Source organism: Mus musculus, chromosome 12 (genome assembly GCF_000001635.26).
Source record: "Mus musculus strain C57BL/6J chromosome 12, GRCm38.p6 C57BL/6J".
In the NCBI taxonomy this organism is placed as follows: domain Eukaryota; kingdom Metazoa; phylum Chordata; class Mammalia; order Rodentia; family Muridae; genus Mus; species Mus musculus.
The window spans coordinates 28,031,154-28,103,242 of NC_000078.6; the positions used below are offsets into that span (position 1 = coordinate 28,031,154).

The 72,089-nt window shown below is 40.3% G+C and overlaps 1 long non-coding RNA gene across 2 annotated transcripts; it reads left to right on the forward strand.

Moving 5' to 3' along the window:
* Positions 1 to 14,164: 14,164 nt before the first annotated feature.
* Positions 14,165 to 24,887, forward strand: Gm46326. 2 transcript variants are annotated; one of them, XR_003950132.1, is made up of 3 exons: positions 14,165 to 14,588; positions 22,511 to 22,636; positions 23,618 to 24,887. It is a non-coding gene; the product is annotated as a predicted gene, 46326 (long non-coding RNA). The 2 variants fall into 2 exon arrangements; XR_003950131.1 differs by lacking the exon at positions 14,165 to 14,588 and adding an exon at positions 22,324 to 22,341.
* Positions 24,888 to 72,089: the final 47,202 nt, after the last annotated feature.

Here is a 72,089-nt window from a genome sequence, read left to right on the forward strand (position 1 = left end):
TCTCCTTATATCCATAGATTATTACATCTGTCAACCCCCATTATCAAAGCTTCACTTTGTAGCAAAGAATCACAGCTGGTCAGTGTGTGGAGAATAGGAGAATGTAAAGTGCTCATCCCTACAATGGATGTGTATGCCATATCCAGATCATCAACACTCAGGGGTCATCAGCAAAGAGGTGGTGAAAATATTGTAGGAACCGGAGATAGTAGAATTGTGTAGTACAACAATATTTACTGATATTAAGCACAATTGTGCACATAAACAGGTGCTGGTACTACATACACAGACCTGTATAAGATTGAGCCAGTCACATTCCCAGCATGGACTGGGGAGGAGTTCGTGAAGTACCACTCCTAGTGGAGGAGCTCCTAGCAATTGATAGCAGGAAGTGAAGGGAGGTTAAGTTTTCTTCAGGGATGTTTCATTTGCAGTGCCATGCATGCTTTAGTACATGTTCTACACTCATGCACATACAGGTATCAGTAAGTGAACTCAATGATTAGTAAACAAAATAAAAAAGAGCACTTTAAGTGATAAAGGAAAACTGATGAGGAAGATAGGGCCCGGATGGAACAGAGTGGAAAGAATGATAGGTGTGTTTGACCAAAAAGTATTTTATGCGTGTATTATACTAAATAACTTTAAAATATAATAATCTAAAAATATTGACAAGATAGAAAAATACTATTCTCCAACTATAAAACTGTTGTATGTAATTGTTGCTGTTATTGTTATTGTTTACAATGCCCTTAGTGAGCAGAAGGTTTGTAGAAAAGGTTTTCTCGGTTTTGTTTTTTGGCTCATGGTTTAGCAGTACAGTGGTTACACTGTTTCTACACGCAGAGGGGGGAAAAGCCAGGAATGTTTGTGCTCAGCTTAATTTATCCCTTTTATGCAGTTTAAGATCCCAGCCAGGGGAATAGTGCCACCTATCAAGGGCAGCTTTTCCCATTCCAATATACTAAATCAAGCTAACCTCCCAAAGGCAAGCCCAGAAGCCAACAATTCTATATCCCATCAAGTTGACAACTGAGATTAATATAACAAGTGCTGAAGAAAGCACACAAATATTTGGAAACCTAATAGCAGCTTATCAAAGATTAAAGGGAATTCATCAAATTTGTTAAAATGAAAGACATGTAATGTTAGCCTTTGATCTCAACATGAACACATACATATGTACATACTCTTGAACACACATGTACGCACACATACAGTAGATCACACATTGAAAAATAAAACAGAAAACAGCAGTGGATATGGGACAGGTGGTATACACCTGTCATCTTAGCTCTTCTGAGGCTGATGCAGGAGGAGTGTGTGCTTAAAACTCAGCCCCAATTACAGAGCAGGCTCCAGGCGAGGACTTCTTTAAAATAATTAATATTTATCTACAATAGGAAGTAACAAGATGTCTCACAGTATAAAAAGCAGGAAGATGGTCACTATCTATAAAAAGATAGAGGATAATAGACAAGTTTATGAAATATTTAGGTTAAAAAAAATGAGGAAACCCACAAAGGAATACAGGACAAACCTAAAAATGTTATAATAAACCCAACCCAGACCACCGATCCAAAGTAAACAGCTGACCCATGTGCCTTCATTATTAAGTTGGACCAAAGATTTTAATATATTGCTAATTCCTCCTAAACTGCTTCAAATGAAGAGAGGAATGTGAAGCGTGTCTGTCCAGACTTCAGCATCTCCCCCACGGGCTACTGCCCCACACTGAGTTCACTTTATGTCTCAGGCCGGGTGCCATTTTCTCAGCATGAATAAGCATTTGATTAAGGGAAGCCTAGATGTTAGAGTTGGATTTCTGATGGTGGTAAATCCAGTGTAGAGGTTGAGTGCCCTGTTTAGACAGGATACATCCATGATCATAGCCCTCTCTGTCACTTGATTTTGGTATCTATGGAAAAGTTCACCTTACAGACAGTGAAACAAAGCATTAGTTTGCAGCATGCTCTGTATCACTTTTTTTAAATCAATCTAAAACAATGGTTAAGTTCAACCTGGTACTCTGTATGATGATAGGCCCAGGTGCAAATATTATGGAGTTGCCCCAAAATATCCAGCCAGTAAAAGACAAGACTGAGGTGTGCCTTCAAAGGTCTACAGGAAGCTTGTAGACCATTCGCGAAATGCAGGAGGTCACAGGTAGGTGCTGTAAGGAAGGATTCTTGGCTGATCTCACAGCTGCAACAGTGTTTTCCTCCATCACACTCAAAGACGCCATGCTGGGGGAAGGGGAGGAGGTGTAAGGACATGCCAGAACAGTGTCTAAGACTCCAGCAGCTGAGCCACTGAGCTGGGTGCCTCTTTGTTCATACCTCACTGAGAAGGCAGTCTCAAATTCAAAACAGGAAAATTCTCCAAACTTAGAAAGGCCAGGGGTAAATTTCAATGTAAGCAGGCATGTGATAAATCCTATAGCTCAAGGTGGTGGAACTTAAGGGTTTTTTTAATTTTACTTATATGTTGGGGTTTGTTTTTTCACCTTTTTTATTAGATATTTTCTTTATTTACATTTCAAATGTTATTCCCTTTCCTAGTTTCCCCTTGAAAATCCTCTATACCCTCCCCTTGCTCCCCAACCCACCCACTCTCATTCCTGGTCCTGGCATTCCCCTATACTAGGGCATAGAGCCTTCACAGGACCAAGGGCCTCTCCTCCCATTGATGACCGACTAGGCTATCCTCTGCTACATATATAGCTAGAGCCACAAGTTCCACCATGAGTTTCCTTTGATTGATGGTACAGTTCCAAGGAGCTCTGGGTGTACTGGTTAGTTCATATTGATGTTCCTCCTATGGGGCTCCAGTCCCCTTCAGCTCCCTGGGTATTTCTCTGGCTCCTTCATTAGGGACCTTGTGCTCCATCCAATGGATGACTGTGAGCATCCACTTCTGTTTTTGCCAGGCACTGGCAGAGCCTCGCAGGAGACAGCTATATTATACATTATATATGTATAAATATATAAAGAAATAGACATAAAATGGGTTTTAATCAAATCAATATGCTAACTTCTCACAGGCCTTCCATACACTTCTCCTTCCTAACATCCTAGCGTCATATTCTCCTCTTGTTTTTATAACTCTAAGTTCAGTCAGAGTGTTCCATATGTGTATGTGTATAGAGCCATGCACTTGAGCATGAGCAGTCTATAACAGTCCACACTTCTGCAGATATTTGCGCCCAACCAGCGGACAGAAGCTACTGACCCCTGTGGTTGAATTAGGGGAAAGCTGGAAAAAGCTGAGAAGGAGGGCAATCCTGTAGGAGGACCAGCAGTCTCAATTAACCTGGGTCCCAGAGATCTCGCAGATACTGGTACACCAACCAGGAAGTACACACCAGCTGATATGAGGCCCCCAAGACATATACAGCAGAGGACTGCTGGGTCTGGGTTTAGTCAGAGAATATGTACCTAAACCTCAAGAGACTGGAGGCCCAGCTGGGCGTGGTGGTGCACGCCTTTAATCCTAGCACTCAGGAGGCAGAGGCAGGTGGATTTCTGAGTTCAAGGCCAGCCTGGTCTACAAAGTGAGTTCCAGGACAGCCAGGGCTATACAGAGAAACCCTGTCTCGAAAAACCGAGAGAGAGAGAGAGAGAGAGAGAGAGAGAGAGAGAGAGAGAGAGAGATATGAAGCCTCAGGGAGTTTAGAGGTCTGGTGGGGTAAGGGTGAGGAGTAGGGACATCCTCATGGAGATTGGGGGAATGATGGGGTATGGAATGTGGGTAAGAGAGTGGGGCAGGAGGAGAATAAAATCTGGATTTTAAAAAGAAAGAAGCAGAGAGAGAGAGAGAGAGAGAGAGAGAGAGAGAGAGAGAGAAAGAGAAAGCAGGCAAGGAAGGAAGGGAGGGAGGGAGAGAGAGAGAGAGAAAAAGAGAGAGAGAAAGAAAGAGAGAAAGAAGAAAGGAAAGGAAAGGAAAGGAAAGGAAAGGAAAGGAAAGGAAAGGAAAGGAAAGGAAAAGAAAGTTGATTGTCCCACCCCCAGAAGTTATCAATTGCCAATAGTTCTCTGCTAGGGGAGGAGCCTGGTGAGGCCCTCCCTAAAGGGAAAGTTTTAAAGGCCAAGAAAATGAGATCTGAAACAGTGACCTGTGGCTGGAAGGGGGTCAGTGCTGTGTGCATAGGTTGTCACTGGACATTGTCTGCATTAGGCTACAGATTCAAGTGTCCTTTGTGACAATTATCCTTATCAGGTATATGTGCATGGCATCTTGACCTTATAACTTCTGTGTTTTATTCTATAACGTCAGTTGACAGCAATGCTGTAACATGCGGCTAGTTTCACTCTTCCTTACTTGTCCCTTGCTGGGTCCTTGTGGGAAGAGGTGCTCTCTTTGTTGTTTGCCTGGGAGCTCTCTACTTCTGAAAATCAGAAACTGGCTGATGGGAGGAGGATAAAGATCAAGAATGAACTGGTTATGTAGTAGGATGCAAGCAAACACGGTTACCAAAAAGCAAAGAATGAACAAGAGGGGAAAGATTCATATTTCCAAAACCACATTCTAAAGAAGAGTCCAGGGACACGAAGCCAGACAGCTCTGAGAAGGGCTGGGGGAGCTTTCTCACTCTCAGAGCAGATGCATACAAGGGACAGGACAAGGAGACCCTAAGAACAGATGGAAACTGCAGCCACTCCAGACCCAACTCAGAAGAACCTGAGCGAGTAACCACCACCAACAAGCAGAATCTCCCTTCCTTGACCAGGTTTCCAACCCATCAGCAAACATCATCTCACTGTTCCGCACGCTTAACACTGATTTCCTGGCTGGGAGAGCTCTCTGGGTAGAGTGCTTACTGTGCAAACGTGATTGAGAGTTGTGTTCAGAACCTCAACACCAATGGGTGACCCAGCACTTGGGGTGAAGTTGAAGATCACTGAATCCTGAGTCACCAGAATCTGGGTCTCAATCACTAAATCTAGATAACGTGGGGACTCTAGGTTCAGCAACTGCCTGAAAAGAGAAAGAGAAGATGGAGTGCCATAGAGTCAGACATCACATGCAGCCTCTGGGCACACACACCTGTACACACACAAATTTGCACACCAATACAAGAAAAAAACTCAACTTCTACTGCAGGAAAGTAAGACCATATATTGTAACCTCTATTAAAATTGTGAGGTAAAGCAAGAATGCTAGAGTTTCAGATATCCAAGTAGCAGATAGGAAACTCTGTTTGCTCTGGACTTAATAATTAGACCCAAGGAAACCTTCATGTTAGAACCACAGTGCCTCAGTGAGTGATTGCACTGTGATGTGGATCTACCATGAAGCCACTGCAAAGAGCTGGCTACCAAAAGGCTGTGCATGAAAACAGCATTTGCCACGTCTCGTCACTGCATGATCACCTCTTGCTGGGAATTAGGGAACAGAAAGTCAGCTCAAGTGACTGTAAGCTACCATTCACGTTTGTTCCAGGGTGATGGTGGACAGTCAGCTGTGGAAAGAGAGCAGAATTCATGACTCGGGGCCCTGGTGACTTGACTGAGTGCTTCTGCTTCCCTGGTACTTGCTGCTGATCCACCTGTCTGGTTATATGCTCTGTGTGCCAATTACAGTCCCATGCCTGCCCTACCCCAGAGACAACCATTCTAATTTGGAATAAGCTCACTGACATCACCTGGCTTACTGGCACACGGCTATCCAACAGGAAGCAGACCCTATGTGACAACATGCACGAAGTACAGGGGACATGCTTCAAGTAGCAAACTGTCAGCAGTGGCAGAGGGGTCTGGTGGACTATGGGATAATTGATTCGAGTATAGAAGGAAGTGTTTAGAGAACTCTGTGCTCTGATATGGATATGGTTATGTGTCAAAATATACTGATGTACAGTCTCAAACAAAACTCTTTTCATATAGAATTACAGTGGAGAACTTTACCCTTGTGTTATGTTTGAAAATCAAGCTCCTTTGGAACCCTGAATGACAAAGGTTCATGACGTTCAGAACTGACTTATGGGATTTCAGTCCAGCATTGGCTTTCAGCCATGAGAGCAGTTGCTAGTGCCATTTCATCTCTTAAAAAGATAAAAAGTTAAAGCAAGGGACGAAGGAATAGCTCAGCACTTAAGAATAATCGATGGCCTTCCAGGGGACCCAGGTTCCATTAACAGCACTCACACGGTGGTCCACAACCATCCTTAACTCCAGTGCCGGGGGATCTGACATCCTTTTCTGATCTCTAGGATCATTTATTTTGTATAATTTTCCAAATTCTTATTATTACTTTGTAATTTCAATTTTTGTTGATGTCATGTCATTGAGCTCAAGAAAAAGTTGTAAAATGTGATCAGTAAGGAAATGGTACTGATTCTTCAGACTCTTTCCCCCTTTATTTGCTGTGGACATGGGGTTGTCTGAAGGCAGCAGCCATTTGAGTGATGTCCATATCTACGGTGCACATTTAAGAGAGAATACTAGAGCTATAGTTTCTACTGCACTGGGAGTGGAGTAGAAGCTCTAATTTAAATTCTCTTTGGAATACATGATCACTCATATAATGTTGTATTCACAAAAGCTATATTTGAAGATTTGGTATTGTTCATAAATAGATGAAAGGAGAACTCTGAAATGTGTCAGTTCCTCTCAGTGTCTGCTCTGTGTGACACACCCTTGTGTACACAAATTAAATGCATGCTCATGTGATGTTGCACTTGGATAGGAGCATCCTCAAGCAATTTCCACCAGTTGTTAACAAATATTTCCATAGACACATCAGTCACTCTTAACAGCATCTTAGTGTACTGTAACTACTTAATTGATCTAAACTTTTCTTTCTGTTGTATAGTTGGAGAAGCCAAACAAGGATAAAGCTCTGCTCTGAGATTTCTACACTTTGAAACAGGCATGTCTAAAATATTCAACACTGAGGCAAAGTGTAAATGACTGTGTCATGTGTAAATATTAGAGCTAAGCCATCAGAGTTATAGGTCAGTGGCAGAAAGCCCGAGTAAGGCACCTAAGCAGTCCCCAGCATGAAAACGAAAGAGGATAGTAACCCAAACTTCTCCTTTTTCAAGAGTAGTTGAGTGCTTCTTCACATATCTTCTTTAAAGAAATCGTTTACATACAGGCATGAGTTCATGTTTGAGACACCTAAGTGCGTAGTAGATGTTAAACCAGAGTTACAAGGAACAAAACAGCAAGTTGGAAAATTACCATGACCTCAGCAAAGCTCTGAGACATTGCAAACATTAATTGTGTAATAAATGTGGATTGCTGCCATTCCTCAGTTAATGTCACGTAATATTTAAAACTATGCCTAAAGTGTCCTTCAGGAACGTTTAACTGTGCTGTATCATTTTTATGCATGTTTTAATGGAGACCTCCAGTTGGCAATTTGACACAGCTCAACCCCAAACAGGACTATTGGGCTCAGCTTCCTTATATCCTTATATACCATTAGAGGGCTCTGTGCCCTCACCCCATGGTCCCTTCAGCAGTCAATGACAAGGAAGTCAGATTTGTGTCCTCTGCAGCCCTAGTCAATAAACCAATTCTCTTATCCTCATCTCTGATCTTACATTTTGCAAGCTGAACAGAGATAAGCCTGGGCAATGTCAGACAAGCCAAGGAGCACTGGACAAACTCATGGCTTGGCCGTGTTTACAGCGAGGTTTACCCTTGATATAAGAGAATAAGCACAGAGAAAATATTATGCCAATCCTGTTTACTTGATGAAAGATTAAGGGAGAGAGAAAGAGAGAGAGGCAGAGAGAGGCAGATAGGGAGGGAAGGAGGGAGGGAGAGAGGGAGGGAGGGAGGGAAGGAGGGAGGGGAGATGGAGGGAGAGGAGAAAGGGAGAGATCTGACTTTGTTTCTTACTCTGTTCCTACTCATCATATCACACACACACAAGCATATACACAAACACAGTCTCTCAAATTCTCATGCACGCGCATGCACACACACACACATGCACAGGCACATGCACACACATATACTCATACACACACACATGTTCACACCAGCCACCATTAGTCAATGAATTCTACTGCTCAGGCCAAGTTCAAATTAGGTGATTATATTTCCTTGCTCACGTCTATTTTCTCCAGTCCACAGAACTGAAAATTGCCATGTGCTGTAGCTGTTGGCCTGCCATTGTGTTAGAAAATAGAAATAACCCATTTAATGTCACTTGAATATGGGTCAGTGCTGGAGGAGATGCATTTCAGTGTAACTTTCTATCACAGGGACTGGTACTGTGTGTGTCAACTCTGTTGAAAGAGTCTTAGTGATACCGTGTGTGTGATGCTTTGATTTGCTTCTTTGTGAGAGTCTTACCAAAGTTGGATACCACTCACTACTCACTACATGGCTCAGCCACATTCATAGGTCTCCCTTTCCACTTGTTAGACTCATCTGACTCGCAATTCCACTTACAAAGGTGATTAACACAACTGTAACAAGAAACTTGCTGCCAGTTCTTCTCCCTTTCCTGTGAGTCCTCAGCAGTCTTGTTTCTATCTATCACAAACAAAGAAACAATCTCCAAAGAGATGAGAAACAGTTTTTTAAAGACTGAAGACCCTGATTTCTAAATGATTGTCATGAACAAGGTCAGCCTACATTGACCTACTGAGTTTCCAGGAATCTACCTAGCCTCAAAAACAAGCTAAAACCTTCCTGTTGCCCAAGTATACCAGTAGCCTGTGTGGACTCCTGAGTACATCTCTGCCCAGACTAGACATAGACATAGACATAGACATAGACATAGACATAGACATAGACATAGACATAGACATAGACATAGACATAGACATAGACATAGACATAGACATAGACATAGACATAGACAGACATAGACATGACATAGGCATAGGCATAGACAGACATAGACATAGATATAGACATAGACATAGAAAGACATAGACATAGGCATAGGCATAGGCATAGGCATAGACAGACATAGACATAGAAAGACATAGACATAGACATAGACATAGACATAGACATAGACATAGACATAGACATAGACATAGACATAGACATAGACATAGACATAGGCATAGGCATAGGTATAGGCATAGGCATAGGCATAGGCATAGGCATAGGCATAGGCATAGGCATAGACAGACATAGACATAGATATAGAGTAGACATAGACATAGAAAGACATAGACATAGACGTTGACATAGACGTAGACAGACACAGACACAGACACAGACACAGACACAGACACAGACACAGACACAGACACAGACACAGACACAGACACAGACACAGACACAGACACAGACACAGACACAGACATAGACATATGCCAAAAACAACAGCTCCTCCACAGAGGCAACAATGTCAGAGGCTCCTTGAGGAGTTCGCTTTGGAGGGATTCAATCAGTCAGGAATAGCCTCCAGAAATAGGGGAACACTGAAATTTTCTTTCTAGTTTGACAGAAAGATAGATAAGATTCCTACAGACATCACGACAAAGAGATGACATTCAGGCATAGCAGTGAGCTCCCATCGGGGGAGGTTGTGCTCTCAGACATCCTTAGTATCCAGTAGGAGCAGACTATGTAGACTGAAGAACTCTGATCTTCATTGGCATTATTGTATCCAGAATGAGTCTACAGTTAACAGAGAGCCCACTTACCAGCCCACAATGCCTCAGAACCAGTAATGCCTTGTGATGCAGAAAGCTCATTTATATCCACCCTTCAGCTTTCAGTCCCAGCTCTTAACATCACCATTATAGTAAAGGTGTCATCCACCAGGCATGGCCACTAGAATCCAGTTTTTCCTCTACCAAACACATTCTTAGACACAAGCTCAGCTTTGAAGAGAGGTACTCCAGTCAAGCATTAGAGCTTTATCTCTCCCTAATGTTGACAGTGCATCTTTCACTGGTTCCTGGACTCCTCTCCACATGACCCACTTTTCCTTCTCAGCATCAGCCCAGGCTTTTCCATGAGCCTCCAAACAGTCTCAGATTTGTCTTATTTGATTCCTTTTCCAGAAGTGTCTTCCCTGGGCATGAGCCATGATAAGGATTTTAGCAGTCTGCCTCCAGCATATTTATAACACACTGATTAAAAAGAATAAATTACAACTGCATATGAATCTCAAAGTTTAAAGCAAGCCCTGGAAGGGACAGACTAATACATGAAGATGGACATTTAAAGGTGATGACCCTTTGGGGCATTGACTGGAGGGAATGAAAAAAAAAAGAGTCTTCTGGGAGTGTGGGACACAGTCTATATTTCAGTGTGGTTGCAGTATAGAGGTACGTGCATATATGCCAGAATTTTTATACTCTTAAAATCCATATATATTGTTTTATATAAGTAAGTTTTGCTTTGATATTATATATAATTCAATATAGAACTAAAGTTTATGAAAGTGAGATAACATATGCCAAGATTCATAAAAGGGGCTTCCATTGCAGGAGATGAAGGTCAAATTATTCATCTCCTGATAATCAAGAGATGCCCAAGGGTTTTAGTAGCCTTTTGCAAGACCACCTAGGATGATCTGTGAGTCAGAAGGTAGTTCTTTCTTGTTACTGCTGGGATGGTGAACGCAGGAAAAGGTAAGAACAAAGGGCACATCTAACTCAAATCACATCCCATGGTGTCTGAGCCGCTCAGGGGAGCACAATGAAGCTGAGCTGGGTTAAGGCTTAGAGAAACAATGAGTCTGCAAAAAGTGGCTGCTGTGGTCCCTACATAAAGTTCACAGGGAGGGATGCTGAGTCAAGAAGAAGCTGAAAAGAATGTGTACAGGAAGTGACAGGCAATACCCTCCAGAACAGCCAACAGTAAGGAGCAGGCATGTTTTCATTTTCAGAAGGAGCAGAAACCAGAAGAAGCCAAATTTTCAGGGATGCACACTGATCTGAGCTGGCCTGACAAACACCTGATAAAGCTGCACATAGGTTATTTTTATTTTTTGTCACAGATGGAAATTTCCATACAAGGTAAGTGTGATGCATGGATGATAACATGTTGACGACCCTGTCACTATTTTATAACTAATCTTGCTTTTTAAATGGATCATTGCTGCACAGTGAGGGGTAAAGGAAAGGAAAGCCGAGTGGGCAAATGTTAAGAAATTGAGAATTTATGGTGTACATTGAAAGATGTTTGCCTGCACAACTCCCATACCTTGACTGCAGAGTTAACTCCTACTCTATGTTGGAAAAGTACTGGGCTAGCATTTCCAAATTATCCAGTTCATCTTTTCTGATATTACTAGGTTTTTATAAGTGGCAAAGTGGGCTTTCAAGATATTTGCACTGAATATAAATGACAGTTGGGCAGTTAAACCTGTGTACTACTCCTGTAAAGGACCTGGGTTGTTTAACGCCCATCACCTATACTAGTAGCCTCAGAGCCTTCTGTAACTACAGCTCCAATGGTGTCTGGCATCCGGTAGTGGCACTGCATTCATGTGCATGTACGTGCGCACACACATACACACACACACACACAATTAAATGTGTGCACCGAAACAAAAAACAAGGCAACAATGTCATTTGTCTTTAACACATTTCTTTAATTAATTAAAAAGATAATCAGTTTTATTTGTATATGTAGGTATTACTTACTATACCTACAGGAGGTGGGTTTAACAGCTCCACTATACAGATATGGAAGTTGAGGCTCTAGAGGTGTCTATGACATAGTCTAGCGACTATATCATCTATTCTATATAAGCTGGGGTTTGAGCACACATTACCTTCAATGAAGCAGAGTCTTCCATACTTGGTGGGCATCTTCTACTCGCTGCTAAGTGTCTCTTGTCACCAGCTCATCTTGTGATGGCACAGATCTCTTGATTAATATTATTCCTGTGGTCCAGACAGAGAACTCCTCACAGATTCACAGGTGGAGAGTATGGGTAGAGACGCTGTGTAAGGAACTCAAGGGATAATCTGACGACCAAGGAGAAACTCAAAACTAGACAGGCAATGTTGGGGAAAGCAAAGGCTGGATCTGGGCTTCCTGTCTCGTCAACTTCTCACCTCCTTACCACAAAATGTAAGACAAAAGATTTGAGATTTATCTTTTCTTTAAGTCTTCTATGAGCTTCTAATTCTTAGGTAGTGCTTGCTAAGTTTCAAAGATCAGATTAAAAAGTAATTTTTAGACATAAAGAGACAGTAGCCTCAGTCTACTCAGCTGGGTTGCTGTCTGGAGACTTTGGATATGTTATGTAATCTCTTGAAACCCTACTCCGCTCAGGAGTAATTGCTCTGTGGGTTTGCTGGAAGGACTGGAAATGGGATGGGCCATTAAGATATTGAGAATTTATGGTGTACACTAAAAGATGTTTGTCTGCACAACTCCCATGCCCTGACTGCAGAGTTAACCCTTATCCTTTGCAGGAAAAGTACTGGGCTAGCATTTCCAAATTATCTAGTTCATCTTTTCTGATATAACTTGGTTTCTATAAGTGGCAAAGTGGGCTTTCAAGATATTTGCACTGAACTTAAATGACTGTCTACATTCAGAAGAATGCATCAGACTCTATGAGTGGAGATTGGTGGGCTTAAATTGCTTATTCAACTCTCTTTTTCTACACAAGAGTACATGCTCAGTGTCCAACACACTCTGGTTCACATGGGGATTTAAGTTTCAAACACAGAGCTAGGTTTCTGGGTTACACTTCCAGCTTATCCCAGTGATGGCAGGTCAGCAGATGGTTCAGTGAGTGAAGGCCCTTGCTGTAAATTCTGATGATCTGAGTTTAAAACCTAGAATCAACATGGTTGAAGGAAATAATTAATACCACACACCATCCTCTGATTTACATATGCATGGCCACACAGATACAGATACACAAAATAAATAGATAAACATTACAAAATCACCCTTTCTTCCATGTTAGCTTCCCACCCTGGGATACAAAGGATACTTTGACTAAAGCGCCCTGCAAACCCTTCAGCAGACTAGACTAACACCTGAAGCCACAGCAGTTAGCTCAGCACCTGCTCAAATATAAGGTATAGAGTCATAGCCCGTCCTGTATAACAAAACAAAACGAGAAAACTACTTTCAAATGCAAATTTCCAGAAAGTGTCCACCATCCATTTCATAATAATAATAAGCAAGTAGCTGGTCATCTTAACTTCCGACGAAGCATCTGATGATTCGAGGAGAGCAAGGTTTCCAGTTCCAGAGCTTGAGGGAGGCAATGAGGAAGGAAGGAGGAAGGCTAGATGCTGCTTTCACCTGAGACATCCTCCTTATTGAAGCTCTGTCTTGGTTGCCATGAAACACGACACGCTCCTCTCAGACTGACCTCTACCCACAGACCTAAACAAGAGTTCCACCCAGTAAACCAATAAGTTTATTAAACTTCTACTGACAGAAACACAGGAGACTCAAACTATCTGCATCACCAAAAGATCCTCTAACCTTACCTGGCAAGTTCATGGAAACTGAGTCCCAGAACCCCATTTTAGTTCACCTCCCATCAGCTATAGGCTTCAGCCCTTCCTGAAGGTCAGAGAAGATATTATTAGCTCCATAGCTACCTTTCCCTGTCTGTCACATACCTACCTGACTGCTCACTGCACAGAAAGAGCTAAGAGAAATGTCAGCTCTGGAGATCAGGCTCCAGACACCATCATGAAATCCCATCACACTGCCTCCTGGACCTGGGATGCAACCTAACTTCTAGAACACTCTTTCTTAAGATTGGTGGCATTTCTGGTCTATTCATCTGAAAACTCTTCTATGGGGATCATAAGAGAAAATAAATACACATGGGGCTGTTTTATAAATAACTGTCCTTAAAGAGTAGGGAGCAATCACTTCCAACACTCATCTCTACATTTTTTGCTCTCAACCAATTTCGATATTATCTTACTCAGTTTATTATAGTAGCTAAAATTTTTTATGGACCAAAGATTATATTTTATTGCCTTTCTGATTAGGGCTACTTCTTATGTAAAATTAATAGAATTATATGAAAATGTAAATTAATGGAAATATTATGCTAATGATCACTCATTTGATCTCTCTGTAGAAGATAGACAGCAAAGCCTGGCTCCTCCTACAAGAGCAAGCATCCATGCATCACAACTAATCATTAGCAGTACTTACAAACAGTATGCCAAATTTCCAGTAAATACAGATGGATCTGACAAGACATCATAGAGATTTTTGCTGTATGGGTTTTCAGCTATTACTGTAGAGCTGAGTATGAACCTAAGAGGTGCTGGAATCAGGACACTGTGGGCTTAATGTTGTGTAATATGTGGTGAAGAATAGACTAGAAGACTCCCTAAGTAAAAACATCAGATCCTTAAGATGGAAGCTCTGTATTCTCTGTTTTCCTTTTTTCACATTTTCACAGAATAATACTCTATTCTGATGTCTGGATCAGCCATTAACACTGACTGATGATTTTGTTTTCTGTAATGAATGGCCCTGCACATATTTATTTATTCATTAGGGGTTTAATGATTATTTAATATGCACAAAATACTATGCAACGTACAAAAGGAAGGTGTGCCCTTATGGAGTTCCTGGATATGGAGAAAGATAAGAAGAGAATTCTTCATTAGCATTCACAGCAGAAGAGCAGAACATGTTCAAGAAGGCTTTGGGGAGGTGAGTCTTTTGAATTGGGATGTTGAAAGATAAATAGATTTTATTACCTTTATATATATTAAGGGTTTTGGAAGAACTTCTTTGCAGAAGGAATTAATTTTCAATCTAATTTGATCTCAGGGGGCATTCATGAAATTCTGAAAGGCTTAGTGATTTCCTTAGAAATACACTTTTTCTTTATCAAACAGCAAACACACTCCATTATTTATTTCCATGTGGTTGTCACGCATTCCATTTATTAAATGGATAATTTTGAACATTCCAGGCATTGGGTACCAGGTGCTGGAAATGTGAAAGCTAATACGGTAAGGTCACTTCTGGCTTCCTTGAATCATCTCAGTTAAGGAGGAAGATGGATAACATGTAATTAAATTAAAAAATGACAGAAATTGCAAAGTTGCGATTTTTACCACAGAACCAGCGAAATGAATAGGAGGTGATTAAGTAGAGGAGAAAGAGGTGTGATGTGGTGATAGAGAGAGAAGAGTGTGGCTAGAAAGCAGTGATTGAAAGTGTATTTTCACAGGGTAGAAAGCCCAACCCAGGACAGAGCAGGTGCCAGAGCACATCAACCACCAGCCAGACCAGTTATACTGCAAGCTTGCTGAGTCTTCAGATGCTAAGCAAACATCGAACCTGACCATGCTTCCTCTTCTTCTTCCATGGCTTCCTTCTAGGTTCTGTTAAAATACACACAGAAGGAAGCAGGAATGTTTGGGAAAAGAATAGCTCCAACATTTTGCTGTAAGACTAGTAAAAAAACAAGTGGCCTAGACTAGACTGGAGGCAAGAAGGCTGAGATGGGTGGAGTCAGGCAGCACTGAAACTGGGAAGAGGCACCTCACAAGAACAAAGTCTGTCTATTTCCTGCTCTTGCTTCTATCCTCAGAACAGTAGTAAAGCCATTGCTTGTGGAAGCCACAGAGACTATGGTACCATCCAATAGGATCCAGAGCTGAAATATGGAGGTTGCTACATCTTTTACAGGGATACCTACATGAGTATATCTAGGCAGATCACCACATCCATACCTTCCTCCACATACACCATTGCACAATTACAAAAATGCTGCAAATGTTAGTAGCCATTTCCCAACTGATGTGGATAATCCACCTAAGAAACAGAAGAAAAACCAACCCCACTTTCATGGGTGATAATAATATTAATTTTAAAATATAAAATAATTTTCAGATAGCAGGAGATGTCACAATACTTGATGCATGAGTGTGATGTCTTATTTGGATAGATGGAAAGTATCTCCAATGGGATTCAAGCATCCTCATTAGTGTAATTCTCAGAAGAATTCCTATTAAAATCAGGCACAAACAATCAGGCTCATTACCATCCATTTAATTCAACATTGTTTTTGAAGTTAAAGCCAACACAGCATACAAGATACAGAAACAGAGCACACAGAGTGGGGAGACAGTATGATACACTGGGGTTTGTTTTATAGTTTGTAATGTGGTGTGTGTGTGTGTGTGTGTGTGTGTGTGTGTGTGTGTGTGTGCATGTGTGTGCATATGTGTGCATATGTGTGTGTGTGGGCATATGTGTGCATGTATATTACATGTGTGCATGTATATATGTATATATATATATGCATGTGCATATTATGCTTATACGTGCATGTGTACATGAACGTACATGTGTACACATGTGCATGTCTTTTGTCATTCCTCAAGTGCTATCTACCTTGTTTTATGAGACAGGTAACCTTACTGGCCAGTGAACCCTGGGAATACTCCTATTTTCACCCCATAGTGCTGGGATTACAAAAAATGAATATGCAATGCCAAGATTTTATACACAGGCTCTGGGGATTCTTATTCAACGAGCACATGAAAGACTGAACTATATCAACAGCCAGAACTTCATCTTTTGAGAGATAAGGTTACCGGGGATACAGTCTCCAGGGAAGGAAAGTACAGTTTGAACCACTCAATGAGCAATGAGGAAAACACATTCCCAAGTCACACCCCGTCATCAAATAGCACATTTTTATTATTTCATTATAAGAATTTTTGTCAGTTTTGTGATGAGTATTAAGCTCCTCTCAAGGGGCTCTGTCACACATCTAGAATCTTGGCCCTCTTAATTTGTCACCTTTGCTCTGTTCAGGTTTTAAAGATGTTTTTGACTCTTGTGGCCTCTTTGATTAAAGTCTTTGTAAATATCATTGTCAATCTCTTTCCACTCAGTGCTAAGTATGTGGAGATAAAAGCAGTCCTTGGCTATTAGAAAGCATGTCCCTGCATGTGTGCCAGACATGCATTCTTGGGCTGCAGTGATGGCCTCTATTCCAGTGGGGCCTCCAGTCTGTAGAAAAGCTGTGTCTGCTGAAGGTGAAAAAAAAATCAGCTTAGATGACTTAGCTCTACTGAGCATCAGTTATCATTCTTTGTGTTCCCAGAGCTGACTGCAAGTCTGAGCTTGGCTAGACAGCTCTCCTGTAAATAAACCCACCTCAGCTGTACACCCGATCATCGCCAGCCTCTCTGAAGGCTGCTGACTATTGTCATCCACATCACAAACATTCTTGTTACAAGATCTGCTAGAGAGAGCGGACATGAGATTAGGATCAAAGCCAGACATACTTCTCCGTGACTGGATGTCACAGCCTCATGAAATTAATTCAGATAATTGTCATATTTCATCTTTACTTTGGTTGCCGTGAAACTTAAACTCCAGGTGCAGAAAATTCTACACAATATCTCTCTGCGCCTGGCAGGCATGCATGCACATTATACCCTGCCTTGTGCCAGCTTACTGAAGTTCTCTAACCTGATTCTCCTCCACTGAGTTTGGTAATGTCCATTATCTCACTTAGTAATGAACTAAGGCATAAGTGTATATGAACCTGGCACAACATTCACAATTACATTGCATGGTACCTCTTTTTTCCCCTGTATTCTTCCATCTCCTCTCCCCTAAACTGACAGTCTGTATTTGGCCTGAGATTTAACTTAATGGTAAACACATCACCTACCTAGGTAGTGGACTTGGTGTGAATACATTACTTTTCATTCTGTTTTGCTTTGTTTTTCTTAGCAACTGTAGTCTCAGATGTGAAGACAGGAGAAGAAGAGACGTTTTAGAAGGACAAATAGCCTGACCTTTGTGGAATTCCACAAGCAAGAGCATGTAAGCTTCTAATTGCTTCAAATACCACTTTCAAAAGTGGTCCAGAGGATGGTAGGTCACAGTCTCTTGCTATATGAATCAATACTGAAGCTTTAAAGACTGGCTAGAACATGAAGACCTTGAAGCCTCTTTTGCTGCAGGGAAGCTAAAATGGAATATTAAATATTTAAAAGTAGGTCAGACTTAATAAATGCATTTTGAAGTAACCCAGCCTTTAAATTAAGTCACAGTATGGAATGCATGAATTTGAGATGATATGTCTGACTCCACACAGGTCCACCAGGGCACGCTTATTATGCCAAAATTCTATTTGCACAGAAAGAGTTTTAATGCAAACTTACATCTAAAAATCCACAATAAGGGCTGAGAAAATTAAACTACTCATTCTCAGGCAAGGCCAATGTGCTGGATGGTGAGATGCTGGCAAATGTGATGTCATGGATCTGGGACATAAAATTTTAGAGAAGTAAAGATATAACAAGTGTACATACTACTAAGGGAGACACTGACTCAGCCTGTGCCCTCCTCAGAAAGCAGGACTCCCCACACCCTATGTGTAGGGGACAATGCTGCAGGAAGGGCGATTCTTCATCTGTGTCCTGCTCAGAAGACAGAATTTCCTCCGACGTGGAGGATACTGTTCCCTAGCTACTACTAATAGGCAGAGGTAGCAGTGATTTCAAGGAGTTGCATCCTGGATCTGCAGGTCTCCCAGGTTTCAGGAAGATGTATATTGCAATCGCTCTCTGCCATTGTCTTCTGGCATGTTGCCACTGGCTCTGCTTCAGGAATACCACCTTTCTGAGAAAATACCTGACTTTTTAACCGGCAAGTTCTGTCTCCATTAGAGACAAAACTAGAAAACTGACCATTGTCTCCTGAGTGAACAAGGCACAACTCCATTAGCTCTTCTCCAGTGGTCTACATCAGGACCACCCGGCTGTGAGGACTCCTGAATTTTTTTCTATCCCGTGGCACCTATTTCAGCCTCAGTCACACAATGCTCGGGAAACACCTATCAGTTTGGTGGGAAACAGCTCAAAAGGATAACGAGTAAAGGTGCTCAGAAGCCTTCATACCGAGTGGCCCAACGTACGACCTAGCTCTGCACAATCCAAGGTCAGTGACAAGCCAAGGGAATCCAAATCCAAGGCCACCAATGTATTTTGAAGGGCATCTCGGGCAATTCTGAAGTTTAAACCAAGTGGAGAATCCCTAAAATCCTACCTCATCCTGAGAGATGAAATTGGCTTTCTAGATCCTTTATGATATGTGAAATTTATTGCCTTGTAACTTACTATTGCAAGGGATGGTCTAATTTAATATTGAAATTTTCTAATTTTCATAAATTAATAATATAGAAATCACTTGTACTCTCTTATAGTCAAAGAAAAACCATTACCCTGCATACACACCCCCATAAATACATCCCCTCCCTATTTGAGTCTCTCCCTATTATCATCCATCAGATCTCTTCCTGCAGCCATCTTGCCATTCCCTGGCTCTCAGCTGCGTCTCTTTATAGATTCTTGATTCCTAATTATCTAATACAATACATGAAGACACAAAGATAGAAATTCTCCCCTTGTTTGACAGATGTGCTGGTTCTTTTATCAAAGACCAGACAAGAAGTGACATATAGAAGGAAGGGCTCATGTTGGCTCTAGTTCACTACAGAGGAAAAAGCATTGCAGCAGGAAATAGCAGTCAGCTTGGGCTGCCTGCTCACATCTAAGTGGATCAGGCAGCAGACACGGGCAGAAATGGGTTAGGGCTATGCATCTCATGGTCCACCCTCAATGACTAGCTTCCTACCAACAGGCTCTACTTCCTAAAGGTTTCATATGTCCCAGTACATTGCCAGCAGCCGTGGACCAATATGTTAAGCACAGAAGTTTATGGGGAAGGGAGAATTTCACACAGCAATAACTAAATATTACTGGTTACATTTGGGGGTTGTGCCTCAGAAGGGGAGAAAATACAAGTGTCTTAGTCAGGGTTTCTATTACTGCACAAACATCATGACCAAGAAGCAAGTTGGGAGGAAAGGGTTTATTCTGCTTACACTTCCACATTGTTGTTCATCTCCAAAGGAAGTCAGGACTGGAATTCAAGCAGGTCAGGAAGCAGGAGCTGACACAGAGGCCATGGAGGGATGGTACTTACTGGCTTGCTTCCCTTGGCTTGTTCAGCTTGCTTTCTTATAGAACCCAAGACTACCATCCCAGGCATGGCACCACCCACAATGGGCCCTCCTGCCTTGATCACCAAGAAAATGCCCCACAGCTGGATCTCATGGAGGCATTTCCTCAACTGAAGTTCCTTTCTCTGTGATAACTCCAGCCTGTGTCAAGTTGACACACAAAACCAGCCAGTACAAAAAAATAAAAAGTCAAGGGCAAGGAGTTAAACTTCCAAATAGTATTATCTATAGGACATGGTTTTTGCAATTTCTAAGCAAGCCAGTTTATTATGTTGTGGTCCTGGATTGAAAGCAGCTTGTTTATTCTAAAACAAGATACCTCTATCTTTCACCAACTCCTGTAAAATACAGATGGACTTAGACCACATATGGTCTATCTCTTGTATCTGTGTGTGAATGTAAGCCAAATTCTTCTAAAATTTCAAAGCTTAATGATGCTCAAGTTTATACACTTATTAATAATATCTAGTCAATCATATATGTATATATGTAAACAAATGTACATGTGCATACAGTGTAGTATATTGTAAAGAAAAAAAAAAGGAAAGCTAAATACAAGTGGATAAAGAAGTCCTGAATATAGAAGGACATATTTATACATTTAAAACTAACCATTTCTCTAGCTCTTGTTCCACTGTTGATCTTATTAGTTCTGGTAGCAAATAAGTACATAAAATATATTCCATACTGAAAGTGTAAAATCTAATGTGATGCTTCATAGCTTCCATTTTGAATGACAATTCTAACTGTATAAAAGTTTGTTAGGTTGCATGGTCTTTGAGTCTAGCTAATTTGTGTGTGTGTGATGTTTTATTTATTCATGAGGTCATTGTAATAAAGTTTATTTATTAAAATGATTGGTTTAATAGTATGATACCCATTAGCTTTTAAATAACTTCCTCTCGAGGATATTTGAATGAGACATTGTGGAAAAGATATAAATTGATGTAATTTTTAAGATTTGTTTTTATTTTGTGTGGTGTGGTGTGGTGTGGTGTGGTGTGGTGTGGTGTGTGTGTGTGTGTGTGAGAGAGAGAGAGAGAGAGAGAGAGAGAGAGAGAGAGAGAGAGAGAGAGAGAGAGAGAGAGAGAGAGTCTGGGTAGACTGAGTGCCACACATCCATGGAATCCAAAGGAGGCCATCAGCTCTGCTGGAGCTGGAATCACAGGCTTCTTTAAATCACTTCATATAGGTACCAGGAACAAAACTTGGGTCTCTGCAAGATTAGTATATTCTTTTAACCGATGTGCCATCTTGCCAGCCAAGATCTAAGTTTTAATTGCAATGCTTTATTCATCCCTATTAAGTAGCAAGATGTTATGTGACTTGAAGACAAAGTTCAAAGTGAATTTAGATTTTATCAGTTTATATTGAGCATGTGAATAACCTCATTTAATACAAAAATTGAGTTAAGTGTGATTATTGTAGTAATTTATAGATATTACTATAAAGTTTGAAAGGGAACAAAAGAAGAAATAGCCTTATTATAATTCTTTGCTTTTTTTAATCGTTTAATTCTAAAACGCACTGTTCTTTTCACAAATTTATGTGTAAACCAAAAAAAAAAAAACATTTCTGATGAGCAAGCTGTAATTATCTCCTCTTGGATCCCACAGCACACTGTCTCTGAGTGTGCTGTATTCAGTCAGTGGGCACCCATATGACTTTTACACTCACCAGAAGCCACAGACTTAAGACAGGAATGATATCTTACCTGTGGGTTGTATATTTCGCATGTTCTCCACCAGCCTAAACTCACATTAGATAGCAGTGGAGCTGACAGGCTGTAGTGTCAGAAATAAGAGCTTTCTAAAGTAGAAGAGCAACCAAACAATGGCATTGACATTCAGGCTCCACCCTAGCCTCTGCCCCTCTGCCCCTCTGCCCCTCTGCCCCTCTGCCCCTCTGCCCCTCTGCCCCTCTGCCCCTCTGCCCCTCTGCCTCTCCCTCTCCCTTTGAACCCCTGCAAGAGTAGCCTTAACTACATTGTCATCTCAAAGACCCCTCTGTTCTCTTCTATAGCCGTTCACTCTGGATTAAGACATCACATCCTAATAGAACATGGGAGGTACTTACTAGGTCCATGAAATTCACTAGAAGCTTGCAAGAAAATTCTTGAAACATCCAAGATTCACCAGGCCCTTTCCCAGTGTTATACAACACTATCAAATGTCAATCAAGAAAACGTCTGCAGCCCCATAGGAGGAACAACAATATGAACTAACCAGTACCCCCAGAGCTCCCTGGGACTAAACCACCAACCAAACAAAACACATGGTGGGACTTATATCTCCAGCTGCATATGTAGCAGAGGATAGCCTATTTGGTCATTAGTGGGAGGAGAGGCCTTTGATCCTGTGAAGGTTCTATGCCCCAGTATAGGGGAATGCCAGGAAGCAGGAGTGGGTGGGTTGGTGAGCAGGGGGAGGGGAGAGGGGGTTTGGGGAGGGAAAACTAGGAAACGGGATAACATTTGAAATGTAAATAAAGAAAATATCAAATAAAAATAAATTAACAGGGTTTTTTTGTTTTTGTTTTTGTTTTTGTTTTGTTTTGATTTGTTTTGTTTTTAAAGGCTCTTCAGAGGAACTGCCTGTGGGGCAGTGAAAGGCAGCCTGTTTTGGTTGAACGAGGCGTGTTCCAGAGACCCAGTTGAAAACTCTACAAGGGACAGAACAGTGAGCCACGTTCCCAGTGACAGGTGCCTAACACCAGAGAGCTCCCAACTCTATAATTCTGTGACTATCAGTCACACAGACAAAGCCCCAAGCTCCTAACATTCTGGCTAGACTCCACCCCCACAGTTACCTGACAATAGCCAGGTGTGTTCCTCCCCATAGTTACTTGGCAACAACAAGGTAGCCCAGTCCACTATAAAAAGGAGCTACTCGGCCCCTCCTTCCTCTCTTTAAGCTCTCACCTTTCTTACTCTCATCTCTAGCCCCCCTTCTCTCTCCCTAATCTCCTCTCTCTATGCGGCCATGGGTAGTCTCCCTCTTTCTTCCTGTCTTTCTACAATAAAGCTCTAAAACCATAGACTGTCTCTGCTCATCAAGGCCAGCTGTGCTTGAACGATGAAGTAGGCTTTCTCCTAAAGAGCCCCATCTAACCTCTCGCCAGAAGGCCTTCCTGTGCTCCAGCCATGGACCAGACCTAGGACTCCCTCCCGCCTGGGAACCACCCAGCGCCCCTCTCTCCCTGCCCTCTCTTCTCTTCGGGGGATGACTAAGCCACCCCTGGAGCCTCCACTTTGTTCTCAGCTCTTCTGTGGTGTCTAGCAACATCTGGGATGCCCAAGACTGAACACCTCTTATCTCTGGCCTCCATAAGGTCCAGAGACCTCAGACCGCCACTTGTCCACCCCCCTCGGGCTGGGTCCGTGGCTTCCCACAGCCAGACACCCACCCCAGGCCACGTAGAAAGTGTGCTACAGTCCTCCTGCACCTGCCCGCCCAGAGCACCGGAACTCTGGCGGGATGCGGATTTTCTCCCACTGCCTTTATTCGCCCATGTCCGCTGCCCTACAGCTGCTTACATGCTGTTCAGTGATGGACGTCATGAGTCACCATGAATGTTCCTGAAAGTAACCTTGAGAAAGGCAATGGTTCATTAAGGTGGACTTAGATGGCATTTTTTTGGTATGTTTCCATTCCCCATCTGAAGTGAGTAACGTTTGCTTTAGTCTCCCCAGGGTCAACAGTGCAGCTTCCTCTGACCAGCACTTCCTGTCTACCCATCAACCTGGAGTCCCTCCTTCCCGCCATCTTCAAAGTCAAAGAAGCCTCCATTATCTTTCTTTTCTGGCCTTAGAGTCTGACTTCCAGTGCATCTGAATCTTATCGATGTGCATCTATCCACCAAGCAACTGAATCCCAGCACCCAATCTTACACACACCACCACCACCACCACCACCACCACCACCACCACCACTACCACCACTCCTTCCACTTGCTTAGGGATTGAGTTTATTCTTCAGAGAGCAAGAAGATGACAAGAGGTGAGCATGTTTTCTGAACTTCACCTTGTAATTCTCAGCAAGAGGTAGCAAATCAAATGCTTGAGGATTTTTACTCTCCAGGATTCCACTCACAGCTCAGACCAGCAGTCAACCAAAGGAACTTTGGAATGAAAGTGGTCTGATTAACTGGTGCTGGAAACAAACACAGAGGTAAACCAATATTTAGATTTCAGGGCAAAGATCTACAGAGCAGAGATTTTTAAAAATCAGACTGAGTGAAATTTAGAGATTTAAAAAAAAATTTAATGGCTGTCTTCATGCATGAAAAATGAAGTGGCTTGTAACTCAGCAAAGCCATAACTCAGGTGAACACATACTGAAGAGAAGGACTAATCCCCTGGTGTAAAAGGCAGACGTGTTCAGAGGAGCCCAGCTATCAGCACAGTTCATTTTGTCATGGCAATGCTGTGCCGAGCATCACTGAGAGGTGAGCCTGGGCACAGGTGTGTGTACAGACAGGTATGCGCACAGATGGAGTGAAGGTGGCCCGGGTGATCTTACCCTCACAGCCTGTCCTCAACACCACCACTCAGCAGGGAGGGGACCGCAGCTGCTCTGACACTGCAGGGTGAGGTGTCACAGGGAGCTCTGAGACCATAGCTGTCACTCAAGGACTCATTAGCAATGGAAGGGAGTCAGTGAAGCCTGCTGTGTTGTCATCATGCTGGAGAGGGTTGGCTGCAGCCCAAATTAGCTTGCTTAGGGAGTGTGAATCAAAATGACATGTAATCTGACTGTTAATGAAAATTTCCTCTTGCTTCAGGCTTCAGATTCCATCCAGAGAGCTGTCATTTGGAAGACATGATTCATGATTCTCTCTCTCCTCTCTCTCTCTCTCCTTTCCTCCCTTCCTCCCTCCCTTCCACCTCTCATTTTACTTGCATTTCAAGTTGATATCAAATGTAAAAATAAATTTTAACCAGCAGTGCTTGAGCAACTGATGTGCAATGAATTTTATGGCTGAGTCAGTGGATCAGAGATGACAGGCCCCTGACAGAGAAGATTTAGAACAGGAATGGAGTTGCTGCTGCTCTGGGTCTGTCTGTGAAGAAGGAAAAGCTCCCATCCCAAATGGAACTACTTTTTTAGAAGATTAAAATACATTGCATGAAATTCTCCCCCCCCCAAAAAAAAGAAAGAAAGAAAAGAAAAAACCCTCAAAATCAAAATCAAATAAAACACAAATGAATGGTGAGTGGAAGTGCAGTCCCTGCTGGTAGTGAGATGGCATTTGTTTCTGATCCTGTTATGAAGCAAGGAGAGGACCATGCGATCTGATGAGGTGCCCACTGTGTGTGGCTACTGCTGACTTCTTACCACAAAGTACTCTGCCAAACTGCTTGGTATCAAGTGTGGTTATCTTTTTATTATTAAAATAGATTAAGAATTTCGATTTAAAAAAAAAAAACAGGCCAAAGTCTACAGATGTAGGAAGAAAGAAACTGTATGGCGGCCTGTCAACACCCTCTAATTGCTTAAAGTCATCAGGCTATATGTAAGAGAGAGAGTATTTTCAGGAAATTAAAAATAGAACAAAAAATTTTTTTAAATAATAAAAATTTAAAAAGTAGAACAAAAATGTCTCTTTGATAGAGAATAGGGCCTGGGTTTTGCTGGAAGTTCCCACTACAGTGCTTGCAGTATGTGTGAAAGGAGGTGTGCTGGAACCCTGTCCCTGCTCCACTTCCTTTAGAAACCTCAAAGTCTTCATGCCATAACTCAGGCAAACACATTTCTTGAAGATCTGAAGATATAAAAAGATATTGTTATTATTCTGCTCAACATTTAGCAACACAACTAATAATATTATTTACTATCATATTATTATATGGCATGTATGTATTATTATTCTACCCAATATTTTGCAACATAAATAAAACTGTTATTAACAGATAGATGATAACCTCTCTAAGAGAAAGTAGACTCAGAGCTCATTTCTGGTTCCATAATTATTGGTCTTCTGGGAAATCTTAGGAAACCAATTACCTGTTCTTCAGCTTAGTGGCTATGTGTCAAATATGCAGCACTGCAGTAATCACTTCTGATTCTTTTTCACATATATTATAAAGGAAGGCCTGTTCTCTGCATATCGACCAGTTTTGTATTAATCATCATCTGGTATTAAAAAAAAAACTTCTCTGACAAGGGGAGAGAGATGAATAACCTATGGGTAGTGAATTGCTACAGAAGGCAGTTGGTTTTTATACCCAGCTATCAGGATAATAATACTCAGTTCTTTCTTAGGGCCTATAACTAGAGAAACACGGGGTTTTGGCCCAGGTAACAATCCCAGCTATGAATTCAGTCATGTGAAGAGGGCTTTAAATTCAATCATAAAGTATCTGGATGCTCCTACAACATTCATGACATTGCTGTACCAGTAGCCATATTTCATCAGAGTAGTCATTACTGTAGTTCCCAGAGTTCACAGCTACATAAGGTCATTGAATTTTTTTCTACCCTAGCAGTTTAAATAGAACTTTGTAAGATACATATATTTTAAATAGAAGTAGATATAGATGATAGATAAAAGGATGATACAGTGATGATGATTATGATGAAGATAGATAGATAGATAGATAGATAGATAGATAGATAGATAGATAGATAGATAGATAATAGGGAGATAGAGAGAGATGAGAGAGAGAGAAAGAGAGAATTGTGTCCTTTAACCCATGGCTCAGAAATCTTTGTAAAAAAGGTGGCAAAACACTGTAAGAGCCAGGAGTAGTGGGTGATGACCGTAATAATATTATTTACTGGGAATGACATTACTGCTGCACACGTGAACTCAGTAGCTGAAAATGTATGAAGAAGGTACAAGATAAAGCTAATGATAGTTCCAACATGGGTAGGGAAAGGCTTTATGAAATTTTATATCTAGCTGATGAGCTACAAGCAATCAGTGGCTGATGGGGTAGGAACAGTCAGTTTACATCTGAGATGTGGCCCCTGAATGTGTTCATACAGGCAATACTAAGTGGACTCAGGGTATGAGAGAGAAAAAGAGAGAGAACATAAAGTTGGGGGAGAAAGTCATGGAGGATGGGGAGGAGTTGAAGTGAAGAGAATTAGAGATGGATTTGATCAAATAAATACATATGTACAAAATTCTCAATAAAAAGAATATTATATATGAATAAATATGAATAGTGATGTTATCACATTTCTTTTTATGTGCCGAGACAAAGATAAAATCCCAACAAAGCCTGCTTCATTTGTTTCTCACTAATGTTGCAGACATTACCTTAAAAATGCAATGAATGGAGACATGCACAGCCTACACAAAAGCCAAGCCACTAAGGAGTGCCTAGATCTGCAAAGTTCCACATGAATCTTCAGCCACATGGACTGCTGCACAGGGAGTTCAGGAGTCCCAAGAGGCTCCCATCACACTCACTTGAAAACACACCTGAACATTCTTTGCTACATGTATTTGCTTGTTTGTTTGTTTATTTATTTATTTATTTATTTATTTATTATTTGTAAGTGTCAGGATATGAAGTGTATGCAAATGAATCACCCTAGCATATAGAACAGCTTGTGTGGGTCAATTCTCTCCTTTAGCCTAGAGACTTCTTGGACTTGAACTCAGGTCATCAGACTTGGTGGAGAATACCTTGACTAGCTAAGACATCTCACTGATTGTACACATATTTCAATTGTGGCCCATTTAATATTTGGAAATAACCAAGAATGAATATCACAATAGCTTCAATATGGTAGATGATAAGCATCATTGAATCCAATATCCTGCTCTTGGCATAGCTACTGAAGTCCACACACAGTGTTGTTGTCCTGGTGTGTGAGAAGCTGAAGCCCTGACATGCTTTCATGCAAATGTAGACTTGTACCCTACCTTGACTTCTATGCCAGAAGCTAAGCTATGTTCTTATAATCTTTCTAGTAACCCTTTCAAATACCTATGGTATAACTATTGAAACTGCGAAGAGGGGAGCGGAGAGTTTCAACAATATGGCGAAGATGAAAGACACTTGCAGAAAAGCATTTTGGCAAGGTGGCTTTGAATAGATTCTCAGTAGACATTTTTAGAGAAAATTTTAGACTCATAGAAAAGTTGAGTTCACAGGTACAAACTCACATTGTCATATCATACAAAACAGCTATTCTGATTCTGATTATGGGTGTTGGGTTTGAACACCAGGGTAAAACAGTTTGTCAAGTGTTTTTGTTGTAATGTTACAAGTTTTCTCCTCTTTCTGAGATTCCCTACTCTGTGCTAGGGGATAAGTGATCGCTCTGTAGTCATTGTGAAATGTGAGAAATACACATTTTCTCCTACAAGCTGAACAGCTACAGAAAAATTATCATGGTTCTGCATTGTGGCAATTTCTCTTCCTATTCGTTTATTATTTATTTATATGACCAAGGGCTTGTAGGTATTTATCTTGCACTTCAGGTTGTAATTGTGTTTGTCCTTAAGTTGTTTAACTGTTTATCCAGCTTGACTGCCTGGATGTTCTTTCTGTTGATTTGTATCCATCCTTTCTTTGGTCATTCCACATCAAATGAGTTGTTGGGTTTTAGAGCATTCTGTTTTCTGTCACTATCCAAGACCTCTTTCCGTATAATGTACTACTATACCAAATATTTTCCCTTAGAGGCTCATCCTTCCCTCATTAAATTATGGTATTAAGAGCCATAACCTGTGTACTAGGAGTGCCATTGCTACCCAAAGTTTGCTTGCTCATGTAGCCCAACGGACCTAAGAAAGCTATTAAAGAGACACATATGTAAGTACTGACCTGTGTGTCTATACAAGCTGCCTTTTAACACATGTCCATCTGCAACTGTATCTGGTTAAGTATGATCTCTTCAAAGTGTCTCCAAGCTTAATAAACTATCACAGGACTCCGTCCAGCCATACTATCTGGGTAAAGCTGTCAGTTCCCACTTGGACAGTGAGAAATTTGGCTACCCCAACCCCCGCCATTCATTTACTTAATTGTTCAGCTCCAGTGATCAAGGATGACTAGTCAGTTGTCACTCAGGTCCCTGTGGGAAGCTGTGCAGGCAACTAGAATGTAGCTGGAGACTCTCCTCTCACTTCACTCCTGCTATCCCATGACATTTCCACAGTCAGGGAAGCTAGCAGCTTTACCCCGACTGTCCCCCATATCATTTTGTATGCTTTTGGTGACATTAAGCCCCCTTCTTAAGAGGATGCATTCCTTTCTGCAATCCCACAACCTTCCAAGTTTGTATTCTGAGTCAGACGCAATGAAGCTCTCGCTGCATGATATACATCTTTATATCGTGACGAGTGAATGATGCCAGAATTCACTATTAACAGATCCACTTAAAACATGTGTCCCTCATCCCAGTACTAACCAGGCTGTCTCTGCTTAGCGTCTCAGACCACATGAGCTGCAGCACTTCCAGGGTAGTGCAACCATGGACAGGACAGCTGCGTCTCTTAAAATTGCAGATTCTTTACTCTTTGTCCCTTGATTCTCAGGGCATGGCTGGCTGTTGCTGCTACAGTAATTGTTCAAGCTGAAATCCACAATCCCCCAGCCCCTTTCTGGTATGTTGAAGAATTACCACCATAGAATGTATAGTTTTTATAGACTAGATTCTGTCACTTTCCAATACGGATGGGTAAGGTCCTCCAAGGTGCTCCTTTTTAACTGCTGCTCAAGTACTTACTGTTTTAACCTTGAACAGCAGTTCACAGCCCAGAGGTCATCTTCATGGTAGGAAACTTAATTTCTATCAGCTTTGGTCAGTTATGACTAAGGCTGTGGTAATTATACATATTCAAACTTTTCTGAACGTAAGTTGTTGTTTTTTGTTTTTTTTTGTTTGTTTTTGTTTGTTTCTTTTATCAGTTGAGTAAATGTCAAAAGCACAGCTTTTCTTTGAATGGCACAGCCACACTGAAAGCTCCACAGACCCCATGCAAGCAGCTTCTAAGTTAGGAGTGGCAGTGAGCACTCCACTTGGAACCCCTGCAGCTCCCCATCCTGAGCAGGATTTGAGGGATTTTGTCTGTTTGTTTTAGTCAGTCTACAAGTTTACACAAATTCTCCCTTTGTCTAGTTTCACTCACTCATGACGAATTCCTCTGTTGTCTTTTTCCATGATTGTCACTGTCTCCTCCCCTGAGCTGTGGGTTCATGTACTTTATCCATTTTAATTGGATTGCTGTTTTCTTCCTGTGTTTTGAGACTTTTATAAATATCTTGGCTACAAATCCTTTATAAATTTTTATGTATATCATCTCTTAGCTTGTGACTTGATTTTTTTTACAGTATTTTTCACAAAGTGGGAAACTGTGAATTGTAAAAAAAATTCAATTGAACATGCTTTTTGTGAACTAAATTATTGTTGATCTTAATTTTGCTGTCAAGCTCAAGTCTTCTCTTATGTTTTATTTCATACATTCTGTGGCCCTGAGTTTTCAGATCTATATGCATGGTAAGATGATTTTGTGAAACACGTGGCGTTCAGAACTAGAATTATGTAGAGGGTGAGAAATTTTTCCAGCTTTATGCAGAATTCTTTCCTCTCTAGCACCACCACTGTTATGATGGTATTTGACTGTGTGCATTTCTGGGCTCTCTGTTCTGCACATTGATTGAGTTACTGTATTTCTATTGTACTGGCTATACCATGCTGTGTTGGTGACCACAGCTTCACAGTAAGTCTCCAAGTCATGTGATGCCATTCTTTCAATATATCTATTCATCTTTAGTGCAGAGGGAGCTATTATGGGTCCTTAATCATTCTTTGTAAACTTTAGAATCAGTTTTTCATTATTTACAAAATTGCTTGCCAAGATTTCAGTTGGAATTTCATTGACGCTATTGACCAAGTTGACAAGAACTAACATCTTAACAATACAGATCCTTCCAATCCATGAACTATTTCTCCATCTCGTTAGATATTCTTTGACTTCTGTTTTCTGTGGTTTATAATTTTCTTCATGTAAGTCTTGCACATAAGTGATTTTTTGTCAGATCAATGTCTGAATCAAGGAGTGCCCTTTGCACATTAGGTTTGGAAATAAATTATGAAGATTTGATATGATTTTCTAATAATACTTGATAGAACTCACAGAGCCACTTGGACAGCTGTGCTCTCAGAGAGAGGGACATCTACTGTGGAGTCACTTGCTTCGGCATGCACATCACCTACACCTGCCTTGGCCATTTGTTTCTTCTGAGAATTTGATCTATTTTGTCTGTTATAAAATACACACACATAAAATCATTGTGCTAGTCTGTTGGTCTTTAAGGTCCATGGAACCCTACTAGATACAACCCATTTTTCTGCTGTGAGAAGTTTGTATCCTGTTTACTCCTCAGTGACCTTGGCCATATTTTTTTTTCCATTTGATCATTCTTCTCCAAAAATGAGCTTTTAGCTTCATAATTTCTCTGTCTTCTCGGTTTCATCATTTTTATCTTTAAATTTTATTCTTTCTTTCTTCTGCATGATTAACGTTCTACCTTTAATTTGTATTGTACAGTTTTCTCAGAGGCAAACTAAAATTCTCTCTTAGTGTATTTTTCTTTTCTAATACATGCATTTAATTCTATGAAATATGTATAAATATACATATTCTTTCGTTCTTCCTTTCTTTCATTTTTTCGCTTGGTAAGCATTGTATTTGTTTGTTGTAGTGGGGATTAGAAAAGCAGTTATGCAGTGATGGATATCCTCATGGTCTGCTTTCTGGAGTTTTATTCTCATTTAGTATTTTTTTTCTTGCTTTCCTGGACTAATGAGTTTGACTGAGCTTGCTTACAGTAGCATGGGAAAGACACTGATTTATAAGACCATGTGACAACAAAGACTACATTACTGAAGAAACTGTCTCTCCCTCCCCTATCAATCACTAAATTTTTTTCCTGCTTTGTTTTCTAATGTCATCTTGGAAGATTATTTTTGTTTAGTTTGGAACTATATCTCATTCTTTCATCATTTTATTTATTTTTGACAAGAATTCTGTGCAGCTGCTACTCCTGTTGCTCTAAGCTAAATTGTTTTTAATTTTCTGAAGTTTAAACTCTATATGATTTCAATGTCTGTCTAATATTCCATGCTCCCTGGATCCATGATTTTATATATATATAATCTATGATTATATATATATATATATATGCATGTATATGTGCATATACATATATATGTATATACATATATATATATTACTAATTTTAGAAAATTCTCATTTGTTATATTACATCAACCTAAAATAGTTGAATTTTAGACCCCATTTTTTATTTCATCAGCTTTGAATATTCTGTTTACCACATGTGATAGTTGTTGCCATTTATTTTCCCCTCCACATTTTTTCCTTGTTGTTTAATATAGTTCTAATGGTCTACCTGAATGCTTGCTCACTGAATCCAACCTCATATAGCTTACCAATGAATACAAATTTACAAATTCTATTAGTTTTGACCTTTTATTTTTTCCTTTCGATGTTTTAAAATGTCCCTAGTTTATCTGTTCTTGTATGTTGTCTACTGTCTTGGTTAGTTTTATTGTCAACTCTAAACAATATAGAGGGAACTTCTGTTGAAAATCAGCCTGGATCCTACTGGCCTGTGGGCATGCTTGTGGGACTTTTTCAACTGTTACTTATTAGTGGTGAGTTCAGACTACAGTGAACAGTGCCGCCCTGGACCAAGTAGTTTTTAATTGTATGTAAAAGCAGGCTGAGCAGGAGGATGGAAAGAGAAAGCCAGGAAGCAATTGTCTTCCATTGCCTCTGCCCCAATTCCCGCTTGAGTTCTTACCCTAACTTCTTAAGATAGACTGTACACTGGAAAGGAAGCAGAAATCATTCATTCATTTCCCTAACCTGCTTTTGGTCATAGTGTTTATTTCATCAACAGAATGCAAACAAGAGTATCTACCATGTCCTTCAACGTTCTTAAAATACTTGTTGTGGGGATTCTCAAATTCTCTCTGTGACTGAATGAGTCTTTGCTGAACAATGAGGTTCGGGGCATAGTTCTCACACTGCCTCCTTGACAGGACCAGAGAAACCCTTGAAGGTCAGAGGTTTGGAAGGTCTGTGCTGTCCTAAGAGGAATTCCTGGAGATTTAGAGGTAAACTCACTATGTTTAGCCTCCAGCATGTCCTCACTGTTCCAGCGTGGTGTCCCAGTATCTTGTAGCTTCAACAAGTTCTGACCTCAACAAACCACCTCTAGCTAGAATTCCCTGGACTATCCTTTCTATCTGAATTCCAGGGCCACTCTTTGCTCCTTGACTTCATTTTCTTTATACATGCAAAATTACATCATCAATGTCTCAATCTTTTCTTGTTATTATGAAGAAAGCACTAACTTCAGAGCTCATTCTATGTTGGCAATAGCTCTGCTTTTATTTGTAAATAGGCTTTACAGTAATAAAAGAATATGACATGATTTTATTATAGTGGACCGTAGATTAAAACCAAACATACAAACATGAAACTTTACTTAGCCAAACATGGCTGTATAATCAACCTTTTTGTTTCTCCTTTACCAACTGCTTATTTAGACAGCACAATACTTTAATCATCAAAATTATTATAAAATTATTAATTTAGCCACCAAAGCAATAATTCACATTTAACTATTAAAATCCAGTGCTGAAATCTTGGGTGCCTTCCCTGTCCAGTGGGCCAGGGCTGAATTCCTACCTTTGTCAATCATGAGCTATTTTCTTAGACAATGGGCTTTAAATTAGAGTCTAGCCTCTTTTTCTTTCTCTCTTTTTATTGGTGGTGTTACTTAAACCCTCTAGTAAGTTATTGAACAGAAGACATGACCAGGTATAGCCTTACTCCCAGTTTTTCAAAACAAACACTCAGGTTTGGCATATACTCTACCTAGGTAGCTATGAGACTAAAGGTTTCTGTCTGTCATAGAAGGTGCTCTGCAGACCCACCTTTCCCTTCTAGAGACTCAGCCTCTAGAGGATGTGAGATGGATATCACTGTTAACTTGATGGGTTTCTTCACCGACCATGGACATCAGTCCAGGAGTTATAATCTGGTCATGTCCTGTCACTTGATCTGTTGGTTTGTTTGCAATTACTGCATCTGTGTCCATGAGAGCACTGCCTCCAGTCTGCTATGCATTCCTTCTTCCATATACCGTCTGTCTTTCTATACCAGGGTTTATGGAGTGTCCAGGGATGGACTCCTTGGGTGGTGTAGTTGTTTCTGTTGTCTCTGATACAATGAACTCTGGTGCCTTTTAAGTATGTGTATCCTCAGAGAATATTTTGCATGTGCTTTTGATTTATGGAGTATAGTCTTATATCACTCTGTCTGGAAATGTTGGCAGAACTAATTCAATTTAATAACTAGGAACTAATGAGTGTTTTGAAAGTGAATTTTCATAGAATATTTTTAAATGCCCAGTTTTACTCCAGGTATCTAGTTAAAGCACTGCTCAAAATAACCCTTAACCCTTTACCTGTGTTTATAAAATAATTTGCTATCATTTCTCCATTTCCTCACATGGCTACTTTGCATTTTTCCTCAGTTGTTTGTTTATCTAATCAGTCTGGCTGACTATGCAGTGGAGTTGAACTTGGACAGTCAACATATTTGACTGGTCTGGGCTGTTATTTCTGTTCTGCTGCTGCAACCTAGATCATCTCCTTTTGTCTGTGTGCTGCTGGGTTCATTAGATTTCTGTGTTGAGAATTTGGGTATAGGATGTGGGTATCCTTATATAGTATGATTCTTATAAGAGATATTTCTAAAGGTAGCCATTCATGAGTGCAAAAAGATTGTAAAACACAGAGGAAGAGAAGTTTGCTGTGAGAATGTGTCTCCTAAAATGTCAGAAGATCCACCCATGTAGTCTCACGAAAATGGCTGTCTAAACATATCCTGAATAAGGACAGCACCCATAGATGCACTAACACAGAAGAGGGAAAATGTATGAGGCCTTAACTGTAGACAAAGAACTACAGGCAACTGTAAGAGAGGTTAAAAAGGGTCTCCCCAATGGATGAACCCCCTAGTTATTTATTAGTGGTTATTAGTGGTCAGCCTTAATATTATATGTTTATACATATACAAGTAACAATATACAGTCTGAGCAGGCTATGTAAGAGAGAGGGGAAGGGAGTATGTGGATGAATTTGAAAGGAGGAAAGAAAGTGATGTAATTTCATTAAAATTAAATGAAAATTTTAAAACTGTATGTTTAAAGCCCACATAGTGTTGACAACCTCCTTCTAACTGCTGAGTGGGAAATCTTTAGAGGGTGGCATGTTATAGTTTCATATTATATATATATATATATATATATATATATATATATATATATATATATATAATTCAAAATGTTTTCTACTATTTTCTTTGAGAATTTTGTTGACACAGGTCATTTTGCAGTCTGTTATTTCCAAGTTTTTGGAGTGATGATATTTCATTCTGTTATCATTTTCAATAATATCTCAATCAAATATTCTCAGAGAATACGGTATAAAGAATTTAACCATTATAATAAAAAGGATGTAGGGTTACATCTGGTTTTGTTTTGTTTTATATTTTAGTTTATTTCCTGGTTCTTTGTGAATTTCACATCATGCACCCCAATCCCACTCGTCTCCCCCTCTCTTCAAACCTGCCCTCCACATTTGCAACCTCCCTGCAACAACAAAAATTCTTGTTGTAGAAGTTGTAGTGTGTCACAGTACAGTACTCTTTCGTCCATACTTATTTTATTGCAAATGTTTATTTCAATGACTCCTTGGCTAGACAGGACCTTTTTGTTGTCTTATTATTCTAGCTAGCACTTTGAGTACTATATTGAATAATATGAAGAGAGTGAGCATCCTTGTCTTGCCCCTGATTTTAGTGGGACTACTTCAAGTATGTCTCCATTTAATTTGATATTGACTGTTGGTTTAAAGTAAATTGCTTTTATTAGGTTTAGGTATGGGCCTTGAATTCCTGATCTCTCCAATACTTTTAGTATGAAGGGGTGTTGTATTTTGTAAAATGCTTTTTCTGAATCTAAGGAGATGATCGTGTGATTCTGGTGTGCTCCTGTGAAATCATATCCTAGCCCATCCTAGAGAATCCACTGCACTCAGAGAAGTTGGTAAGAACCCCACACTGGAAGTCCCAGAGCTGCTGCTGGAAGCCTGGTGCACTTAGGACCCATCACCCACCAAAACCCCAGCCCCACCCCAGCCCCTGAGTACCACTCCCCTTCTGCCCCTTCAGCCTGGTCCTTTCTGCTGGGACAGACTGCTAGTTTGTCTACTCCCATGAAGAAACCATAACCTGACCCATCCTAGAGGATCCATTGCACTCAGAGCAGTTGAGGATAGGCTGCACTCAGAGTGGTTGACTGCTAGTTGATCTGCTCCAGTGAAGACACCATATCCTGAACCATCCTAGAGGATCTGCTGCACTCAGAGCAGTTGACACCACAGCTTGAAGGAATGCAGGGCAATTGACCTGACAGACTGAAAGTCTCCCTGGAGTTTTGCTGTACACAGTGAAACAGAATCCACAGTCTGTAGCCACTCTCAGCCCCCTGAGAACAACTTTACACAGGACAACAACTTGACTGCTCCACTGAAAATCCAACAGTCTGAAGGCCTTCCAGAAGATCTACTGCATCCAGGACAACAGATCAGCAGCTTCTCTGCCCCATCTGAAGAGCTCCCTCCCGTTGGAAGGCCCTACAGGTGGTCTGCTAAAACCAGGGCCTCAGGTCTACTAGGAGACCTGAAGCAACCCAGGGACAAAAGAGGCAGACTTCAGAGAGAATCACCCAGACCAGCAAACACCAGGGATATCCAAATGGTGAGAAGCAAGCACAAGACCATAAGCAAAAGAAGCCAATATATGTGGGCATCATCAGAACCCAGTTCTCCCACTAAAGCAAGCCCTAAATACACTTCAGGAACCTACAGTTCCTTGTTCAATTAAACTGTGATTCAAATCATAGTCAGAGCTTCAGTAAAACATTCCTCTATGTAAAGTACTTCATTTCCTCCTTCCTACAATAAGCAATTCTTTAGGAGATGCCTTACATATTTTGCCTCTGTTGTTTAATGCAAGATGTCTAGAAATGGCTACAGTATTTAACAAACCACTTATAATTCTGTTTATGGTATGGAGCATTGCTAAATAGAAAGGTTAATCATAGTTTCTGTGTACCAAATGAGCTGGAAGCAAGCTAGCTGATTCATACAAAAGAATCGTGATTTGTAAAGTAGCCATGGGGTGGATAAAAAAAATGGACAGACCACTAGACAGGTCTTCATGTCGGTTTTCTCAAAGATGCTTTCTTCATTCTCTTTATAAATGAAAACACACCCTTGACTTTCGCAAAACCTTCAACAGCAATGCAATCACTTCAGAAGTCCATTCCATGCAGATGTGGGTTGGGATCCCTGAGGAGTTTGTGGGCATGGATTTTGATATGCTAATAGTTCTGTGGGAAAGCATTTTCAATATCCTCTCATAAAGAGGCAATCTCAGCATTCAAACAGCCAATATGCAAGGTGATTGCCCTGGGATGGAAAACCAGGTAATTTAAAGAATAATTTGACCCTTAAAATCCCTGCTGTGGAAAGTTCAAATTATTAAGATTGACTGTCATGGAAACCAGGATCAATTGAGACAAAGCTATCAATGACATAAAAAGTCCTCCTACTGCAGCCAGGCCCTGCCCTCTGCAGGCCATGCCGGCAGCATGCCATCGGCCAGGCTCTGCCTACTAAACATATGTGACCTCCATATTTAAAAACAAAGCTGAAGGAACAGAAACCAGTGTTTTCTGGCTGCTGCTGCTGCTGCTTCTGCTGCTCATGTCCTGAAACTAGATTAAGAGTGTAAAGAATCTAGTGCCTAGTTCCCTTTGTAGGCCACTCTCTTATTGGATTGTGCTTTTAGAAATGAAAGGAGTGTGTTTCATTTCAATTCAAACTCCATTAAGTAGAAGAATAGTGAGTGAAGTGTGTGTGTGTGTGTGTGTGTGTGTGTGTGAGAGAGAGAGAGAGAGAGAGAGAGAGAGAGAGAGAGAGAGAGAGAGAGAGAGAGAGAGAGAGAGAATGGTTGTGGTGACCAGTTCTCCCAGTGCCCCTCTTCTCCTATGTAATGTTTTCTCAAGCATCCAGCTTTGCCAGCCTCCAGATTACAGCCCTATAACTTGCCTGCCTGAGCTTTCAGACTCCATTGGAGCACATAACATTTTACTAGGATGCTGTTAAATGACACCAGGGGGATTAAATTCTACACTTTTGTTTGTTTTAAAGATTCTCTAAGGGACTAATTAGGAGAACTTTGGGTTTTTTTTTTTTTTATGCTCTTCCAAAAATCATATACATATTCTCCAGCAGACCCTGCAGTGTGGACTCTGTGAACTCTATATTTTTATTTCAAATAAATAACAGTCTGAAAATGAGCATAATGGTTTCAGATATTAATATATACAAATAAATTTTAAGGTTATGTGAATAATATCGATAAAACGTTGCACTGAAATTTTCATGAATAAGGTAAGTCACAGCTGAATAGATGATGGCTTCTGCATGTGAATAGATCTCTTTCCTTCTCCACACAGACAGGGGTTCAAATTGAAAGGGGAAAATTTATTGAAAGCCCTGAGATTTTTCTAGAATTTATTGTGTACGTGCTAGAAATATTTTAAGAGATTCAAAGAGGTTTAATTTTACATCTAATAAAAGATGACTGTGAAATTTAATTCAGGCAAATGACGTCATGTGAGTGGAGGGTGTAGATAATAAAACTAGGTCAACATTATGTATTTTAAGCTAGTGTTAGTGACATTATATTTCCTGAAGCTAAAATCTAATAACTGTATGCTTATGTACTTCTTATTTTTTGACTAAAGAAAGTAGATTATCTGAAAATTGGGCCACTTTCATGAATCCAAGATCTCTAATATATTTACTTTGCTTGATGCAAGTTTCTGGGGAGGGTCCACCTTTTCTATACAGAGAGCATTTGTGGGTCTCATACCATACCTTCTCTCTGTTATCCCACTGCAGGGACATGAGCAAACCGGGTTGCAGGAAATTTGACCTAGCATAATAATGGAAGCCATCAGGAAAGTCCGGTTCCCAATGAAGCACAAAATGGAACACCACTAGGGCCTCAGGAAGTGTCCTTAGCCAAGGAGAAACATGGCATGGTAACCCTGAGACATGGGTTCCATATGAGTCCATGGCCATACATAGTTAACACAAAATGATTTTAACAACAGAGATGATGGGATACATCCTGGACAACTATAGATGGAAAACACCCATATTACACTGCAGAACCTTTGAAAGCACAATCCAGAAGTCAGAGACAGCAGGTTAGGGTTAGGTCCACAGCTGGCAGGCTAGAAGTTATAGCTGGAGCTAGGCCAATTGATTTCTTAGTAAATCAAACCTAAAGAAGTATTAGAGATTCACAATGTAATACCTGAAATATACAGGATGCAACCTGAAGATACCCAGCATTGACAGATACTTCATCTCAAGCATCTGAAGGAAATCAGTCCACAATGCCCAATGAACTCTGTGGACCGTGAAAGGCAGTCTGTTCTGGGCGAGTGAGGCTTACACTGGAGACCCAGTAGAAAATTCTACAAGGGACAGAACAGTGAGCTATGCCCCCAGACACAAATGCCTGACATCATGAGCCCTCAACTCCATCATTCTGTGGCTGTCAGTCATGTAGGTTGTTCAGACCCCACCCCCACACTTACCTGGCAATAGCCAGGTTTCCTCCTCCCCACAGTTACTCTGCAACAGCAAGGTAGCCCAGCCTACTATAAAAGGGGCTGCTTGGCCCCTCCTCTCTCTGTTGCCTCTCTTGCTTCTCTTGCTTTCTCTCTAGCCCTTTTGCTCCCTCTCTCCCCTTCCCTTCTTCCCTCTCTCCTCGTGTCCATGGCCCCCTCTGCCTCTTTACTCTTCTCTGTCTCTCTGCTTTTCTAAAACCATGGACAGTCTCTGCTCATCAAGATCTGCCATGCTAGAGCAAAGGAGCAGACTTCCCTCTAAACAGCTGTGCATCTAACCTGCCTCAGGGAGGCCTTCCTGTGCTTCAGCCACAGCTGCCAGCCAACCTAAGCAGCCGTCCAGCTACCAGCCTGAGCTAGCCAGACTCTCCTGTCTCTGCAGTAACCTACTAGAGCTCTCCCCCTACCCTCCCTTTGGCCACTGGGCCAGAATCCGCTGAGGGTCTGTTCTCAGCTCTTCCATGACATACAACAGTCTGGGATGTCTGAGAGTGAAAACCTGTCACCCCTGGCCCTGTTCAGCCCAGGAAACCCAAAACCGACTCTTCTGTGGTACCCAGTGGTCTGTGGTGTCCAAGACTGTGCCTTCTCCACCCCCACCCCACCCCCGGAGCGGGTTTCTGCAGCTTGTGAGGCCTGAGGCCCATCCCATGGTGGTTCTGTGGGGTCCCACAACAGTCTCCCCAAGCTCTGGTGGGACAAGGGTCTCTCCCACCCCTTTATTTCACCATGCCCGGTGCCCCACAGGTGGTAGCAGAGGATAGTTGTGCCATCCACGTGAGACAGAACCAGCTAAAGTGTACCCTCCACACAGAGACCTACATTGGAACTCCAGAGTGCCCAAGACAGTAAGTGACCTAGTTCAAAAAACTAGGCCTTCCTTTGATCTCCCCCTTCCCCTCTCTCCACGTTTTTCTGGCCACAGAATTATGGAGCTGGGTCCTCATGTTAGGAGCCTATGTCTGGGAGCACGGCAAATGGGCCTTCCATCCCTTGCAGATTAATATGTTGAGTCACCAGAGTTTGAACCTAGCTCAACCAGAACACAGGTTGCCTTCCACGGTCCCACAGAATTCAAGTTGCAAAGATGTTAGATTCTCAAGCAAAGAAATAAAGGCAACAATCCTAAAGATACTCAAGAAGCTAATCCAAAAATTTAATTTTGAATGTGTTACCAAGAAACGTGAAAGAGAAAATAACTAGTAGAATAGTCTGAAATTTTTAGGAATTGAAAATAAGCAATAAAAAGAAATAACTGGTTGGGTTTGGCAGCATAATGTCTGTGCCAGAGAAAACCACTCCCAACGGAGAGCCTCGGCCCTCAGAACACCTGCAACAGACAATGTCTATCTACGTCATGGGATTTCAGAGAAAGGAGGCTTCAGGGGAAATGGAAGTTGTTAAAGAAACAGGCCTGGAACTTCCAAAGTTGCTCCAAAATATAACCATATATTCTTCAGTATTCACAGAGATCCTAACCGGGAACAAGAGAAAGAAATCCAGGATTACACATATTGTAAAAAATATTTCCTGAAACTGAAGGCTAGACAAAATCAAGATGCCATACTAGCAAATAGACTCTTGAGTTTCGTGGTTAATAATTTAGCGACTGCACGTTTCTCGTCATGAATGGTAGAAGCCAGAATAGAGTATACTTACAGTAGCAAAGAGCAATACAGCAAATATTTTAATTACCAAAAGTATTTCAGAGACAATAAAAACATTTCTTTTACTTACTTACTTACTTGTTTGTTTGTTTTTTAAAAGATTTATGATTTTTTATTTGTGTATATGTGTATGTGCCAGTGTAGTTGTCGTGTGTGCTTGTACAGACAGATCCCCTGATGCTAGTGTGATAAGCAGTAAGTAGTGAGCATTCAGATGTGGGTGCTGGGAACAAAACTCAGGTCTACTGGAAGGATATCAATGCTCTTAACCACTGCGCCATCTCTGCAGCCCTAAGTAAGGAAAAATGGCAACTTGATGAGAAAAAAAAAATGAGAAGTCAAACTTGGATCAGGTTGATTTGGGCCTCATTTTCTCTTTACTTCTTCCTTCTTATCATATGGAAAGGAAAGCAATTGGCTTCAACTGTTGCTTGTGTCTTCTTCGTCTCCTCCATTAGGCCTGAGCCTTTGTGCCCTGTATGCTGTGTGTGTTCATGTGCGTTTATAATTGTTACTTAATGTATGTTGGTTTAGTGCACACAATCGAAATGATTATAGGTAACAAGCAAACTCTAGTGTTTGAAATTATCAGATATTTCATAATGCTGGAAGCTTCTCTCAATCTATTACTATAATAAAATTACTAGTCTTTTTGAAATTTTGATCAATTTTAGTTTATTTTCTTAACAAGTCCAGCACATTGCTATATTCTGTATAGGATTATTCTGTCACATGTATGATGCTACATAGTTGCATACATAGTAACCACAGCTTTCTGATTTTTTGTTATCATAGAGGCACATAAATCAAGCATAAACCTTTTTAAAATTTATATGCATTTAACAAACATCAGGTTCTTTAGATCACAGCCTTCAAATATCATCAAACTTCACTCAAAATTTTAACTTCTGTTCTGCCTTTGACCAATTTAAATTGATTTCTTTCACACGTGGGTTTACAGTAAACTGAAATCTGATTTTGCATGTTTATATTTTTCCTAATTGTTTTTCAGCTATGTCCAGAGAGGTACATTTGGAGTAGCAAAATGAAAGTTAGTCCTTGTTAACAGAATGTTGGTAGTTGGTAGTTATATTTCAAGGAAAACAACCATCATTTTAAAGTGAGAAGAGACAGAAAGAGAGCTTCATCTAGATTCAAAAGCACCAAATGTGCTCTGCTCTAAAGACCTGTGGGAACCTACAGACTGTCTTTTCCTAACAGTATCTACTTGCAGGTAGTGTGACACCATCACATTGTGATAAGTATTGGGAGATAATAAAAGCAACATTACTTCCCATCACTAAGGGATCAAATGTAAATATAAGTCCACATGCATCTATGTACACTTATGTGGAACACAACTGGCATTATGATGAAGAAATTGGGCCAGTGGGAGAAATAGAAAGTCGATGAATATAATTGATTGCTAATGCAGTGCTAGGCTTTCACACGGAAAGTAGATATGCACAGATGATCAATTTATTCATTGAGTTTCCAGCCAACATTATCTACCATTATATTTCAAGGAAAACAACCATCATTTTAATGTGAGAAGAGACAGAAAGAGAGCTTCATCTAGATTCAAAAACACCAAACGTGCTCTGCACTAAAGACCTGGAGGTACCCACAGACTGTCTCCTGAGTTAAGGCATACTTTCTGGAAAATGTCCTGAGATGATCAAGAAGGAATCAAGATGGTGTAGCGAATGTAGACACATGGAGGAGATGTGAGGCAGGCACACCATACCCAGGATTATCCATGTAAGCTTTTGTGTAATGAGGAAACTCAAGGAATTAGGAATACCCCTAACTTTCAAGCTCATAGTGAGTGGTTGGTGAGGGTGGTAGTCAGGACCAGAAGGAATTACAAAATAAGTTACCAACTCTATGGCACCAGCATTACCCCAACTGCTGCTTTGGCACAGGTGAAGCAGTCAAGATTCTGAATAGATTGCTAGAAAGTAGAGATGGTGCTTCCCAAGAGAGTAATCCAAGAGGACATGGTAGCTTCACCTGGAATCTCCACTCATTGACTAGCTACTCTGGACTAATAATGAACAGATTGACTGTTGTGTTTCTGTGTTTATTAGATCATGCTTCCATAAAGTCAGAAGCATCCTTTTGTAGGCATTTGTTACTCTGAGAGAGCAAGGTAAAAAGGACAATAAGGTTTCCATGATAGATTTGAGCAGACTCTTAATCGTTTCCACTATTTAGAAATAAAATGTAGCCGGGCATGGTGGCACATGCCTTTAATCCCAGCACTTGGGAGGCAGAGGCAGGCAGATTTCTGAGTTCAAGGCCAGCCTGGTCTACAAAGTGAGTTCCAGGACAGCCAGGACTACACAGAGAAACCCTGTCTCGGAAAAAAAAAAAAAAGAAAGAAAAATAAATAAATAAATAAAATGTAATTGTCTACAATATATTCTTCTCTGCTTCCTGATGAAATGGAGCCTGCCAGTGGCATGTAACATGTTCTTATCCAAATGTTGCATTGCTGTTCACAGTGGCTCTGCCGAGCCCCTTAAAGAGACCTTCCATCCTTTGGATGAGTAAAAGCCTTTCTTCATTCTGGATTCCATGCCTTTACAGGTTCTGTCTTTCTGGTTTTTCTGGCCTCAAAGCCTTACATTCAAACCTAACCATTTTAATTTTATCCTGGAATGTAGCTCATGATTATATGCTGATGTCAGCCTCTTGGACATGACAAAAGTATCCCGACCATGCAGGTGCTAGTCCAGAAGGATATTTAGTGAGGAGAACATAGAGACCTCCTGCACTTCCTTCCCAGCTCTTCTGCAAATACCTAGTCCTTACCCAATGCCAAGATATCATCTGAATGGAAAGTTGGGCTCTGGCTCTGCAAATGTATCACAGCTCAGTTCTATCTAGCAAGATAAGATAGATAAGCTTCGAGAAGATAGGACATGTCAGGAAATTGGCTCTCCTGGGGGCCAATATTCCTTAAATTTCTAAAGAAGAGAAGGAACATCTGGTGGAGATGACAAACAAAGGAAGCAGTCCCATTAGCATCCTTCTGATGCCCTCTTTGCAGGACTAAGTACTCAGTATTCACATGGTGGGGGAGGAGCTGGGTATGAGTACTCCAGCTCCTGATGAATTGTCAGTTCTTGGGTCTTTGCCTCTCACAAAAACCTCTGCTTCTCAAACACAGAGGCCCCTGCTGATCAGGCTCTGTGATACAGGCAAGGATGTATATTAGGGGAAGGGGCAGTACTACAAGCTTAGAAAATCAACATGGCCTAGATATGAACTAGCTGTGTCTTTCAATTCCACTTCAAAATACACTGGAAATCTTGACATTCTTCCTTTTCTATATTTACTCTCCCTTTGACAAAAAATTTTAACATTTTTGACAAAAAAAAATTTAACAAAGACTTCTTTCTGTGCAGTAAAAAAATCTAGTCTCAGAAAAATAAGCATATTAGTTTCTTGACCTACTTAACTCAACTCTGACTCCCTGACCCATTCCAAGTTGCATATTCTGAGCTAAATTTCCGATTAAAACAATCTCATGTAGACCAAGTAGGGAAAGAATTAATGGGGAAAACTAATCTTACATCTCGCTCTTAATTTTTAAAATTAATGAACAAATACAAGTTTTTAATATTCATGGCACACAGTTTGATCTTTTAAAAGATATACATAGCACTGAACAGTGAATAGAGAGATTCCATCACCTAATTTTATGGCAGACAATGAAAGGACTCTCTGAGAGCAAGTGCCAAGAACACGACCTTTTACTGTTCATTGATAAAATGCAGTTGACCATATCTCTATGGATCCAATTCTTTCCATGTAAGTGAAGGTCTATGCCATTTATACAACATCTCCCTGAGTTTCTCTTCCCTTCAGCACCAGCAATCAACTGTCCAACTCTGTTTCCATGAGTTTGTGTTTCTTAGATTCTACATGTGCCTGAAGTACAGTTTCTGTCCTTCAGTGTCTGGCTTATTTCCTTTGGCATAGTGTCTTTTAGACTGCCCACGTGCTGTTGTATACGAAATCATATTTTTCCTAAGGTTTGATCATGTTCTATAATGAGTACTCTACAGCTTCAGTGGAGAGTCAGGCTGAGTCCGTGAAGGGCTGCAGTGAACAATGGCATGTGAGTTGCTCATAGTCGTTTATTCCCTTACATCAAGAAACTCACTGGATGCCTCCATTATCTGGCAGGTTTTTTTTTTCCAGTTTTTGAGAAATCTCCATACTGTTTCCATAATAAAAAAGTCATTTGCATTTTACCCCATGTGTTAGGGTTCCCTTTTGAACACATTGTCACCAACACTTGTTAAATCCTGTCATTCTGAGGATAATTATGAAGACAGCTGTGGAGCAGTATAGACCTGTGATTTTAACTTGCAGTTGCCTCAGGATTATTTATGTTGAGCATTTTTCTCTATAGATGTTTGTTATTTATATACGCCCTTGAAATTTTTCATTTGAGCCATTGATCTTTTGAAATCAGGATTAATTTCCTGATCCTTGTTGGCTTGTGTGACTTCCTGTCTCAGGGTTTCTACTGCTGTGTCAAAATTCCATGACCAAAAGGCAAGTTGAGGCAGAAAGGGATTATTTGGCTTATACTACCACAGCATTATTCATAATTGAAGGAAGTCAGCATAGGAACTCAAGCAGGCTAAGATTCAGGAGTTAGGAGCTGATGAGAGGCAATGGAGGAGTGCTGTTATTGGTTTGCTTCCCATGGCCATGGTTTGCTCAGCCTGCTTTCTTATAGAAGCCAGGACCACCAGCTGAGGCACAGTACCACCCACAATGAGCCAGACCTTCCTCTATTGGTCACTAATTGAGAAAATGCCTTACAGCTCGATCTGAGGAAGACATTTTCTCAACTTTTTTTCTGATGACTCTATCTTTTGTCTAGTTAACACAGAAAACTAGCCAGTATACTTAGATATTTTTAATAAATACTTCCATCATGTATAGTTTGTAAATAATTTTGCCAGTCTTGCACATTCATTGTTTTTTCTACAAATATTTCTAGTAGTATTGCATGCAATTTGAATTGTACCCTCTTCTAGTTGCAAATTCTTAGTGCAAGGTTCTCTTGATTGATTTTTAAAATTTATGTAAACAAATAGGTGGGTGGCTAGATACATGATAGATAGATAGATAGATAGATACATAGATAGATAGATAGATACATAGATACATAGATACATAGATACATAGATACATAGATACATAGATAGATAGAGAGATAAGATTTAGACAAGAGATAAATGGGAGAGAGAACAAAAGAAGGAAATATAAGAGATAGATGAGAGATAAATAGGAGAATTAGATAGATAGATAGATAGATAGATAGATAGATAGATAGATAGATAGATAGATAGATAGATAGATAGATAATATAGAGGAGAAATGAAAGATAAAAATGGATGCATATAGTAAATCTATTTCAATCTCAGGATTTAAAGTATTTCAGAACCATGTACTCTTTGCTGTGGACAGTCTAATACCTGTCATTTAATCCCAGATATCCCAAGTTCCACAAAATCAGGCTTGGGGTAGAAAGAGAGAACAGACAAGCCTCCTGATGGAGTCCTCTCTGCTGTTCACATTTCACCAGGCTCAGGTGTTAAAGATGGAGAAAGCAAGTCAGAAAGAAAATACCACTGGAAGAGGAAAAAAATCATCCTGAAAATATCAAATGCTCACCTTCTTACACATTGACACACCCCAAATGTCTGGACCTACAAGAAGGCTTTGACTACAAACCAATAAAAAAAAAAGCCACAGTCAGGAAACTCATTGATGTGAATATACTTTTTAAATGTGTAAACAAGGGCTGAGAGAGGATATAGTAGCTAAAAACATGTGCTGTGCAAGGGTAAAGAACAGAGTTTAAGTCCCTGAGAAGTCACATAAAAGATGGGTAAACATGGCAGATCACCAGTAATCCCAATGTGCAAGAGACAGGGGAATCTATCAACTAGACTACGAGCCCAACTAGCACATATGATGAGCTCTCGGTCAGTGAGAATTCCTGCCTCAGTATTAGGAGATGCACACATACGCATACAACACACACACACACACACACACACACACACACACACACACACACACAAATAGGCTCACACATGTAAACAGGATTTTACACATAACCAAATATGTAAACAGAAAGTGACCAGAAGCAAGTAGTTCTTAGAGGAAATGAGAACAGGAGATACTTACAGGCATAACATAAACTTTAAGCACTTGATGGTGTAAGCATGGATGCTCCAAGCTAATGACTATTGAAGGATGAACACTTCCAGACTAACAATAGAACCTTGGGTACTGTTGGCTTGCTGTGCTATGTTGGTGCCAAGTGGCTGCTTTGATCCCTTCCCCTTGTCGGCTGGCATGGTGTCTCATGGGCACTGACATCAGGTTGCTCCTTCTAGCAGTCTTTTCCAGAAGTCTTTCTTAGTCCTGTTATACACATCTGTGCTGCCAACCCTTCAGTGTCATCAACAGTGATTAACAGTGCCTTTTTCTGCTCTTAGCCTGATGCCCTGGAGGAAGAATACTGCTTCCCAGAGTGTATAGGTCAAGGTCCATCCAGTTGGCTTTTAGAGCCATATTTCTCGTGTGCTAGTCCATTAGGACATTGGGGGCAGGGGGAAGAAAGTCTTATAAGGGCCCTATGTCCCTTGAAAGTGTGTTGAGAAAGAATGGTTGGTTTTTCCATTTTTTAATTTGGAGATCAGTGTGGTAGAAATATCATATATCTTTATGCCTCCCTTAACATCTACACCAAGCCCCCAGGTCAGCATGGTACCCAGTGCATGCACAGTCACCTGTGAACTAATGTCAATTTGTGTCTGATTCTTGCATTTGAACCTTAGGACTTTATAGTTCTTTATTTTCTGAGTTAAAAAAAATACCATTCTATTTCTAAGTTCTGGAATCTTAGTGACAGAGTGTGTCAGAGATCTGCAAGTTGTCATTGAATATACTGACCCTAATGTGTTGACACAATGCCTGAATTGAAAGAAATAATCAAGCTCTCCTCAACTATAAATAGATGACTTGAGGTTTGATGTTATAAATGAGGAAAGCACGTTACAATCATATAAAACACATTTCAAACGTTTTTGTACAATACATGATCTTCTCTTTTGGGGAAAAAATTGTTTCATGACACCTTCATAGAATTAATAAGATTTTCTGCATATGATATTCTTCATTCCTTGATCAATACCAGCCCAATGTCAATGCATTGGAGTCAAGACCAAGTGAAAGGCTACATATTAGTAAACCAGACATTCACCTTGCCATAGTCAAGCAGTGCTCATTTTTGAGATGAGCAAATTAAAGATTAATTGTTATGGAAATATAATAACAGTGAGACAGCCCCAGACTGTCTGTGGAGCTTCTCATCTCTGTCAGTGCATCTTGAGTATGAATTAGCAGTGTATGCTTTGGAGCTTAAACCCAGGCCAGGCACCTGATTTCACATCTTTTCAATAACTCAGCGTGATTTCTGATTTCCCCTGGGTTGGATTTCCTCAACAGCATAGCACAACTTGGCTTTTCCCTTCTCAGCCAGGGATGCCGCAAACGATAAAGATTTGAGGAATTGCTATCTATTAACAAACTGCAGCTTCTGTTGGTCCTGTAATTACCCTGGACACAATGTTGTTTATGCACAGTGTGGTATGGAGCATCATCTCAACACAGCTGGCATGCACACCATTAAGAAAAAGTTGGATAGTGTCTAAACTCATCCAAGTGATCTGGGATGGTTAAATAAATAGTGAGCCTTAATTTTTATTAAATATGATAACTCATGTAAAAATACATGAGTTGGGGAAAGTGGAGCTGGGAAGGAGGAAGCAACATAAAAGCAAGTACCAACCTCACCTGAGCTAAACTGGCTTTAGGTCTGGAAATAAAGGAAAGAAATTTCCCTAGTTGAGGCCACTATATCAATAATCAAAAAGTAATATGTGACTGTTAAAAACAAAACATTAATCTTTTTATATTTACCACCAAATCATTTTTCCATTCATCTGTCTAGTGTGGAACACCTGGTAAGTAAAGAGAGATAAAAGTTCATTAATCATGTTATTTATGTTTTGTTACCATTATTATTTTTCTAAATCTTGATACAATACCCTTTGTAAGTACAAGTCAGCTACTTTCGATAGTGTAGATATGGCAAAGCATTTAATTTGGAACACAATTTCTACCAATTAGGGGGCTGGAGAGATGGTTTAATGGTTAAGAAAACGTGCTGCTCTTGAAAAGGCATCGGGTTCAGTTTCTAGAACCCATGTGCTGACTGGTCTACTTCAGTCATGTGACCTTGGGTGCTATTTCCACGTTCCTTGCCTCATCCACTATGAATTGGGGATGCCAACACTTAGCATAAGATACCTTGGCGCACATGTCACAGAATAACTAACTCCTCCTTCAAAGTCACTTTTTAGAAATGCTTTTTTGAATTTGAGATAAGGGGTTGATACAGACTTTGTGAGCATTAAATGAATTAATGAATGAATGTGAATGAATGAATGAATGAATGAATGAATGAATGAATGAGTGTTATCATGGTGCTGTAGTAAAAAATGTGAGGGAATACTCAAAATATGTAAGATGAAACTTTCTGGTGAGAGGGAGATGGTTCCTGTGTGTTCCTATCCACATCTTCTTTGGTCATTGCCCTGTTAAATATGATATACACATCCCCTCTGACACTGAAGATGAACAGAACTGCATGTGTGCTCTCTAGCAAACCTCTACTTACAAGGAGGAGCCTCATGTATGAGGTCATATCCCTAATAGGAAATCCTAGTTTTGCATCTTCATGAAGTCTCATTAGCCTATGATCTGACCATTTCTACACTTTGAAATTCAGAGTTCATGGTGCTCATCTCTATTACACAGTGGGCTCACCATCTTGGCACTTGTAAATTTTGGGAAAATGATATTTGCTGATATTAATGTCTCATTTCCCTCGAAGTGCAGCTTCTTGCCAAGCCCTCACACATACAGGCACATAGGGCTAATCACCTCTGTCTCATGACAGTAAGCATAACCCACTTCTCCTCCATTGACAATACTCCAGGCAGATCTCTCTGTACTGGAGAGAATCCTTCCATGCAGGGACACACAATGGGGAGTTACTTGAAAGGAGGAGGGAGAACATGTGAGGGAATACTCCAATATGCAAGATGAAACTTTCTTCTGATAGGGAAATGGTTCCTGTGTGTTCCCATCCATATTGTTGGTCATTGTTACAGACCACAGCTAGAAAATGTCACTTGAATATGATAGACACATGACCTGCAGCCATGAAATCAGTAACTGAATAATGAGCAGGTGCTAACATGGAAGCATATGTGTGTTTAGCCAGGAATCATTGTCACTGAAGTGTGTGGAATAGATAAATAATGTTTCTAGAATGCAGTGCTAGCTAGAAGTGACACAATGGCTGCTACCCAGCTCTTCTGACTCATCCTGCTAATGTCTTAGCTGTTTTATCTAGATTATATTAGTTGATCCTGGCATAGATCCAGCATTTGCCATTCATAACAGAACTTCCTGTTAGATACTGTGACTTATGAGTAATAAAGTTTACCATCTCTGGGATGGGCCACTACATTGCATCTCATACATATAAAATTTATTTTATTGATATATCATATTGCAAACATTGACAGAATGGTGCCATTTTAATACTAACGTTCATATGGACATGAAAAAGAAAGAATGTAATAAAATTTGAGTAAATAGCCAAAATAATACTGAACAAAAAAGGATAATTCTGGGTATGTTATAATACTTTATCTCAAAATTTACTAGATGCCTATCAACAGCATACAATGATAGCGCAACTGGAATAGAATCAATGATACAGGAAGAAATCCACAGTGCTGCACCATATGATTCTCCACAAAGATGCCGCAAACATAGACTTATGGAGAGGTTGATCTTCAACAAATGGTGCTGAAGAAGCCAGGTTTCTGTGACAAAGGATGGAAACTGAACCTTCATTGCTCCCGACAGCCACTATGGAAACGATATGCATGCTCCTTAGAAAACTAGAGCTAGAATTACTACAATACTCAGCTATCCTGATTCTAAGAAAATAATTGGAGCGCTTCAAATCAAAATCCAATAAGACATGTGCACTACCACGTCCCTGTGGCACTGTGCAGATGAGTCCAAAGAAAATCATGTCTGGATGCACAATCATCTGTTGATCAAGAAAAAATTGTGCTGTTTGTTGGAAGGTAGATTAAATCTGAGGTCAGCCATCTTAGTGCTAAGCAAACTAAGCCAAGCTCAGAAAAATAGATACTGTGTTTTCTCTAAAATATGGAATCTTAAAAAAAAAACCATATAATCTAAGCCTTTAAAATGTGAGTTTGATTCAGAGTAGGAGCTATTTGAGAAGAGGAAAAGTGCAGAGAATAGTGGGGATGAAAGAGATCAATTACATGATAGATTTGTATGAAGACATCATAATGAAACTCATTATCTTGAACCATGCATATATACTAATAACATGCACAGTTATGAGAAAGAAATAGAGAACAAGAAATACTCAGTGAGCAACTGAAAATATAATTAGCAAAACAGAAAATTTGAACTTACAGCCTACATTACAGCTTCATAGAATAGCAATAGAAATAAAGAATGATTGAAACGGGGAGGTATTTAATATTTACATTGTGGGATTTTCCATAAAGTGTACAGGGTATGAATGAATAAAAGAAAATCCTCAGAATTTAAACAACTATTGATTGAAAAATGTAGCATGTTACAATGGGATTAAAAAGTCGTAACACCTTTATTGGCTGAATATTTATGAATTCTAGAATACCACAGATAAAGTTAGTTTAAATATTTCAGAAAATATAATATACTTAGCAGTGCCCTTATGAGAGATTATAAACTACTGGCTAACAATGGTGCTGCATGCAGGAAGTCACAAAGTAAAGACTTCAGAGATCTGGGGAACATTATTTTTAAGCTTAAACTTCTAAAACCAGTCAAAGCATCTATCCAATGTGAACCACTGTACAAATATATGCACAGTTGTCCTATGAGAGAATCACCAGCGGTATTATGTGACCTCTGTGTAACTGCAGGTGCCCATCGGGCCTTTACTATGAAACCTACATAGCTATAGATAATTCTGTGTCCAAGCAGAAGCATGGGGACCAGTGCATGTACCTGGTGACTTTAGAAAACATGAATACCAGTACTAGCAATAGATATTGGGCTCACTAACCCATTTAATAAGTGTAAGTATGAAATTCTGAGACTTTTATGCATGAATACTGCATCCACATCACTCCACCCATCTCCACCCTCTCTACCTCCCCCTGGTTTTCCTCCCTCTCCCTCCAAACTCCATGGCTTTTTTTTCTTTCATGACTATTGTTAAACAAAAACAGACAGACACACAGACATAAATATTCCAGGTCCAAACTGTCTCCCTATAAGTGCTGAGTTCTATGTGGTTTACACTGGAACATGAAGGAAATGCAGTTACCCACCTGGCTCCATGGAAAGAGGGCAGTTCTGTTTCATGTGATAGAGATGTTCCCTGTGAGATATTCAGATTCAGACTTCATGTGAAGCCAAGTCAGTATGAAATAGACATGTGGTGGATTAGGGGACAAAGAGTAAATCCACAGCTGAAAGACTGTGAACATCAGCAAAACGTGGAGAGTGGACTCAATGGCTTTCTGACTTTGTCTACTGTGCAAGTAATACAGTGTAGATGCTATCACACAAAGTGAGTGTTTACGGACATTATTTGTGAACATAATTTTAGCTAATCTGAAACCTAAAATTAATGATTAATAACCATCAAACATTTTTCAGGAGAGATGCCAGTAGAAGAAAGACAGGAGGAAGGGTCTATGTACTTGGTGTGATGTAAGAATAAATATAAATAAGATGAAGTACAATCTGCTAAGACTCATCCTGTGTCATCCGTATGATTTAAATATTGAGTGTGTCTGTCTGTCTGTCTCACTCTCCACGCGTGCGTGTTGGGGTGGGGGAGAAAGAGAGAGAGGGTGCTATTGTAGAGCCACGTTGTCTAAAAAATATCTTAACATTTTGAGTTCATGTCTTTCACAAATTGTCATGTGAGCAGGACAGGAAATGATGACAGTGGGTGGGGGAGGGGATTGGATCATGTTGCCACCCTTCCTACCCTCACAATGTACCTGCCCATAATTATCTTTAGTACTTAAATGGGCAAACTTCATCTAGCCCTCTGCAGCGACCCCATTGGTGAGCTACATGTGGAAGAAGCATTTACACTGTCTATGTCAGCACTCTTGAATCAGCGATTTTCCTTGTTATCATCTCTTCCTTGCATAAGAATTGCCTGAAGAGCACACAGGGGCTGGACCTTCGCCACCCACATATTTGTAGCAGATGGGCAAGTTGGTCTTCATGTGGATCCCATAACTATGGGAGAATGAGGCTGTCTGTAACTCTGTTGCCTGCAATTGAATCCTCTCCCCCTAGTTGGACTGCCTGGTTGGGCCTCAGTGGGAGAGGACTGGATATCCCAGGGTGGGGCAGTACCTAAAGGAGGAGAAGAGGAGGGGGTAATTCAGGGAGGGTTTTGTAAGGGTGAGAGACTGGGAGGAAGGAAGAACTGTGATCATGATGTAAAGTGAATACAAAATAATAAATTACTACAAAAAATAATTTCCTGATATTGCTGTCCCAAAGGAACAGTCAATTCTAAGTCTACACTTGAGTATGATCCCACTGTATCTGTGGAGTTATCGTATGTACGGTACAGAAGCTAATTAGGAAATCAGCTTGGAAATGTTCAAAATGTCCAGTGCATTTCACAAAAAAGCAAGAAAATCATCTTTCCCCACAGATAGCTGGGTGTGACCGCAGTTTTTAGAATCATCTTTTTTTCCTCAAATACTGCAAAAGAACACTGCCTTGGAGGCATAATGCTGCAGAGATGTAGCTAGCACCACTTTTTTGGCACCCAAGTCTAAGTCAAAAGGATTAAATAAGTATCCTCAATGTAAGCCAACGGAATCACAAAGCCAGTTCCCGCCTCAGCACTCCACTGCACATAATTACACAGCCCTAAGCTCTGACTGCTCATCAATTAACACAGCTGTAAGATCTGGAGCTAATTGTGCGATGTATTAATCAGCACATCTCGTGTATGAACACAGACTCTGCTGGGCTAACAGTACACTCATCACCATTCCTGGCTTACTGTAGTCAGCTTAAAAACATGCAAACATTTTAATTCTTCTTGGGACTGTTCATAGCATTGATGCCAGTTTGTGTAGCTGAAACCAAGTGGATCCATAAAGATCCTTAAGATAACAAGAAAGTGCTTGTGGCTGTGTGCAAAGGAGAGACTCGAAGTGAGAAAGCTTTGCCCAGAAATCAGATGTTGGAATTGGACAAAGAGATGTTGGGCCACCTGGATCCTCTGGAGATGGTTGCAGAACATTTCCCATCTCCAGTGGCTTTGGTGAGCATGGCACCTCAAGATCTCCAGAGCTGTTGCAACCCCAAGTCTCTGTAAGATAGAGTCGGTTGCAGGCATTTCTTCAGCATTTCCCCAGAAGACTACACCATGCAAAGGTAAATAAACATGTGGCCTGTAGCTGTGAAGCTAAAGGTGAGACAGTTTTGGAAAGGGATATCAATTAACAATGGAGAAAAATTCTTCAGCATGTTTATCAAACTCACATACAGGATACTCTTGAATTAAGAATGCAATGACATACATGGAGATACAAGAATTAAGTATGATGCTCAATTTCTGAGTTCTAGGGAACTCTCAGATGTCATGGTCCTTGGCTAGATTAGCATGTTTGACAGAGATATGAAAAATGAAAAACACAAGTCGGTTGCAGGCATTTCTTCTATGACTGCAGCATAGGGAATCTAGAGATAAAGTAATTTATATTGAGATGGAAACAAACTCAAAGAGAGAGATAGTGAGAAAAACCTGAAAAAGGCTGAAAGCAATCCTTACACATCTGTGCAATGAACTCAGTTGATGTTCCGGCAAAATTTTTCCTTCTCTTATCCACTCACTACCTCAAGCTCTCTGAGTTAAGAGGTGTGAGTTATTTCTTCCAAAAATAAACAGAGATTTTCTGTGTTGGACTCCACATGGGTGACCCTGATGTCTAGCAGATTCACAGAGGGCTTAGGTTCACAGGGAGATTAGACATCATGTCTACCTCTCACACCGTTGTTTTTCCCATCTGCTCCATTCACTCGCCTTTTCAGGTTGTCCAGGGTACCATGTCATCATGCTAAAAGCATGATTCACTTGATATTAATCAAGACTAATTGATGCAAAATAATTCAATGGCACTGTTTCACCCATGATGCCATCCTATGGGCACAAAGAAGACACGTGGAATCCGATGTGCTTAGTATTTGTGTCTTACTCCCAAGAGGTGGGCATCCTCACTGTAGACATAAAGCCCAACAGAGGGAACCACAACCCAGCCCACCTGGGACCAAATCCCAGGATACCCATCTCTGAGCACTGGACACAGTGTGGCATGCATATCCTGATTTTTTTTATTACATCCCGTGTAGCTGTTTTATTTACCTTTCACCATCTCTCATTTTGACATGGTATGTGACCTGCAAAATATTATCTTTATAAGTATCCAAATTAGATATACATACATACACATGTACTGTGTGTGTGTGTGTGTGTGTGTGTGTGTGTGTGTGTGTGTGTGTGTGTGCTATTTTGGGCACTCCAATGATACATGAGTAAGTGGAGTTATTTCATAACAGAGTTAGATTATGGGAGTCTTAGTTTTCTTCACTGGTCTTGTATTTTATAACTACAAAAATAATGAATGAGGAGCTAGGGCAATTACTCGGATACCCTATTCTGACCTCCACAGACACTGTACACACATAGTGCACATACATGCATGCAACTAAAACACTCATAATCAAAAATAAAAAATAAATATGTCCTTAAAAATTAAATAATCTATTAAAAGCCATGAGTGGTTTTACTGTGGACTAGATAAAGGTTCCCTTTTGAGGGAAAATTTTGTTCCTTTTTTGATAGAATCAACACAAATTAAGGATACGCAATAGACTTTCAAACTCAAAATTGTGTTCAATATGAAGCTACACACTTACGTTAAATGAAACGAGATTTGAAAGGCTCATAGAACTCCGTACTGTAAATAGGAACCTACAGACTTGACTGCCACCCACCACGTCTGTGCTGGGCACTCACTTTTAGCCTTTTAGCTGATTAATTGAAATACGTCATGGTTGGGTTGTTGTGACAATCCAATGACTTAGAGATGGCACAAGAAGTATTTAGTAGAGAACTTGACAGCACATGGGCACTCACTACAGGGAAGCTGCCTTATAGCATAAAGGAGCCATTAGAGGGCTGTTCATGTTAAAGTGTTATGAGAGGCACTTATCACGGTGAATCCAAACCAGCTTCATACAGCTTTCATGGGAATGAGTTATTTTAGGAACCACAGTACTTCAGGGCTGAAAAAATAAGGCAATAATGATAAAGTCTACTTTGAGATATAAAGACAGACCGAGGACAGACAGACAGACAAAGAGCTCAGATACAGGGCAGTGGTGCCTACTCATGCTGGGCTCAGAGTGATTGCCATCTGATCAATTTCTTTAATTGATTTAGTTACAGCTTCTATGCTGCAACCTGGTTGCAAAGAGTCCTGGGTCATTGTTGGTCCTTGCAGAAATACACAAAAGAACAAGAAGACTGAGGTGGGGAGGAAGGTCCAACCATGCTACCTGAGATATTCCAGGCTTCAGGGCACAGAGCATTAGCATAAGCATAGGGTTCAAGACACTGATACCAGAGCTGGGACTCTTCTCTCTGTGGATTTTTAGAAAGATCAGAACCTGACAGCATCTAGAGTCTTTCAATCATTATCCAGACCCACTAAAGTTTGGTTCCCCTCAACTAAGAAGTTCCATACACAATTCTAAGAAAGAAACAGGGTTTTAAACGAGCTATGCAATCCCCACATATGCCGTCTCATGTTTGATTCTCCCTATCAGCAAACCTGCTGTTTGGTATGCACCAGATCCCAAGTGTGCTTGATGTTCTGAGCTTCAACTTCTCAACCTATAAAATAGAGTGAAGAGATGCTGGCTTCACAAGCAGCATTGTATGGTGTATGCTTCAGTGTCCCCCATTCTGCCCAGTGACTGCATACAGCAGTCTTCAAGGAGGGAGTTCATATCATAGAAAGGGCCCAGCAATCAATATGTTTTGAGTTCCTGCAGACAGCTGTGACCTTCTCCAGAAAGCCTGCTCACCAGGCCACAGTGGTCGACATGGCACTGAGGGCTTACAGCTACGAAGTACTTTGATCAGAAGCCACCAGTGTTTGCCCTGTTGAGTTAGCACTTGCTTCTCTCCAGTGTCCTCTCAAATAACCTTCAGGTTTGAGCCTGGCAACCACATAGCTACCAGTAGATAAAGAGAAGGGGAAATTTTAGAGTCTGAGAAAAAGGGGCTGACAGAGATGGAAACAATACTTATCAGCCAGGCTTTTTGTTACCAGCACTGGGGCCACACCATCTTGTAGCTTCAAACATGCTTGTTCACCTGAGAGACACAGAAGCCATCCCCCAGGAAATCTCCTGCAGGGGAAGAAGCCAGGCAAAGGTGCTCACTGTGCAGCACATGACTTTCATAAAGAAGGTTCTCCAGGCTTCAGGCAACTTACGATCTCTCTCTCTCTCTCTCTCTCTCTCTCTCTCTCTCTCTCTCTCTCTCTCTCTCTCTCTCTCTCTCCCTCCCTCTCTCTCTCTCTCACACACACACACACACACACACACACACACACACACGCTCGCACACGCACACGCTCACACACACACTCACGCACACGCACACACACACTAAGAAAAGTAGAAACATCTGAACTCCCAGGAAAGTAACTTAAAAGGGGAAGAAGAAATCTAAACTAGAAGTGATAGACAGCTTAGCTTGTAAAGGATGAACATGATGATGTGTGTTGTCTTAGTAAATCCAATTTTGTGTAACAATGAAAGAAAAAAACTATTTTGAAAGCAGCCCAGAAATCTTGTGTGTTCTGCTTTAGATTAAAGTTTTCACAACAGTAAATCCTACATGTTTTTTAAGTTCCATCTAGCAAATATATCCTGTTACCCTGCCTAAAGAACAGAACTTAGATGTAGATCATTTTATTTAATGCAAAGTTCAGGTCAGGCAGAACCTGTCCAGTCTAGCTTCCTGGGCTTCCTCTACGTCTGACTACAGGAAAGAAGGAAGGAACAGATACACTACCTTTTGAATTTTATAATAAAGCAATCTAATTCACAAAGTCTTTGCTCTTATAAAGGCATTTGGAGAGCAACATAATTAAATGACTTCCATAAAATTAAGAGAATCTATTTTCTAATCTCATCTGAAAACTTAACTGAGATCTTAACATAATAGCATATTATTTTTATAGCACTTTATTTCTGATTCCTTCATGCACCCTGCAGTCTTTCAATGAATTCTCCTGCCTGCCTTTTTGTAATTTTTTATTAAGTTTTTTTTCATTAAATGTATATGTGCATAAAGAAATATTTCAAAGCGGCTAGCCCATGCAATAACTGCTGACGCCCCAGGAAAAAGATGTAACACCCTAACATAGAACTTGATATAGCAAATAAGCTGAAAGAGGAAAAGAAATGCTCTCTTGGCCCCATGAGGGATTATTCCAGCACCCTGAAGATGGACAAGTCTAGGTACTCACAGTGAATAAAATGAAGCAGTGCTGATAGAAAAGCTGCATGCATAACTATCCCCTGACTACCTTAAATCATTTATTACTTAAAATAACTAATATGATGCAAACGGTATGCAAATCATTGTCATGCTATATCATTTAGGGACTGAAACAGCCAAAACTCTGTGCATGTCTTATCATGAAGAACTTTTGTGTTTCCAATGTGCCATAAGTTGGCTCTTTGGATTCAGAGACCAGAAGCTCAGAGGATAGATTGTCAATCAAACTGGTTTTTCTGACATCGAAAAAGCTATGAAGCTTCAGCCAGTAGAGGCATCCCTCGCCTAACCCCATTCCCACCGCAGTTCTTGAGCGCACGTGTCCAGGATATATACAATTCAAACTGCACCTCCTTGCTGCTGTAATTAGAATCTCACTTTGTTTTATTCAGAATACTGTGATTTCACTTTTCTTGGGCCTCTCAGTCACTCACGATCCTAGTGGCTCTGTCACATCTCCTGACCTAAATAACCTAAAACAATCATTGGACGACAAACATTGCTCAAGAGTCCATGGAGAAAACAGATAACACTGTAGATATGAAAATAGAGTTATCATGTCAAACATGGACTTTAGTGCTTAACAACACATTTTGGAGAAGGTTTGACAGGATGGATTCCAGAACAAAAAAGCACCATAAGTCATACATACGCCCAGGAAGTACTACTGAGGGTATGAAGTGCACGGATACATTCACAATGGTTGCCTGAACACCCAAGTTGCTAAAGACCAGCTCAGAGACTCCTGGTACGTGCAGGCAGCTAGGCAGCCAGGGGTAGCATTTACATCATGTTTCTGCACATGAGCCTCATTTGAAAACAATGCTCCTGTCATCACAGAATAGTTTAGAGAGCAGGAATATCATCTCTTAGGCTCATTTCCACATGCCAAGAATCCAGAGAAGGCCTGTAACTCAGCTGCAAACAGGGAAGCCCAGTTTAGATTGCCTGGACTTTGCACAGCCCAGCACTTCTGGGGATACAAGGAAGTAAAGCAGATCTATGGGAACCCTCCAGCACTGGGCAGTCTTCCTCAGCAATTTCATCAGTCACCTTGTTTAATTTTTATAAAACCTAGCATGCTAATGAATACCCGCTTAGGAAAAACAAGGAGACTAAGTCAAGGAAATGGAATAAGAAAATATGTCTGTAAACGCCTATGTAGGACTATGTTTTTGTATTTCCCATCATGCTTTAGAAATATTTTTATATCATGCATGTATAGATGATTTGGGAGCTCAGAGAGGCCATATATTTTTATCTGCAGAATTCAAATGCTTGTTTGTCTGCAGCAAACCCCGTGATCTCCCCCCTTGAAATGCTGTTTCAAAATTCTCAAAACTACGATTTCCTTCCCTGGCATGCTGAGCCTGTTGTGTGTGGTGATGTGATGTATCGTTTATTAATAATAACCCTAGAATTGCTAAGTCTGTATCACAATGACTCACGATGCTCTCTTCACAAAAGGTCATCTCCTCCCCAGGCTGCCAAACACACTGTTCTCATAAAGTAAAATATGCAGCTTTCCACACAATATCATCTTTCTCAAATATCTATATATAGGATGCTATATTTTCCTAAATAATAGTCCTCTAATGTATGTGGTATAGATATCTTCACAATGCATACATTATTGCATTTGTTTTGCAATTTTATTTTCTATTTAAAATATTTTTCTACTTGAGAAATTTATACATGTATACAATGAAACATGGTCATATCCAGATAACTATCCATCTGTCTTCAACATGCCAGCCACCCTCTAAGTTCCTATCTTTATTTACTTCCTTGTTTATTTATTTAGTGGTAACCTTTGTGCTGAATAGTACTTTGTCAACTTGACACAAGCTAGAGTCCCTTGGGAAGAAGAAACCTCAATTGAGAAAATGCCCCCATTACACTTGACCTGTGGAAAAACCTGTCGTATGTTTTCTTGATTAATGATGTATGAGAAGCTATTCCACTGAAGGCAGTGCCTCCCCTAGGCAGGTGGTCCTGAATAATATAAGAAAGAAGGCTGAGCTTATCTATAATAACCAGGAGCTGGAAAGAATCCAGATGTCCTTCAACAGAGGAATGGATACAGAAAATGTGGTACATTTACACAATAGAGTACTACTCTGCTATTAAAAATGATGAATTCATGAAATTCTTAGGCAAATAGATAGAACTAGAAAATATCATCCTGAGTGAGGTAACCCAATCACAAAAGAACACACATGGTTTGCACTCACTGATAAGTGGATATTAGCCCAAAAGTTCCAAATAACCAAGATACAATTCACAGACCACATGAAGTTCAAGAAGAAGGAAGACCAAAGTCTGGATGCTTCAGTCCTTCTCAGAATAACAAAATACTCACAGGAGCAAATATGGAGATCAAGTATAGGACAGAGACTAAAGGAAAGGCCATCCAGAGACTGTCCCAACTGGGGATTCATCCCATATACAATTACCAAACCCAGATACTATTATGGTTGAAAAGAAGTGCATGCTGAAAGGAGGCTAATATGGCTGTTTCCTGAGAGGCCCTGCCAGAGCTTTACAAATACAGAGATGAATGCTCACAGCCAACCATTGGACTGAGCACAGGATCCCCAATAGAGGAGTTAGAGAAGGAGTTGAAGAGGATTGCAACCCACAGGAAGAACAACAATATCAACCAACATATCCCCCCAAGAGCTCTTAAGGACTAAGCCATCAACAAAGTAGTACACATGGCTCCAGCTGCATATGTAGCAAAGGAAGACCTTGTCAGGAGTCAATGGGAGGAAAGGTCCTTGACCCTATGAACCCTTGATAGATATTCTAGTGTAGGGGAACTAAGGGTGGGGAGGTGAGAATGGGTGGGTGGGTGGAGGAACACCCTCATAGAAGCAGGGGGAGGGAGGATGGGATGGGGATAACCAGGGGGTAAACCAGGAAAGGGGATAACATTTGAAATGTAAAGAAAGAAAATATCCAATAAGAAAAAGAATACTTAAAAAAAAAGAAAAGAAAGAAAGAAAGCAGGTTGAAGAAGCTAAGGGGAGCAAGTCAGTATGCAACATTCCTCTAAGGTGTGGAACCATAAAGTGGTCACATTCTAAAAAAACAAAAACAAAAACAAAAACAACAACAACAAAATTCTTCCTCCCCAAGTCTCTTCTGTTCTATTGTACAACATGAAAATCTTTAAAATACTGTGCTTATACAACCTTCAAATTGTTATGGTAACTAGACATAATTCAAATATTTACTATCCAGGAAGTAAAGGTTGATGTAGATGTAAGCTGATTTTCCTAAGGATGCAGTGTTGATATAAAACCTGCATCACCCCATCCCCTGAATAAGTTAAATCATCTCTATATTTCTTAAAATATCTAAGACGATACAAATGATAAAGCTTTCCTGTGGTGAGAGCAGGCTCTTGCACATGAGATTATCTCCAGAAGTACCTACTTGGCCCATGATGAAAACAACACAGACACCCTTTTGGCCAGACCCCCTCTGACCTTCAAAACAATCAAACAAATCAAGAAAAAACAAACAAACAAAACTCACCAGCTTCCTCACTACTGGATACTGACCAATTTCTTTAGTTCTGAAAAGAGCTATGCACACTACCAGAGGAGAATAAAGCATCATTATTTCCTAGTTGAACCTCTGCTACTGTGAGCTTCAACAGCTGGCCAGTCAAAACACAGGTCCTGGTGCAGTTGTGACAGGAATATCATGGGAGGAACCAACCACTTGCAGCTTGGATTTAAGTTATGCGCCACAAAATAAAACAACATTATTGTGCCAAGAACCTGTGACTAGAGGAAACATAGACTCTCACAAGGAACCTGTTACTATTCTGCTGCTAAATGGACATAGTGTTAGTCTGACTCCAAATCACTTGACTCTATACTCTTCACTCAGCTCTCATTAGAGAAGCTCCTCCTTGCAATAAATGATGGTTTGCTCATAGACTCCCAACTGGCCAAGGTGCAGAGAATGTAAGAGTGTTAAATTCTCACCCCTAACTGGAATGCCTATACTACATGCTTTCTATCCAATGCTTATGGATCACTGTGAAAAATGAGCAAGGATATAAGAGTTAGACTGGTAGATAATTGCAAGAAAACTGTGTCCTTTGGAAACAATAGAATAGCTGCACCTGTGAACTCACAACAGTTATTACAGTACGTACAAAGTTCATGCAACCTCAAGCCAAACCAAATCCCAGCATGGAGAGTGTCTAATTGGAGATGAAATTCCATCTCTAGCTGAGGAGCTCTTGACATTTGATGGCTACTGGGGAAGAAAGCATCAGTTTACTTCAGGAGTGTTGCCATTGGTAGGTTGATCACACTCCAGTGGAAGGACATACCCCCATCAGTATATGGTGCCACAAAATGGGCTCTATGGGAGAAACAAACAGATCCAGAGGACACAGTTGGGTAACCAGTGTAGGTTGTAAGTTTTGGAAGAACTGGGGGAGAGCATGTGTATGATAAAAACAAAAACTTTTAAATGGGATTCTCAAAGACCTAATAAAACATATTAATTTTTTAAGACTTCAAACAAACTAGAAAAACAAAAGACTGACCTAGGTTACTGACTTGAGATTTTAGCTTAAAGACCATGGCTTACAAACATGATGATCTGACAGGACAATATTTTATTAAGAGGTGGGGAAGGACTCTCTCAGTACGTAGTCAAGATTGGCAGTAATGTAAAGACATGACAAAGAAGATATTAAATATGGCTTTCTCTAGGCAAGCTGCCAACTGACTCACAGAAGCAAGTTTTTATTTCATTACAGAATGGAGCTATTAACAAAATTGACATCTAGAAGCAGCCCATGTTATCAGTGACTATACTGTGTGTTAACATAGAACACACTCATGAAGACCATACACTTACTTGAAGTTAAGCAAAAAGTGGGTCAGAAAACAGGCAATCACACAGAATGGACTGGCTTATGATTCTCTGTCTAGGGACTGGGGGCTTATTTTTGTCCTGGGCCAGAACTTTATTTTCATGTCATGTTATCCACTCCACATCCACACATCTCTACTCTTGTGTGTTGTTTCCTTTCCATGAATTCTCAAAAAATTTCAGCATTTTATCTAATGCACTGAAGAAAAGGAAGGATGGGATGTGGGCTGAGGGAGAAGAGGGAAGGAGAGGGAGAGAGTTTAGGGCACCTGTTCACATGGTTGTACAGTCCTCACAGTCAGGACTAAAAGTAACTTTCAGACTGGAATCTAGAAGCATGGTTACTACAGGTCAGGTCCAGTTACAGGATACTGAAGAATATCACTGCATCCTTCTGTGGGTTCAATGAGACCCACAGTAGGGAAGCCACATATATACATGCCAACTTCACCAAAATCCTTCATTGATGTACTCATCACGGTGCTTGAACAATCTTGGTGCACTGTGTCTCAGGCAAGGGAATCATCAAACATCCTAAAATTACTGTTTTAGTGAATTCTGATAGACTTGTATTTTTACTGAAATAAACAAAATCTACACTCCACAAAAACAAACTACTACCATCTACTAAGGCAGAAATTCATGGGAAAATGTCATATTCCTTAAGTGATAGAGCCAAGTTGGAGACAAAGCAAAGTGTATTCAACTAGTCTACTTCAGAAAGAGTCTGTTTACATGGGCATCAGGGATCTGGGAAAATATCTATTCATCTCAGCTACTAACCAATGAAAGACAAAGAAATTATTGTAACCAACTCAAACCTGAAGAATATGTATCTGTGCTAGTTACAGAAACACGGGTAACTCCCAGGCAGCTACTTCCCTAAAATGTCCTTGCCAGAATGGGTAATGACTCATGAAAACAGCATTCCTTAAACTTCTGCTGAACGTATAGCTATTTTCACTGAAGGGTTTCTTCTGCATCTCCAGATATTTGCTTCTTGTACAACCTTGAGAAGGGGCCTTACGAATCTAGAAACTTTCTAACATTCCCAAGTCTTGTAAGATTTTTTAGTTTCCTGAGCCTTGTGAGTTTCCTCAGCTTTCAGAGTCTTAACAGCTTAATTTACTCCCTTCAGAGGAAACATTTATATTTGGAGAAAAGGACAACATAACAAGATCATCAAAAGGTTGACTGTCAGCCAGGCATGGTGGCACACGCCTTTAATCCCAGCACTCAGGAGGCAGAGACAGGTGGATCTCTGAGTTCGAGGCCAGCCTGGTCTACAGAGTGAGTTCCAGGACAGCCAAGGATATACAGAGAAACTCTGTCTCAAAAAACAAAAAAAAACAAACAAACAAACAAACAAAAACAAAAAAAAAGGTTGACTGTCAAAGAAGGAAAAATAAGAAATGAAAAGGAAAATGGATTGTGTTGAAATGGGTTGAGCAAAAGTGCTTCATTCAGTCTGGAAGGATTAAACTCTAGCTCTTACATAAAACAAAAACTCGGAGCATCTGAGGGAGACATCTTGGATCCGGGACACCACTGAGACTATTCTGCACAAGTGAGAGTGTGGACTACAGAGCTAACAGTTTCGGGGACAGGTCCTGTTTCAGGCCTTCATCTTCTGCCAGGAAGCAAGTCTGAACACCAGATATCTGTGCACCTTCCCTGAAAGAGGAGACCCTGCCTGCAGAGAGTGCACTGACCACTGAAACTCAGAAGAGAGCTAGTCTCCCAGGTCTGCTGGTAGAGAATAACAGAATCACGAGAGGAACAAGCTCTAACCAGAGAAAACAATAACAACTTACTCCAGAGTTTACCAGATGGCGAAAAGCAGACGTAAGAATCTTAACAAAAACCAAGACCACTCACCATCATCAGAAACCAGTACTCCCACCTCAGCCGGTCCAAAGCACCCCAACACACACGAAAACCTAGACCCAGATTTAAAGGCATATCTCATGATGATGGTAGAGGACATCAAGAAGGTTTTTAATGACACACTTAAAGAAATACAGGAGAACACTACTAAAGAGTTGCAAATCCTTATAGAAAAAACAGGAAAACACATCCAAACAGATGATGGAAATGAACAAAATCATACTAGACCTAAAAAGGGAAGTAGACACAATAAAGAAAACCCAAAGTGAGGCAACGCTGGAGATAGAAACCCTAGGAAAAAAATCTGGAACCATAGATGTGAGCATCAGCAACAGAATACAAGAGATGGAAGAGAGAATCTCAGGTGAAGAAGATTCCATAGAGAACATGGGCACAAAAATTAAAGAAAATGCAAAATGCAAAAAGATACTAACTCAAAACATCCAGGAAATCCAGGACACAATGAGAAGACCAAACCTACGGATAATAGGAGTAGATGAGAATGAAGATTTTCAACTCAAAGGGCCAGCAAATACCTTCAACAAAATAATAGAAGAAAACTTCCCAAACCTAAAGAAAGACATGCCCATGAACATACAAGAAGCCTACAGAACTCCAAATAGACTGGACCAGAAAAGAAATTCCTCCCGACACATAATAATCAGAACATCAAATGTACTAAATAAAGATAGAATATTAAAAGCAGTAAGGGAAAAAGGTCAAGTAAAATATAAAGGCAAGCCTATCAGAATTACACCAGATTTTTCACCAGAGACTATGAAAGCCAGAAGAGCCTGGACAGATGTTATACAGATATTAAGAGAACACAAATGCCAACCCAGGCTACAATACCCAGCCAAACTTTCAATTACTGTAGATTGAGAAACCAAAGTATTCCAAGACCGAACCAAATTCACACATTATCTTTCCACAAATCCAGCTCTTCAAAGGATAATAATAGAAAAAAAAAAAAACAATACAAGGACGGAAACCATGTCCTAGAAAAAAACAAGAAAGTAATCCTTCAACTAACCTGAAAGAAGACAGCCACAAGAACAGAATGCCAACGTTAACAACAAAAATAATAAGAAGGAACGATTACTTTTCCTTAATATCTCTTAATATCAATGGACTCAACTCCTCAATAAAAAGATATAGACTAATAGACTGGCTACACAAACAGGACCCAACAGTTTGCTGCTTACAGGAAACCCATCTCAGGGAAAAAGACAGACACTACCTCAGAATAAAAGGCTGGAAAACAATTTTCCAAGCAAATGGTATGAAGAAAAAAGCTGGAGTACCCATTCTAATATCTAATAAAATTGACTTCCAACCCAAAGTCATCAAAAAAGACAAGGAGGGGCACTTCATACTCACCAAAGGTAAAATCCTCCAAGATGAACTCTCAATTCTGAATATCTATGCTCCAAATACAAGGGCAGCCACATTCATTAAAGAAACTTTAGTAAAGCTCAAAGCACACATTGCACCTCACACAATAATAGTGGGAGACTTCAACACACCATTTTCACCAATGGACAGATCGTGGAAACAGAAACTAAACAGGGACACAGTGAAACTAACAGAAGTTATGAAACAAATGGACTTAACAGATATCTACAGAACATTTTATCCTAAAACAAAAGGATATACCTTCTGCTCAGCACCTCATGGTACCTTCTCCAAAACTGACCACATAATTGGTCACAAAACAAGCCTCAACAGATACAAAAATATAGAAATTGTCCCATGCATCCTATCAGATCACCATGGATTAAGGCTGATCTTCAATAACAAAATAAATAATAGAAATCCAACATTCACGTGGAAACTGAACAACACTCTTCTCAATGATACCTTGGTCAAGGAAGGAATAAAGAAATAAATTAAAGACTTTTTAGAGTTTAATGAAAATGAAGCCACAACATACCCAAACTTATGGGACACAATGAAAGCATTTCTAAGAGGAAAACTCATAGCTCTGAGTGCCTCCAAAAAGAAACTAGAGAGAGCACACATTAGCAGCTTGATAACACACCTAAAAGCTCTAGAACAAAAGTAAGCAAATTCACCCAAGAGGAGTAGACTGCAGAAAATAATCAAACTCAGGGGTGAAATCAACCAAGTGGAAAGAAGAAGAACTATTCAAAGAATCAATCAAACGAGGAGCTTGTTCTTGGAGAAAATCAACAAGATAGATAAACCCTTAGCCAAAATCACTAGAGGGCACAGGCAAAGCATCCTAATTATCAAAATCAGAAATGAAAAGGTAGACATAACAACAGACCCTGAAGAAATCCAAAACACCATCAGATTTTTCTACAAAAGGCTATACTCAACAAAACTGGAGAACCTGGATGAAATGGACAAGTTTCTACACAGATACCAGGTACCAAAATTAAATCAAGACCAGGTTAATGATCTAAACAGTCCTATATCCCCTAAAGAAATAGAAGCAGTCATTAATAGTCTCCCAACCAAAAAATAAATAAAAAAAGCCCAGGACCAGATGGGTTTAGTCAGAGTTCTAACAGACCTTCAAAGAAGATCTAATCCTAGTTCTTCACAAATTTTCCACAAAATAGAAGCAGAAGGTACTCTACCCAACTCATTCTATGAAGCCACAATTATTCTAATACCTAAACCACAAAAAGACCCAACAAATATAGAGAACTTTAGACCAATTTCCCTTATGAATATCGATGCAAAAATACTCAATAAAATTCTTGCTAACCGAATCCAAGAACACATCAAAACAATCATCCATCCTGACCAAGTAGGTTTCATCCCAGGGATGCAGGGATGGTTCAATATACAGAAATCCATCAACGTAATCCAGTATATAAACAAACTCAAAAACAAAAACCACATGATCATCTCCTTAGATGTGGAGAAAGCATTTCACAAAATCCAACACCCATTCATGATAAAAGTCTTGGAAAGATCAGGAATTCAAGGCCCATACCTAAACATGATGAATGCAATCTACAGCAAACCAATAGCCAATATCAAAATAAATGGTGAGAAGCTAGAAGCAATCCCACTAAAATCAGGGACTAGACAAGGCTGCCCACTTTCTCCCTACCTATTCAACGTTGTACTTTAAGTCCTAGCCAAAGCAATTTGACAACAAAAGGAGATCAAGAGAATACAAATTGGAAAGGAAGAAGTCAAAATATCACTTTTGGCAGATGATATGATAGTATATATAAGTGACCCTAAAAATTCCACCAGAGAATTCCTAAGCCTGATAAACAGCTTCAATGAAGTAGCTGGATATAAAATTTTCTCAAACAAGCAATGGCCTTTCTCTACACAAAGGATAAACAGGCTGAGAAAGAAATTAGGGAAACAACATCCTTCTCAATAGTCACAAATAATATAAAATACCTTGGGGTGGCTCTAACTAAGGAAGTGAAAGATCTGTATGATAAGAATTTCAAGTGTCTGAAGAAAGAAATTAAAGAAGATCTCAGAAGATGGAAAGATCTCCCATGCTCATGGATTGGCAGGATCAATATAGTAAAAATGGCTATCTTGCCAAAAGCAATCTACAGATTCAATGCAATCCCCATCAAAATTCCAACTCAATTCTTCAGTGAATTAGAAAGAGCAATTTGCAAATTCATCTGGAATAACAAAAAACCTAGGCTAGCAAAAACCCTTCTCAAGGATAAAAGAACCTCCGGTGTAATCACCATGCCTGACCTAAAGCTGTACTACAGAGCAATTGTGATAAAAACTGCATGGTACTGGTATAGCGACAGAGAAGTAGACCAATGGAATAGAATTGAAGACCCAGAAATGAACGCACATACCTATGGTCACTTGATATTCGACAAGGGAGCTAAAACCATCCAGTGGAAAAAAGACAGCATTTTCAACAAATGGTGCTGGCACAACTGGCAGTTATCATGTAGAAGAATGTGAATTGATCCATTCCTGTCTCCTTGTTCTAAGGCCAATCTAAGTGGATTAAGGAACTCCACATAAAACCAGAGACACTGAAACTTATAGAGGAGAAAGTAGGGAAAAGCCTCGAAGACATGGGTACAGAGGAAAAATTCCTGAATAGAACTGTATTGTGCTGTAAGATCATACTGCTTGTGCTGTAAGATCGAGAATTGATAAATGGGACCTCATAAAATTACAAAGCTTCTGCAAGGCAAAAGACACCGTCAATAAGACAAAAAGGCCACCAACAGATTGGGAAAGGCTCTTTACCTATCCTAAATCAGATAGGAGACTAATATCCAATATATATAAAGAACTCAAGAAGGTAGACTCCAGAAAATCAAATAACCCCATTAAAAAATGGGGCTCAGAGCTAAACAAAGAATTCTCACCTGAGGAATACTGAATGGCTGAGAAGCCATTAAAAAAATGTTCAACATCCTTTATCATCAGAGAAATGCAAATCAAAACAACCCTGAGATTCCACCTTACACCAGTCAGAATGGCTAAGGTCAAAAATTAAGGTGACAGCAGATGCTGGCGAGGATGTGGAGAAAGAGGAACCCTCCTCCACTGTTGGTGGGATTGCAAGCTTGTACAACCATTCTGGAAATCAGTCTTGCCATTCCTCAGAAAATTGGACATAGTACTACCTGAAGATCCAGCAATACCTCTCCTGGGCATATATCCAGATGATGTTCCAACCGGTAAAAATGACACATGCTCCACTATGTTCATAGCAGCCTTATTTATAATAGCCAGAAGCTGGAAAGAACCCAGATGCCCCTCAACAGAGGAATGGATACAGAAAATGTGGTACATTTACACAATGGAGTACTATTCAGATATTAAAAAAAAATGAATTTATGAAATTCCTAGGCAAATGGATGGACCTGGAGGGCATCATCCTGAGTAAGGTAACCCAATCACAAAAGATCTCACACAATATGTACTTACTGATAAGTGGATATTAGCCCAGAAACTTAGAATACCCAAGATATAAGATACAATTTTCTAAACACATGAAACTCAAGAAAATCGTAGACCAAAGTGTGGACACTTTGCCCCTTCTTAGAATTGAGAACAATATACCCATGGAAGGAGTTACAGAGACACAGTTTGGAGCTGAGACAAAAGGATGGACCATCTAGAGACTGCCATATCCGGGGATCCATCCCATAATCAGCCTCCAAACGCTGACACCATTGCATACACTAGCAAGATTTTGCTGAAAGGACCCAGATATAGCTGTCTTTTGTGAGACTATGCAGGGGCCTAGCAAACGCAGAAGTGGATGCCCACAGTCAGCTATTGGATGGATCGCTGGGCCCCCAATGGAAGAGCTAGAGAAAGTAACCAAGGAGCTAAAGGGATCTGCAACCCTATAGGTGGAACAACAATATGAACTACCCAGTACTCCCTGGAGCTCGTGTCTCTACCTGTATATGTATCTTCTGTGAAGGTCTGATAGAACTCTGCACTAAACCCATCTGGTCCTGGGCTTTTTTTGGTTGGGAAACTATTAATGATTGCTTCTATTTCTTTAGGGGATATAGGACTGTTTAGATCATTAACCTGATCTTGTTTTAACACTGGTACCTGGTATCTGTGTAGAAACTTGTTCATTTCATCCAGGTTCTCCAGTTTTGTTGAGTATAGCCTTTTGTAGAAAAATCTGATGGTGTTTTGGATTTCTTCAGGATCTGTTGTTATGTCTACCTTTTCATTTCTGATTTTGATAATTAGGATGCTTTGCCTGTGCCCTCTTGTGATTTTGGCTAAGGGTTTATCTATCTTGTTGATTTTCTCCAAGAACAAGCTCCTCGTTTGGTTGATTCTTTGAATAGTTCTTCTTCTTTCCACTTGGTTGATTTCACCCCTGAGTTTGATTATTTTCTGCAGTCTACTCCTCTTGGGTGAATTTGCTTACTTTTGTTCTAGAGCTTTTAGGTGTGTTATCAAGCTGCTAATATGTGCTCTCTCTAGTTTCTTTTTGGAGGCACTCAGAGCTATGAGTTTTCCTCTTAGAAATGCTTTCATTGTGTCCCATAAGTTTGGGTATGTTGTGGCTTCATTTTCATTAAACTCTAAAAAGTCTTTAATTTATTTCTTTATTCCTTCCTTGACCAAG